We start from the raw sequence: 71,750 nt of genomic DNA, 5'->3' as shown, positions 1-71,750 counted from the left end.
AAAAGAACTCCCTACCCTCTTTTCACACTTCCCTTTCCTCTCTTCATTCATATAAACAAATAAGTCTATGCATTTTGATCACATAACTTGTAGAATAAGGTACTCTTCGTCGGATCTTTGCTTCGATGCTTTACATCGATAATGTCGAAAAAAGGGCAGGAAAATAGAGTATACTGCTCAGTGTGATTTAGATCACTCAATGTTTGAGTATGAATGAATGTGGCCTTTTAAGTTTAGTGTGACATTTTACCTATGCTCTCTTCTTCTGCCGTTGCAGGTGCTGCTGCTTATTTTGGTACAGCTTTACTAGGAGCTCGGCGTAGAGAACCTCATTCCATGCGTCAGGAACACCAGGAAGGCACCAATGGCTGCAGTCCTGGAAGCTCTTAGGTGATGTCCTTTCTTCCTTGGACAGTTTTTGCTTCCGGTAGATTGAGGGGTGACCGTCCTTCCGGAAATCTGTCATTCTTGTGATATTGAGATATGTGACATGGCTTTTCATGTTTCTCAACACCTTCTCCAGTACCAGCATCTTGGGCGGGTACGGCCTCAGATACTTCTCATTGAAGATGGGAACTGTCTCACTGTCACATTGGCCACCAGAATTCCACTGCCCACCACTGTCGGAGGAAAAATAAATACAAATCTCAATTATTTTCATTTACATAGAGCTTGAAGAGTTGCTTAATTTTGACCACATCTTCAAGGAAACAGCAATGAACATATTCATGTACATTTCTTTACTTCTCAATTGATAATTCAAAGGCCATAATGTTGATGCAATATCATGAGCATCAGCACGCAAATAAGGGAAACATATAATGCAATGCATTATCACTATCTAGGTTAAACTATGATTACTTCAAGTTTACCTGAAATGGGAAGCAGAATAGCCCCGAAAGAAGACGATACTTTTCTTCGGATCAACCTTGGCATCAACCCATCCTGCCCACGTAGTTAAAGCTTTCCGAAACGCCTCAAGAACATTCAATTCACCATAGACATGGCTACCTTCTTGGTAATAGTCTTTCCTGCAAATTTTATGCTATTTTAGTTCCAATGGCCAGAGTTTACAGTACAAACCTATTATTTGAATTAAGATGGTAATAAACTTACCCTTTGGAGGTTTTCTCATGAGTCCACCAGTGTCCGGTGTTGAAGATGACAATATCAGCATCTTTATATAGATCGGAAGATCTCCCTACTAAGTCAAGACGAAGTGTTTCTCTCTTTGATCCATCTTTCTCCGGCATTTCCCATTCTCGAACTAAGAAGGGAGACACGAAGAACTCCACCGTGCAGTTATAGTCCTGCCAATCCATTCAATTTAAACAAGAATAGCACATAAGTTTCAACAAATCGATGGACTGTTGCCTCAATCCAATATGAGAATAAATTGAAGAAATGATTAATCGAATTAACCTACTTTGAATATGAAGGAATACGAAGCTTCCCCACGAAAATGGGTTCTCCCATTGGCTTCGAAAACCTTGCTCTTATCTTTCACCGAGTTTCTAAGGATGCAAACCAGAGACTCCCACATATTCCTATTCAGAGAATCACCAACGAATACCAGGCGCTTTCCTCTCAACAACTCCAACATATGACTTCCATCCAACCTGGTCATAAAAACCATTTCATATTCACAATTCTTCGTCAAGCAAAACCCAAAGATTTAGTCACGGATCATTTTCAACGGATATACAGAGAAAAACCCAACTTTCTTAATCAAAATATCTTACGAGACTAGAACTAAGGCCGATAATTCCCAGTTTCAGAAACGCTAAAAACAGAAGCAAAATTCTAATATGTAAAACTGAAAATCGACAACAGATCAACTTGAATTTTGATTAATCAAAACCCAATAACCCAATAAGCATCTAAGTAGATTAAAAGGCAATCCAAGTACAATATTATTCACATAAAAATGGTACCCAAAAAAAAATTGATTAAACTTCCAGCAAGGAAATGTACGATTTGATCACATACCTTGGTAAAGTGCAATCCTTAGGCTTCCATTTGAATTTTTGGTAATCCTTATCAGGTCTGCCATTGAGAATACAATTGAACTGTTCATCAATCAGAGGACAAGACCCAGGTTTGTATAGCGGATACGAATCGTCCTTCACCCACTCTCCATGTAACATATCACAATTCATCAAAGACTTCACCAAATCATCACTCCCCTGCTTCCCCTGCTCCGCCGGCACGCCGGAATTCGTTTCATTGCTCTGTTTTTTCAACAGGGGAGCAGTTAAATTCTTCTCCACACCCTTGTCTGCAACACTCTTGTTCGCGGAACTCGATTTCGGTGCCGGATCGGCGCTTCCATTCCCGGCCGCCACCGGGGTTTTTGGGGCGGTGGTTCCGGTCTGATTGGCTGTAAAAACTGTGGCCTTATCAGAATTGTGGGTGTTGTCGGTCTGGTTTTTCAAAAGGGTTGTCGGTTCAGGTGAAGTAGTACTATTCTTGGGTGTGACTGGAGGTTTTGGCTGGACGTTTGAGGTCTGATTCGGCTTCAAAATAGTGGGTTGTTTATTCACAGTGGCAGATGCTGCGGGGGCGGCGGTGGTGTTAGCAGATCTAGACGGCTCTGTTTGCGGCGGAGGAGAAAAAACGGTTCGATCTTGCTGCGGCGGAGATGAAGAAGTACTATTGGGGAAGAAGAAGGAGAAAAGTGAACTGCTCGAACCAGAAGAGGAAGTAGTAGAATTTGAAGTAGAGATAATGCTTGCAAAATATGGAGAAGCGTAGCTCGGGGAGGGACTGAAGGTCATGAAAACAGTCAAGGCGATGAAAGCAAACATGATGCCATATGCAAAAGCCACAGTGTTTCTGGTGTTGAGGATAGAGAAGAGGCTGTTGACGTCCGAGATCAGAGTTCCGCCCTTGATGGGGAGGTGCTGCTGCTTCGTGACATCTGCCATGGATGCGGTGGTTGTGTTTGCTTTTTTGTGGAATGCGGAGGAAGATGTGCAAAAGTGGGAAAGTTTGGGAGTTTAGAGAGAGAAAGAGTGGATGAACTGGTGCTGCTTCTAGAGAGAGAAAGAGAGGAGAGAGAGAGTTTGGGTTGTGTGAGAAGTGTCAAGTGAATAACACTATAATTAGAGAGAGAAACAGTGGAGGTGACTGTTTGAGAACAATGGCAGGCAGGTTAGGATATTTAACGGTGATGCTGAAATATCAAATTTTTAAATAAAATTTATTTAAATAATATGTCGTTAAGATTTGATTATTTAAAAATTTTGATTTTTTTGCATTAACGACTTTGACCTTATGATTTGGGAGTAATTACAAGAGTGCCAAATATTCTCGTGACAGTGGTACACGATCACGATCACGTAGTACGGATCGATTAGTATAACTTGCTGCTGCTTTTGAAGCGTGGAGGTTGGAGAGAATTGAGTAAAAAGGAGGGAGGGAGGAGAAATGCTGCTGCCCGGCCAATGACGATGCAACATATGGAAAGAAGAAGGATAAAAGAAAGAGGGAAAGGAATTAACTAATTAAATTAAAAGTTTAAAACACCGACCTTCTTTACCATGTTTTGTGGCCTTATTGTTCGGGGTTACCCTTTGCACTCTAAAAAAGTCTATATTTTGTGAGTTAATCTTTTACCTTGTGGTTGCATATGGTTCAATTTTTCTGTGGACAGGATGTTGAACTTTCATTCATGTGTTTCGAAAATTTCCTTTTCTTTAATTATTGTTTTGAATCTTTCTTTTTAATAATAAGAAAAGGGTAATTTGCAAATCAAATAATATAGTTGTCAATTATTAGATTATTACTTAAACGTTAATTAACGTGTTTATTTTTTATTAGTGACACATCATTTGATCTGCAAATTTGGTTTAAAATTTTGGTTTCTGTAACATTACCCATAAAATAAAATAAAAATTTTAAAAATCTTACCTCTTGCCTGTGTTATGAAAAGAAATCAATTGGATGCAGATGTTGAACAAAATCAATAATCTTGAATTTGAGAGGCAAATTGTGTTTGAATTTGTATGGAACGTGTGTATGAAAGAACGAGGTTGTGTGTGTCCTTTGATGTGTTCTGGCTTATACCTAGGCATTAGTGGCCTAATTAGGAAAATGCAATCTTAACACTCAAGTTAGCCGGAAAGAAATCTCTTTACTCCCCTTTCTCCAAATCTTCCTTTTTTATGGATCTTACGTACAATTAAGGGCTATTTTGGTATTACTATTTTTTTTAAACTATTTGTGTTGTAAGAATAAACAGCTGTAAAATAAAGTTGGTAAGTGTTTGGTAAACCTTTTTTTTTATTTTTATAAAAGTGCTTTAAAAAAAACGTGTTTTAATGTTTGGTAAACTTTTATGTAAATTGCTTTGAATATAAGGAAAACTAATAAAAAGAGCTTGAGTTTTAACAAAAAAAATCATGAGTAAACTTTATTTAATGATAAGGACAAGAGAAAGAAAACAAAAAAATAAAAACAAGAAAAACCTAACTAAAGGAAAGAGCATCCAATCAATTCTTCAGTTGCATAACCCTTTAACATAATCCAAGCATATTTTATTCCTCTAAAATTAAAATTTCAAGAGTAAATTACATTTTACCCCCTCAGGTTTCGGTGCAATTGCAATCTCATACAACATCTTTAAAACATTTCAATTTCATATATTTACTATTATTTTATTTCAATTTCATACAACTGTTACATAGTCTGTTAAATTAACCGTGAAGCGATGACATGGTAAATATGAAGTCCTCATTTGTGCTGACGTGACTGCCACATTTGTGTCACGTGGCTAAACACTTAATAAAAAAAATTAGAATGTTAAAATAATTAATTAAAGAAAAGTATTTTTTAAAAAACCAAAAATCCCCTTCGTCTTCCCCACCCAAGCCCACCCCCTTCTCCCATCCCCCATCACCCACCCTTTCCCCCATTAATTCTACTTTTCTATTATTTTCTACTTTTATTGACAGCAGTTTTAAAAAAAAATTGTTTTATCAAACACATTTAATGTTCTAGATTTTTTTAATAAGCTGTTTTTTTTTTATTTTAAAAGCACCACAATCTCAAACCAAACCTAAGTAACTTGTTGACCATTCATGTTTGTGTTAGATTTGTCTACCGAATTAACTCATCAAATAACTTGTATGTGTCAATGCTAGTATATTATATATGTTACAATAAGTAAGGTAACTTTAAAGAAAACTTAATTTACGATAAACAACACATGTCAACTTAAGGCGGCGAAAATAAAATTATAGTTGCAATTATTCGACAATAAAACCCTAGAACAAGAATGTGAGGAAATCTTATAGTCTATTTGATAATTGGAATAAGACGGTCTAATACAACTCCAAAATTTGTTTAAAATACTCCTACAAAATCTACCCCAACAGAAAAATAAGAGGAAATAATCACATACTAAAATCTCTCTAAAACATTAAAATCACATCAAAATAGCCAAGCAGTACATAAGCATTGATCATAGCTTACTGAAAAACATGACTCAAGCAAACTAATACATAACTTTATATTTCTCAAAACTGATTACATTACACTTCAATTTACGCTTGTCAATTGCGTAATAAACTTGTTTGTTAAGCATCCTACATCACGACTCATGATTAGTAACTACATCGAATATCTAAATAAATCCCAATTATTGTTTTTTCAAATAATCAATATTGTATTAGGCTCTTATTTTTTCAGAATATTATATACCTTTTGATTTAGAAAATTCAATTTTCTCTGGAATAACAGAAATCTCTGATTGAATAAGCATATAATATATCTAGATAAGTCCCCAATATTTGAATTTTCTTCTTTGAATAAGCATTAGGTGACTCATACTTTTCTTTTCCTCCATTGTTTTGTAGGAACACGGGGGGACACACAGGACTATCGAATAGGGGTCCTTGATCAAGTGGGAGATAAATAAAAGAATGAGGATTTTTTTCGGATCCTCTTTGTAAAGATTCTAGAAATCCTCCAATCGTATTCGTTCATCATATATTGTGTGGTCAAAAATTATTGTAAATTTTTTATTTAAAATTGAATATAAATAGTACTTGACAAAATTGACAGCACGATATACAATGAACGGACACGATTGAATATTTCCAGGATCCCCACAAAAAGAATCCTCATTTGAAATAAAACATATAAATTATTTAACTTCATTTAACTTTATGTTAAAATGTATTAAAATATTCATGTAATATTAAAAAATTAGTTTAACAATAAAATTAAGAAAAGAAAATACGATGAAAAACCTCGGGCCCACCTTCCCCACCTGTTTTTTTTTTTTTTTTTGGCAAACTCCCCACCTTCTAATTGCTGGAAACTTATCTAATTGAAATTATAAGTTGATTTAGATTTACGAAATGGATATTTGTCAATTTCTATGTTGCAACTGCAATTCGCCGGCACGGAGGCAATGCGGGGCTCGTGGAGGGAATGGCGGAAGGAGAAGAGGAACGGCCACGGCTTGGGGTTCAATTTTTTATTTTTTTGTTGAAATGCAATTTTTGAATAAATATCTTTAATATAGCAAATGACTCTCTATCAAAATGGTGGAAATAAATGTTGTTGTTGCATTCCGGTGTGTGTTCGAATTTCGTCAGCTTTCTAATATAACTTATAATTTAACAAATCTATTTTTTTGACAAAAAATATATAATATTTCATTTTATTAATTTTTTATTAGTAAATAAATAATTTCGTACATTTTTAACTTGAAGTTACCGAAATTGACTAAATTAAAGACACAATGATCGAAAGGTTTCTTAACCCTAAAAATAATTAAATAAACATCCAGAGAGGTGGCAGAAACTGTAATATTGAGAATGTTTACTAAATTTGATACCCTTGGTTTTGAAAGTGGAGTCCCAGTACATGCGGTTTACAACTTCTAAATGGTCTCCTAATTTAAGGTAGATGATCATTTCCGGATCATTTCCTCCTAATTCATCAAGTTCAGGGACTTGGACGGTTGAAATTTAATCAAACGGCTACAAATAGAAACTCACTTTAAAAGTTATAATAACTTTAACCGTTGAATCAAATTTCAACGACCAGATCCCCAAACTTGATGGATTAGAAGGAAGAAATTCGGAAAGTATCCATTTCCCTAATTTAAACGTTAATCACTTGCCGCGTGGGACCCCCAAAATTTTCACTAACCTGACGAGACGGTGAGTCAAAGGTCAGTTTCCTTCTTCATTGTGTGGAGGCCAGGACGTTACGCGTTTGGATTGGACGGTCCATATGGTGCGTTTGGTACGTGGGATGGGACGGGACGGAACGGGACGAGGCGTTCCGTCCCGCGTTTGGTGTGCCAAAAATGGGTGGAACGGGCTGTTCCACAGGACAGATTTTGGGTGTTTTTGCGTCCCACCTCCCCCCTGGAACGGGTTTGTTCCACGTCTGTGGAACACAATGTTTTACCATTTTAAGACAAATATACCCCATGTCTTTTTCAAAAATTACACCTTCGTTCCGTCCCGTCCCGTCCCGTCTCGTCCCGTTCCGTCCCGTCTGCATACCAAACGCACCCTAAGCGACGGTGACAGAGCGGACACAACGTAGGGCTTGGATTTTAGATTGGAATCACGGTCACATTTTAGGGTTTTGAGAATTTGGGGTCACAAACGCCAAATGTTGGCTGTTTGATGAGTTATAGAAATTTAGGAATCTAGTAAATGGAGTTGTGCCCTTGTTTGGAATTAAAATGTTCTTAAACGATGTTGTGTGATTTTTCTGTTGTTACTTTAATCCAAAACAAAAAATAGCAACTAATATATGAACAAGTAGAATGAATTAAACGATATGCATGTTTTATTACTTCTGCGTTAGGTGCTAATAATATAAAAATGTGTATAAAAATTATATAAGTTGCTCTGATGTACCATAACGTTTATATAAGAGGAAATTGTAGTAATGGTCCGTCAATTTTAATCTATTTGGAGCAATATTCTTTCAACTAAAAATTTATGATCATAAGTTCCTTAACTCATCAAAACATACAGCTATGATCATTTTCGTCAACTCCGTTAGAACTCCTGTCAAAATAGTCACATGTCACTCACATGAGACTGAATCAAGGGACAAATATGAAAAACCAAATGAAAAAAAAAATTTGTAGCAATAACCCTTCAACTTTAACCTAATTGGAGCAATAATTGCTCAACTTTAACTCAATTGTAGTGATGGTCATTCCAACATGAGTCATTTTGACGGAATTCTGACGAAGTTGACAAAAATGACCATATCTGCACGTTTTGATGAGTTAAGTGACTAATGGTTATGAATTTTTAGTTGAGTGATCATTGCTCAAACTAAATTGAAGTTGATAAACCAATGCTACAATTTTCTCTTTATATAAAATAAAATCGAATGATGTATGCTTAGAATCTCATTTACAAAGTATAGTTCATTATGAGTGGGATATTGAACATTACAATATCATTCTTGATTATTTACGCTACCATTAAACTTGATAGACACTAAAACGAAAACCATAATTGTCATTTTAACGGATTCATCATGTTCTATCATCTTGGGAGGGGGATTGTGATGAAGGTCTCAAACCATGTCAAGGGACAAAGCTCTCTATATGCAGTTTTCTTCTGAATCATACACAGGAAGGTCTCATATTTGAAGGAGTCAAATTCCAACAATTTTAATTCATATATTGGATTGGACCTAAGTTTATTTGCATTCACAATTTCTTCGCCCATGCAAAACCATGGACTCACTGTCATACACCCGTTTGGTGGGCTAGATAATATATGTTTTGATAAATTAAAATGAACTTGGGTCTAATTCATTGTTGTTGTGTTAAAATTTGAGATGGATAAGACTGACAATATGAGTTTTGAATCCACTAGAGTAGGTTATCAAACGTACCGTTATACATGAGTTATAAGTCATGTTTTGTAAGTACTTGCCAATCCAATTCTATCCACAAGACCTAATCCAGGGCCGGCCCTGAGTATTGAGGGGCCCTGTGCAAAACTTAGATGGAGGCCCTTCATTTTTTTTAATGTTATATTTCTTTATTATTATTTATTTCAATTTTTTATCTATAAAACTAAAATATTACAAGTTATTGCAACAAAAATAAGTTGTTTAATCAGCCATGTGTTTTTTCTTACCTTCAAAGGTCTTGAGTTCGATACACGTTGGATGCCTTTTTGTTATCTTAAAATATAACAAAACAATATCACTGAGATTCGAACCCAGCACATGGGCTATAAGAAAGAAGAGCTAAACCGCTTGCACTAGAACCACATATAAGATTATCTTTTGCATATAATCTATTTTATATGCATATGTATACATGTAATGAAAATTTAGGGGCCCTTTCGAATCGGGGGCCCTGTGCGGTGACACCTGTTGCACACTTTCAGGGCTGGCTCTGACCTAATCGCATTCAACCTACCAAACGGGACATAATGTAAATTATTTAACAAAAACATGCGTTGGTCGCAGATTTTGTTGTAATTAAATGGTTTATTATTAATGTATTATACTGTTTAAGACAGTGATTTACACGTCAATGTGTTAATTATTGAAGTAATCAGATTAAGATGCGGGGAATCCGTACACTTGGAGGTGGACTTGGCTGGACTTATCGACAGACGCGGCAACTCCGGCCCCAAAGATCTGTGTCCATTACGTCGGTACTGATTTTTTTTAATTTTTTTATAATTTGTCATATATTTATTATTATATTATGTTATACACAATGTTGTTGCGGACTTGCAGGGTATGTTGGATCGACATTCGACGCAAATAATTTGCAAGTGGTTATTTAAAAATCTTTATGCAAACAATGGAATTATTTGGACCACATAGTATACATACATACACACACATACATACATATATATATATATATATATAGGGATGTGTTATTAGCACTTCAAAAATCTCATTCTACACTCCTCACAAGTATATTTTTCTTTCCTAATATAAAAAATTTGGAGTGTAAAATGAAAATTTTGAAGTGCTAATAACAATTCCTTATATATATAGGCCTTTTATCTAAGGGATTCCTATTTTTGGGTAAAATGAAGATTAGTTGTAGAGTCCAACCCACGTTGAATTTCAAGTATCCGAACTGTTTATTTTGTAAGTCTCAATTCGAAGATCATCTTTGCAAAAATTCAATTTAATTCTAAATAATTTGCCTATTTAATTATCACGATGAAATTTTATTGTTTCTTATAGTATAAATGTTCGTCAATTTCTTTAAACTCAATTAGATGTCTCAAAATTTTCCAATTTGCCTAATATTTTGTAAAAATGATCGATGAGGTGCAACTTGAAAAATAGACGGTTCGGATTGTTAAATACGATGTGGTATGGGCTCTACAACTAGTTTCCATTTTTATAAAAATAAAAAATAGAGATCTATTCCCTTAAAGGGCTTCCTATATATTTATATATTACATATGTACATCTCTAATAAAGGTTGTATTTGTTTATAATTGAATAGTAAGCATCATTTCTTGCCAAGCTCGCACTATCCTAACAACGACAAAAGCTGCACTAACAATTAAAAAACTCACATCACAAAAATTAAGCATCATTTCTTGCCAAGCTCGCATTATCCTAACAACCTGCAGCCCACATGACGGTTTATGAAACGATTGAATTTCGAGTTTAGGGTCATGCTTTGATACATCAACCATTGCGCTGGCTATTAAATTGGTCAAGTTGCTTATTTTTTTATTCAAGAGTCTTTTTAGTTTGAGGATATTTTACGAGGTTGAGGTTTTAATTGGTAATATGAAGAATATGACAAATACTTGTAAGCATATATAAGGTCTATCTCCTATAAACGTGAGATTTATTCTCAATAATATATTAAAATTAATACCCTCTTGATTTGAAGCTCAAATAACATATTATTTCTTAAAATTCTAATGCAACCGCTACTGTTTCATCGAAAAAAGGGTATGTTTGGCATTTAATTTATGATAAAAAAAAAGGAACTTTAACGAAAAACACCTAGTACTGTTCACTTTAACGAAAAACCACATTTTTACATTAAAAAGTCAATCCTGGTACTATTCACTTTACCCTTTATTTTGTCCTTATCATTAAAACTCAAAGTTTTCAAGCTATTTTCATTAGTTTTCCTAAAAAAAAATCCCCTACAAATTGAACTCATTTACGTCTAGCTAGGAATTCAAAAAACTCGGAGAAAGTGATAAAGAGCAAAAGCAAAATGGAAGGCTTTTGACTTTCTAAACAAAGGGCCGGCATGCTAAAACTCCATTAGTAATTTAATAGGAGGTGTTTGTGATATACTGTAACAGAAAATAATCACGTTAATTAATATTTAAGTAATAATTTAATCATCAACAATCACGTTATATGATTTACACAATTTGATTTAAATAGTTGGTCTCTCTATCACACCCTCAAATTAAAGTGAAAATTAAGAAAACGTGATATTACTTGTATAAGATGACGTGCATAGTTTAAAAATAGACGGTTCGAATCGTTACAGTACGATGTGGTGTGGGCTCCACAACTAGTTTCTATTTTTTTATAAAAAAAAAATAGTGATCTTTTTCCTTAAAGGGCTTCCTATATATTTATATATTACATATGTACATCTCTAATAGAGGTTGTATTTGTTTATAATTGAATAGTAAGTGTGTATGATTCATATAACAACGATAAAAGCTGCACTAACAATAAAAAAACTCACATCACAAAAATTAAGCATCATTTCTTGCCAAGCTCGCACTATCCAAACAACCTGTAGCCCATGTGACAGATTATGAAACGATTGAATTTTGAGTTGCCATGACTAAAGTTCTTTTAGCTTTTGAGTGCTGGTTGTGTTCGTTTGATGCTTGTCGTGCTTTTGACACATCAACCAATGCAGTGGCTATTAAATTGGTTAGGTTGCTTATTTTTTATTCAAGCGTCTTTTTAGTTTGAAGATATTTAAAGAAGTTGAGATTTTAATTGGTAATATGAAGAGTATCACAAATACTTGTAAGCACATATAAGGTTTATCTCCTATAAACGTGAGATTTATTCTCAATAATATCTTAGAATTAATACCCTCTTGATTTGAAGCTCAAATAAAATATCATTTCTTTAAAATTCTAATGCAACCGCTATTGTTTCATCGAAAAAAGGGTATGTTTGGTGTCACAGCCCGTCCCGAGATTTTCATATCGAGAGTATGAAATGACGGAAATACCCTTGACGTTACTAAGGTGTGTGTGTGTGTTATGTTTTAGATATTCATATTTTTCCTAACCTATTGGATATATTAATTAAGTTGGATAGAATTTTCAAAGGTTGGATTGTTTGTTTGGTTAGAGATGTAAATGGATGGTGTGGATTTGATCTTAGACCACACACATACACCTCCCTATTATTCCTCCCTTCCCCGTGTCTCTCTCTCTCTCCTCGTCCCGACTCCCTCTCTCTCTTCACACCCAAACGTACGGACGCACCCAAACACCTTCCAAACTCGACGGATCGAGGCATCCAAGGTATGCATCTTCATCCTTTTGACGTTCTGAGTTGAATGGTACTAGTTTTAGGAAGTGAAACCTTCGGAATCACGTGAAACCCGAACCTCCATTTTTGGTCACTATTCATGCGAACGTAAAATGTTGTGTTTCAGGGAATTCTAAGCTTGTAGTAAGCTTAGTGAGGTTCCAAGGAGGCTCGGAGTACTTCGTTTGAAGGATTTGGACGTCGGGATCACGTGGTTCAAGTTTGGCAGAATTTCTTGGAATTTTCCCGGTGAGATTTCTTGATTTTTAGATCCTTAAACTAGTCTATCGTGATTCTACATGTTTGGGGCTTCAATTTGGTATAAAATACGAAGAAAATGGGTAAAAAACGAAGGAGAGCGAAGAGTTTTAAAACTCGCCGGAAACCGGCCGCCGGAAAAACCAGTCCAGCGACTGGCTGAGGAAGAAGGTGCGCGGGGGGCGTGTGGACCCGTGCCACCCACGGCGCGTGGGACCTCCAAAAATTTTTCTAAAAATTGTGCGACGTCCGTGACGTCGAGTAGGTCGATGTGGTATATTCATATACCCAAATTGAGCATCGTATGAGAAGTTATTTCGAAATATTGGTGATGTGTTTAAAATTAACGTTTTTATAGTTGTTTCGCATATAGGTGACACGTATCCCGAGGACGAGCGCATCCAGGGACGCCACGGGGGTTACGACCCATCGACATATCAGTGAGTGGGCAGTTTTGATTTCGTATTACCTATATACAATTGTTTTTCCCAGAAAATGCGTTTATATGAAAATTATGATTTAAATTGCCATGCATGCAAATGTTGAGATATTTGAATTGAGAATTGATGCATATATATGTGAATTGACGCGGTGGACGCACATGTGAGTTTTATTATCTTTCAGATGAGTTATTTTATATGAATTACATTGAAAGCTCATAACCTGCACTTAGGTGTTAGTGCTTCTATTGTTATTCACCACACCGCACGCTCGCCTTGGATCCAAGTAGGTGGATGTCGTACAGACCATGTGAGGGTTCCGACATGCTAGTCGTACAGATCATTAAATGTGATTCCGACTAGTGGGTGACCTTAGTTATGCGCGCTGATGATTGTTGAGAGAAGCACTAGAGCGTATTTATACACCTATCATCGTACAGACTACTATACGTAGTTCCGAGTGATGTGCAGTGTAGTGCCGTACAGGTCACAGTTGGTGGCTCCGGCAGGGCCGTATAGGTCACTGTGGTGACTCCGGCTGAGTGGGATGTTGAGCTTTAGAATCAGCCGTACAGGACCATTGTAGGGTCTCCGGTTGATTTATTATTTTCACCTGATTGACATTGATGCATTCTGATTATATTTTGGGCATGGCATATCATTTCTGAGATGTTATTATGATGGATTGTGTTTTGAGCTCTTGATGATATATATGTGTGTTTATATACTATTTTTCTGGGAAAGTATACAGGTTTTACGGTGAGGGGTTAGAAATGTTTTTAACGAAATGTTTTGGAAAATCTTTAGTTTTACTGACCCACTCATTTTGTTTTGCGCCCCTCCAGGTTCTAGTTAGTGGTTGGTGGCTCTCGAGGTCTTATTCCGGCTTTCTGACAGACTCTTGACATGTAGGACTCACCTGAGGGTGACGTACTTTTATTTTTGTCCTACTTGACTGCACTTAAACCTATGCTCTGAATTTATGTGGTTATCTTAACTCGTCCTGTTATTCTAGTAGGTTGTTCTGCTAGAGTTGGTTTGAATTCCTTCTTATGTATGCTGTTGTTTCGCTTCCGTGTCGCACTCTTGGTTACGTCACACTCACGTGACGGCCAGCACGTCTTGATCCTCTGGGTCGGGGTGTGTCATTTGGCATTTAATTTATATAAAAAAAATCCCCTACAAATTGGATTGCTCATTTACGTCTAAATAGGAATTCAAAAAACTCGGAGAAAGTGATAAAGAGCAAAAGCAAAATGGAAGGCTTTTGATTTTCTAAACAAAGGGCCGGCATGCCAAAACTCCATTAGTAATTAAGTAGGAGGTGTTCGTGATATACTGTAACAGAAAAATAATCACATTAATTAATATTTAAGTAATAATTTAATCATCAATAATTATGTTATATGATTTACAAAATTTGATTTAAACAACTGGTCTCTCTATCATACCCTCAAATTAAAGTGAAAATTAAGAAAACGTGATATTACTTGTATAAGATGACATGCATAGTTATATGCATGGTTTTCCTAAATTATAAATTCGTATTTACTAATATTACAAATATTGTAGTTGCCGTGTATTGTTCTATATTTTATTTGTTTGGTAGGACTCGCCATGCCAGATTTAATTAATAAACTACGGCCTTGCAGACAAAATATACCTTCACTTCAGTCTGGCGAAAGTCTTATTTTATCCATTTGGTTTGAGAGGAGGGAAGTTTAATTCATATCGAATTTCAATAGTCCGAACCGTTTATTTTGTAAATCTCGATTCATAAATTCAACCGAAATCATTTGCCTTTAATTATGATGAAATTTTATTGTTTCTTAGAGAATAAAGTGTTTGTCAATTTCTTTAAACTCAAAAAAGATGTCTCAAATATTTCCGATTTGACTAATATTTTATAAAGATGATCTACGAGGTGTGATGTGTGCATATTTTCATATATTTTTATCATATACTTCCTTTGAAATTTGTATATATGAATGAGTTAAATGCACTAATTTATATTGTTTTAATTTATAGGCATTTAATACTGAAGTTATGCATAAATGAAGTGAAAAATGAGTTTTCTAGTGGAGCACATTTTATTCCTCTAAAATTAAAATTTCAAGAGTAAATTACATTTTACCCCCTCAGGTTTCGGTGCAATTGCAATCTCATACAACATCTTTAAAACATTTCAATTTCATATATTTACTATTATTTTATTTCAATTTCATACAACCGTTACATAGTCTGTTAAATTAACCGTTAAGCGATGACATGATAAATATGGGGTCCTCATTAGTGCTAACGTGACTGCCACATTTGTGCCACGTGGCTAAACACTTAATAAAAAAAATTTAGAATGTTAAAATAATTAATTAAAGAAAAGTTTTTTTAAAAAAACCAAAAATCCCCTTTGTCTCCCCCACCCAAGCCCACCTCCTTCTCCCATCCCCCATCACCCACCCCTTCCCCCATTAATTCTACTTTTCTATTATTTTCTACTTTTATTGACAGCAGGATAAAAAAAAACTTTTTTTTTTGTTTTATCAAACACATTTAATGTTCTAGATTTTTTTAATAAGCTACTTTTTTTTTTAAAACACCACAATCTCAAACCAAACCTAAGTAACTTGTTGACCATTCATGTTTGTGTTAGATTTGTCTACCGAATTAACTCACCAAATAACTTGTATGTGTCAATGCTAGTATATTATATATGTTACAATAAGTAAGGTAACTTTAAAGAACACTTAATTTACGATAAACAACACATGTCAACTTAAGGCGGCGAAAATAAAATTATAGTAGCAATTATTCGACAATAAAACCCTAGAACAAGAATGTGAGGAAATCTTATAGTCTATTTGATAATTGGAATAAGACGGTCTAATACAACTCCAAAATTTGTTTAAAATACTCCTAGAAAATCTACCCCAAAAGAAAAATAAGAGGAAATAATCACATACTAAAATCTCACTAAAACATTAAAATCTCATCAAAATAGCCAAGCAGTACATAAGCATTGATCATAGCTTACTGAAAAACATGACTCAAGCAAACTAATACATAACTTTATATTTCTAAAAACTGATTACACTTCAATTTACGCTTATCAATTGCGTCATAAACTTGTTTGTTAAGCATCCTACATCACGACTCATGATTAGTAACTACAGCGAATATCTAAATAAATCCCAATTCTTGTTTTTTCAAATAATCAATATTGTATTAGGCTCTTGTTTTTTCAGAATATTATATACTTTTTGATTTAGAAAATTCAATTTGCTCTGGAATAACAGAAATCTCTGATTGAATAAGCATATAATATTAATATATATAGATAAGTCCCCAATATTTGAATTTTCTTCTTTGAATAAGCATTAGGTGACTCATACTTTTCTTTTCCTCCATTGTTTTGTAGGAACACGGGGGACACACAGGACCATCGAATAGGGGTCCTTGATCAAGTGGGAGAGAAATAAAAGAATGAGGATTCTTTTCGGATACTCTTTGTAAAGATTCCGGAAATCCTCTAATCGTATTCGTTCATCGTATATTGTATGGTCAGAAATCATTGTAAATTTTTTTATTTAAAATTGAATATAAATAGTACTTGACAAAAATTGATAGCACGATATACAATGAACGGACACGATTGAAGATTTCCGGGATCCCCACAAAAAGGATCCTCATTCGAAATAAAACACATAAATTATTTAACTTCATTTAACTTTATGTTAAAATGTATTAAAATATTCATGTAATATTAAAAAATTAGTTTAACAATAAAATTAAGAAAAGAAAATACGATGAAAAACCTCGGGCCTACCTTCCCCACCTTTTTTTTTTTGGCAAACTCCCCCACCTTCTAATTGCTGGAAACTTATCTAATTGAAATTATAAGTTGATTTAGATTTACGAAATGGATATTTGTCAAATTGTATGTTGCAACTGCAATTCGCCGACACGGAGGCAATGGGGGGCTCGTGGAGGGAATGGCGGGAGGAGAAGAGGAGGAACGGCCACGGCTTGGGGTTCAATTTTTTAATTTTTTGTTGAAATGCAATTTTTGAATAAATATCTTTAATATAGCAAATGAATCTCTATCAAAATGGTGGAAATAAATGTTGTTGTTGCATTCCGGTGTATGTTCGAATTTTGTCAGCTCTCTAATATAACTTCTAATTTAACAAATCTATTTTTTGATAAAAAAATATATAATATATAATATTATTAATTTTTTCTTAGTAAATAAATAATTTCGTACATTTTTAACTTGAAGTTACCGAAATTGACTAAATTAAAGATACAATGATCGAAAGGTTTCTTAACCCTAAAAATAATTAAATAAACATCCACGGCGGTGGCAGAAACTGTAATATTGATAATGTTTACTAAATTTGATACCCTTGGGTTTGAAAGTGGAGTCCCTGTGCATGCGGTTTACAACTTTTAAATGGTTTTCCGAATCCTTTCCTCCTAATTCATCAAGTTCATGAAATTGAACGGTTGAAATTTGATTCAACAGCTACAAACAGGAGCTCACTTTAAAAGTTATAATAACTTTAACCGTTGAATCAAATTTCAACGACCAGATCCCCAAACTTGATAGATTAGAAGGAAGGTATATCCATTTCCCTAATTTAAACTTTAATCACTGCCGCGTGGGACCCCCAAAATTTTCACTAACCTGACTGGACGGTGAGTCAAAGGTCAGTTTCCCTCTTCATTGTGTGGAGGCCAGGACGTTACGCGTTTGGATTGGACGGTCCATAAGCGACGGTGACAGAGCGGACACAACGTAGGGCTTGGATTTTAGATTGGAATCACGGTCACATTTTAGGGTTTTGAGAATTTGGGGTCACCAACGCCAAATGTTGGCTGTTTGATGAGTTATAGAAATTTAGGAATCTAGTAAATGGATTTGTGCCCTTGTTTGGAATTAAAATGTTCTTAAACGATGTTGTGTGATTTTTTCTGTTGTTACTTTAATCCAAAACAAAAAATAGCAACTAATATATGAACAAGTAGAATGAATTAAACGATATGCATGTTTTATTACTTCTGCGTTAGGTGCTAATAATATTAAAATGTGTATAAAAATTATATAAGTTGCTCTGATGTACTATAACATTTATATAAGAGGAAATTGTAGTAATGGTCCGTCAATTTTAACCTATTTGGAGCAATATTCTTTCAACTAAAAATTTATGACCATAAGTTCCTTAACTCATCAAAACATACAACTATGGTTATTTTCGTCAACTGCGTTAGAATTTCTGTCAAAATAGTCACATGTCACTCACATGAGGCTGAATCAAGGGACAAATATGAAAAACCAAATGAAAAAAAATAAAAAATTGTAGCCCAATTGGAGCAATAATTGCTCAGCTTTAACTCAATTGTAGTGATGGTCCTTCCAACATGAGTCATTTTGACGGAATTCTGACAGTTGACAAAAATGACCATATCTGCACGTTTTGATGAGTTAAGTGACTAATGGTTATGAATTTTTAGTTGAGTGATCATTGTTCAAACTGAATTGAAGTTGATGGACCAATGCTACAATTTTCTCTTTATATAAAATAAAATCGAATGATGTATGCTTAGAATCTCATTCACAAAGTATAGTTCATTATGAGTGGGATATTGAACATTACAATATCATTCTTGATTATTTACGCTACCATTAAACTTGATAAACACTAAAACAAAAACCATAATTGTCATTTTAACGGATTCATCATGTTCTATCATCTTGGGAGAGGGATTGTGATGAAGGTCTCAAACCATGTCAAGGGACAAGGCTCTCTATATGCAGTTTTCTTCTGAATCATACACAGGAAGGTCTCATATTTGAAGGAGTCAAATTCCAACAATTTTAATTCATATATTGGATTGGACCTAAGTTTATTTGCATTCACAATTTCTTCGCCCATGCAAAACCATGGACTTTTTCTCACTGTCAAACACCCGTTTGGTGGGCTAGATAATATATGTTTTGATAAATTAAAATGAACTTGGGTCTAATTCATTGTTGTTGTGTTAAAATTTGAGATAGACAAAACTAACAATATAAGTTTTGAATCCACTAGAGTAGGTTATCAAATGTACTGTTATACATGAGTTATAAGTCATGTTTTGTAAGTACCTGCCAATCCAATTCTATCCACAAGACCTAATCCAGGGACGGCCTGAGTATTGAGGGGCCTGTGCAAAACTTAGATGGAGGCCTTCATTTTTTTTGATGTTATATTTCTTTATTATTATTTTTTCAATGTTTTTCATCTAGAAAACTAAAATATTACAAGTTATTGCAACAAAAACAAGTTGTTTGATCATCTATGTGTTTTTCCTTACCTTCAAAGGTCTTGAGTTCGATACACGTTGGATGCCTTTTTGTTATCTCATGTTTACAAATTTGCAAAAGCTTAAAATATAACATAACAATATCACTGTGATTCGAACCCAACACATGGACTATAAGAAAGAAGAGCTAAACTGCTTGCACTAGAACCACATATAAGATTATCTTTTGCATCTAATCTATTTTATATGCATTTGTATACATGTAATGAAAATTTAGGAGCCCTTTCGAATCGGGGGCATGTGCGGTGGCACTTGTTGCACACCCTCAGAGCTGGCTCTGACCTAATCGCATTCAGCCTAGCAAACGGGACACAATGTAAATTATTTAACAAAAACATGCATTGGTCGCATATTTTGTTGTAATTAAATGGTTTATTATTAATGTATTATACTGTTTAAGACAGTGATTTACACGTCAATGTGTTAATTATTGAAGTAATAAGATTAAGATGCGGGGAATCCGTACACTTGGAGGTGGACTTGGTTAGACTTATCGACAGACGCGTCAACTCCGGCCCCAAAGATCTGTGTCCATTACGTCGGTAATGATTTTTTAAAATTAAATTTTTTTTTTTTTATAATTTGTCATATATTTATTATTATATTAGCAAGAATCATATGTTATACACAATGTTGTTGCGGACTTGCAGGGTATGTTGGATCGACATTCGACGCAAATAATTTGCAAGTGGTTATTTAAAAATCTTTATGCAAACAATGGAATTATTTGGACCACATAGTCTACATACACATACATACATATATATATAGGAAAATGTTATTATTAGTACTTCAAAAATCTCATTATACACTCTTCATAAGTGTATTTTTCTTTCTTAATATAAAAAATTTGGAATGTAGAATGAAATTTTTGGAGCGCTAATAACAATTCCCTATGTATATAGGCCTTTTATCTAATGGATTCCTATTTTTGGGTAAAATGAAGATTAGTTGTAGAGTCCACCCCACATTGAATTTCAAATATCTGAATCGTCTATTTTGTAAGTCTCAATTCAAAGATCATCTTTGCAAAAATTCAATTTAATTCTAAACCATTTGTTTATTTAATTATCACGATAAAATTTTATTGTTTCTTATAGAATAAAGTGTTCGTCAATTTCTTTAAACTCAATTAGATGTCTCAAATATTTCCAATTTGCCTAATATTTTGCAAAAATGATCAATGATGTACAATTTGAAAAATAGACGGTTCGGATTGTTAAATACGATGTGGTATGGGCTCTACAACTAGTTTCCATTTTTATAAAAATAAAAAATAGAGATCTATTCCCTTAAAGGGCTTTCTATATATTTATATGTTACATATGTACATCTCTAATATAGGTTGTATTTGTTTATAATTGAATAGTAAGCATCATTTCTTGCCAAGCTCACACTATCCTAACAACGACAAAAGCTGCACTAACAATTAAAAAACACATCACAAAAATTAAGCATCATTTCTTGCCAAGCTTGCACTATCCTAACAACCTGCAGCCCATGTGACGGTTTATGAAACGATTGAATTTCAAGTTTAGGGTCATGCTTTGATACATCAACCAATGCATTGGCTATTAAATTTTTCAGGTTGCTTATTTTTTATTCAAGAGTCTTTTTAGTTTGAGGATATTTGACGAAGTTGAGGTTTTAATTGGTAATATGAAGAATATGACAAATACTTGTAAGCATATATAAGGTCTATCTCCTATAAACGTGAGATTTATTCTCAACAATATATTAAAATTAATACCCTCTTGATTTGAAGCTCAAATAACATATCATTTCTTAAAATTCTAATGCAACCGCTACTGTTTCATCGAAAAAAAAGAGGATATGTTTGGCATTTAATTTATGATAAAAAAAAATCCCCTACAAATTGAATTGCTCATTTACGTCTAGCTAGGAATTAAAAAAACTCGGAGAAAGTGATAAAGAGCAAAAGCAAAATGGAAGGCTTTTGACTTTCTAAACAAAGGGCCGGCATTCTAAAACTCCATTAGTAATTTAATAGGAGGTGTTTGTGATATACTGTAACAGAAAATAATCACGTTAATTAATATTTAAGTAATAATTTAATCATCAACAACAACAATAACAACAAAGCCTTTTCCCACTAAGTGGGGTCGGCTATATGAATCCTAGAACACCATTGCGCTCGGTTTTGTGTCATGTCCTCCGTTAGATCCAAGTACTCTAAGTCTTTTCTTAGGGTCTCTTCTAAAGTTTTCCTAAGTCTTCCTCTACCCCTTCGGCCCCAAACCTCTGTTCCGTAGTCACATCTTCGAACCGGGGCGTCACTAGGCCTTCTTTGCACATGTCCAAACCACCGTAACCGATTTTCTCTCATCTTTCCTTCAACTTCGGCTACTCCTACTTTACCTCGGATATCCTCATTCACAATCTTATCCTTTCTCGTGTGCCCACACATCCCACGAAGCATCCTTATCTCCGCTACACCCATTTTGTGTACGTGTTGATGCTTCACCGCCCAACATTCTGTGCCATACAACATCGCTGGCCTTATTGCCGTGAAAATTAATTTGAGGGTGTGATAGAGAGACCAACTATTTAAATCAAATTGTGTAAATCATATAACGTGATTGTTGATGATTAAATTAAGAAAACGTGATATTACTTGTATAAGATGACATGCATAATTTAAAAATAGACGGTTCGGATCATCATAGTACGATGTGATGTGGACTCCACAACTAGTTTCTATTTTTTTATAAAAAGAAAATAGCGATATTTTCCCTTAAAGGGCTTCCTATATATTTATATATTACATATGTACATCTCTAATAGAGCTTGTATTTGTTTATAATTGAATAGTAAGTGTGTATGATTCATATAACAACGATAAAAGCTGCACTAACAATAAAAAAACTCACATCACAAAGATTAAGCATCATTTCTTGACAAGCTCGCACTATCCAAACAACTTGCAGCCCATATGACGGATTATGAAACGATTGAATTTTGAGTTGCCATGACTAAAGTTCTTTTAGCTTTTGAGTGCTGGTTGTGTTCGTTTGATGCTTGTCGTGCTTTTGACACATCAACCAATGCGGTGGCTATTAAATTGGTCAGGTTGCTTATTTTTTATTCAAGCGTCTTTTTAGTTTGAAGATATTTAAAGAAGATGAGGTTTTAATTGGTAATATGAAGAATATCACAAATATTTGTAAGCACATATAAGGTTTATCTCCTATAAACGTGAGATTTATTCTCAATAATATCTTAGAATTAATACCCTCTTGATTTGAAGCTCAAATAAAATATCATTTCTTAAAATTCTAATGCAACCGCTATTGTTTCATCGAAAAAAGGGTATGTTTGGCATTTAATTTATATAAAAAAATCCCCTACAAATTGGATTGCTCATTTACGTCTAAATAGGAATTCAAAAAACTCGGAGAAAGTGATAAAGGGCAAAAGCAAAATGGAAGGCTTTTGATTTTCTAAACAAAGGGCCGGCATGCCAAAACTCCATTAGTAATTAAGTAGGAGGTGTTCCTGATATACTGTAACAGAAAAATAATCATGTTAATTAATATTTAAATAATAATTTAATCATCAATACTTATATTATGATTTACAAAATTTGATTTAAACAACTGGTCTCTCTATCGTACCCTCAAATTAAAGTGAAAATTAAGAAAACGTGATATTACAAGATGACATGCATAGTTACATGCATGGTTTTCCTAAATTATAAATTCGTATTTAGTAATATTACAAATATTGTAGTTGCCGTGTATTGTTCTATATTTTATTTGTTTGGTAGGACTCACCATGCCAGATTTAATTAATAAACTACGGCCTTGCAGACAGAATATACCTTCACTTCAGTCTCGCGAAAGTCTTATTTTATCCATTTGCTTTGAGAGGAGGGACGTTTAATTCATATCGAATTTCAATAGTCCAAATCGTTTATTTTGTAAATCTCAATTCATAAATTCAACTGAAATTATTTGTCTATTTAATTATCATGATGAAATTTAATGATTTCTTAGAGAATAAAATGTTTGTTAATTTCTTTAAACTCAAAAAAATGTCTCAAATATTTCTGATTTGACTAATATTTTATAAAGATGATCTACGAGGTGTGATGTGTGCATATTTTCATATATTTTTATCATATACTTCCTTTGAAATTTGTATATATGAATGAGTTAAATGCACTCATTTATATTGTTTTAATTTATAGGCATTCAATACTTTCTAGTGGAGCACGAGGCTAACTAGCTGCGCGAAGACATGTGCATTACAACAAGAAGATGAAACCGAGCAGTTTTGGAATCAAATAGACATGGGAATGCTATTCAATGGACTTTAGGAGAGAACTTAATTTCTAGTTTTTATTATTTATGTTTATTTTTCCTTTTCTTTAATAAGGACTTAAAGTCCATTAGTGATAGGATTTTAGTAGGGTTTTAATTGTTATTTTTCTTTCTTGAACACCTTCTTGCCGTGGATTTTATATAAGGAGGTTACTTCTCCTTATTAAGTTAGAGAGCCACCAAAAACAGAACCAAAAATCATATTTTAGATAGGGGTTGCGGCAAGGAAGGGAAGAGGGAAGAGCTTTTTTCTTTTCTAGGGCTACGATGTAGCCTGATCATGAATACCTAATTGCCTTGTGGCATTGTTATTATCAAGTTTTTCATCTTTATTGAGTATCTTTTGCTATTCGTAATGCGCTTAATTTTTATTTAGATGCTTGATCACCATCTAGGATTAAATTAGGTTGATTTGATGCAAGTTAGAGTAGATGCCATACTTAACTTGGGTTTAGCTTCTTGCATTTGATACCATAAACACCTATTTGTAGATGCCATGCAATTAGGGTTTGTGTGATATTTCAACGATTTCCATAGAGCTTAATGGATTCTTACTTGTTTAAATTCATCTAGATGTCATAGAGAGTTAACAAGTAAGGATACTTTCGATGCAACCATATGTCATGACCATTGAATAATTTAGGGAAAATCGATCATCAATATCGGGGATTTACTTGAGCATAACATATTAAGGGAATTAAGTAGAATTTATTACGGTGAATTCGGATGCCCTAGGTCTTCTTTTCTTATGTTTTCATTTTATTATTTACATGCATTTTAATTCAAGCTTTATTTTATTTCAGTTTAATTCAAAATCTCCTATCTTTTTCGTTAAAGCTTCTCAATTATTATTTGTTTCAATTTACTTAGTAAGACTTTTAGAATCAATTCGATTTTTGTGGGACGATATCCGTGCTTATATGCTATACAATCATCCGATTTGTATATTTGCGAGCACTAAAACTCGAGACTTAATGAGTTTAATTTTTGTTATCTAATTTACGCAACAAGGTGTAACTAACGGTTCAGATGGTTGAAGTTCGATGTGGTGTGAGTTCCACAAGTAATCCACATTTTTAAAGGCTTTTGGTTTTGGGGAAGACTTTTGGTTTTGTATCTGTGCGCAATGGGTTCCCGTGGATCGCAGAATATCGTTGATTCTTGGAGGGCCGTAGCTAGTCTTCAAACATAAAAGTGCAATTTGGTTTTGGTTATAAAAAGAGCCATGAACCAAGTTGGGAAATTTACAAAAAAAATTTGAATGCACAATTTAGAAAAATAACATGTTTATTTATTTATTTATTTTTATCAGTGTGTTGTTGAGATATCGATTAATGAGTCTAAATGTGATTTTTTTTTAACAAACCATATTACTAACATTAAAAGTGTGAGAAAGTGATATAAGCCTCACAATAATAAGCTTGCAATAAATGTGAGTTGGGAAATCGCAACTTTCATCTTTATTCACATGTTTATTTGGATTATACACTTATTGAAAATATCACATATGTTAAGTTCCAGTTAATTTTTCTGTTAAATGTACATTTGGCTGCAATTGGTCTCACTTTTTAGCTTACTTGGACGCTAAAATAATGATAAAAATAACTTCAAAAAAGACATGAGGATGAACGAAAAATAAAATAAACAAATTTGGACCCAAATTGAAATTACATCAGGACAACAATATTCTAATAAAGAAAAAGATTAAGAATTCGGATAGGGCCTCAAGGAGCTTATTTCTGCTCATGTGATTTCCTCATTCATCAATTCTCGGCTCGTAAAGCTTGCAGATCTTCTTTGTGGACAATGAAGATGGTGGTGTTCGTATTATGGAAGTTCATACCATTTCAGCAACCTCAATGACCATTTTATTGATGTTAGCAACTTGAGTTGTAAACTGGAGTTGGTGGTTATGCATTGGTAGTTGATGGGTTGATGGAGTGATGGTGACCGTTAGTTGGTGGATAGTATGCTTTCATGGCCTTCTATTGATCTATGAGACAAAGTAAGTCTTGGTAAATTTAACAAAAGTTTTACTGGGGCTTAATAGAAACGTTTTCAATAGGTTGAGTACTTGTTTGAAATGTTTAAAAAGGTTGGGACGAATTTGGAATGACACAAAAAGGCTGAAGTGTTAGGTACTTAATCCTTTTTTATTTACATATTTAAAGGGAGTTTTAACGAAAAGTCCGCGGTACTGTTTATTTTAACGAAAAACCACATTTTTACACTAAAAAAATCAAACATGGTACTATTTACTTTACCTTTTATTTTGTCCTTATAGTTAAAACTCAAAGTTTTCAAGTCATTTTCCTTATTTTGAGGGTTTAGAAGAAATCCAACGCCTTAAGAAAGATGTTGATGTATATATAGTATTGCTTTTACAATTAATATAAGGCAAATAAAACATTATAGGAGACGGCACGATTTAGATTGGATCAGTTTTACAACAAATCATACCCAAATCAATTTACGATGCATCGATTTAGTTCCAATCAGTTTCAACAAAAATCATTAACCAGTTCATATTAACCAAACCAAACAACTTGGGCGTAATCTTTTTCTCTTTTGCATTTTCTAAAATACAGTCATAACTTGTTGCATATTTTTCATTTTCTAACACATTAAACCATCTAAAAAATAAACAATGTTATTAAATTTCAAAGTTCATTGAACTAATAACATAGTTGCAACGCGAAAATTAGTAACTTCATAATTCCACCAAACTTCAAATTTTACATATTCTTAATATCTTATCTAGTTAAGTAAAAGTACTACACGTATAAATCGAAATAACATATAAATAAAGGTAATTCTCATTTTATTACCCTCAAGTATCGTGAAATTTCCAACTTTCATACCTAAAGTTGTTTTCGTTCCAATTTCATACTTAAAGTCTAGCTTTTATGCCATTTTCATACTTTACACTAAAATTTTCGTCAACTACTCTGTTAATTGATGACGTGACATAACATTGTCACGCCAACACTTCTTCACCACCGACTGGCCACCCTACCGGCCACAGTTTAATGATCAAAGAAATAGACAAGCTACGTCATTAGATTTTGCTCAAATTTAGCTAACTTGGCTTCATGAGCTAGCACAACTTTGGTAGCTAGATAAGAATACTTCCAAGAGTGATGATAAGATTTTATATTTTAATTATTTGTTTACTTTATTAAATTTTAAATGGAGATATTAGAGTTCCAACTTCAATGTGATTCAAACATTATCTCAATTCATCGTGTTTTTGCACTTTCACCTAAATTGAAGATGGAAAATATACAAGGGTGTGATATCCACACACTTCTTTTTTGCTCTATATACACCTTCTTAATTTATGGTCGTCGGATCGATTAGATTAAAGAACATCAAATGTCATAAATTAATAAAAAGTGTGTGGATAGTACATCCTTATATACATACATATATATGTATATAAACCTGATTAAAAAAAAAAGGAGAAAACAAAAAACCGAAGAGAAGAATTTACAATCATTTTGTTCTCGATAAAAATATTGGACCTCAATTTAGAACTGAAACAAACCAATGGTCGCCTTGATATCGTGGTATTTCAAGTAATTATATATGAATACATTGTCGAAAAAGATAAAATGATATGATTTTTTTTTTTTTCGTAATAACCACAATGATTAACACAACGTTTACGCTTGCTATGTATAATGTATGTATTTCGTACGAAGTTAACATGCATTAGTGTTTGTTTCCCCACAAGATTAATCTAGGGTTCTATACATACGTACTATATTGCGGCAACTTTTGCCATGCATGGGTCTCTCTGCTGCTATCTAGCTGGCTCATGTGAATATATCTGAGCACAAAAGTTGAATACAAGTAAGTTTTTTTGTTTGTTTGTTTGTTTGCTTTTACTTTGAACAAACGATATTATTTACATTATGATCATCTTCAATTGAAAATGCTAAATATAGCACCATCCAAAATTATAGCTCTGCAAAATATTATTTTTAAATGAACAATGCTAGACTATATTTATATATCATCTCCAACTGAAAGGAACTATGTTTTAGCCCCTCAATAATTTAATATTTTTTTTAAATTTGTTCTTTAACTTATTGGTTAATTGAATAGCATTACCTTATTAAAATAAGGTTATATAAGATATGGCTACATTTTTCTACATTATTGACTTTATTAAGTACATCACTCTTTTTTAGTGTCATTCAATGTGCTAAATTATTTAGTATCTGCATTCTCTTTTAAGAATTATCTACGTAAATCAATTAGTATTACAATCTAATGGTATTTATCTTTACTCGTAAGTGAGATGTCTTACGTTTAATTCTTGCCAAAGGTGAATACATTATTGCTAGCCCATTGTGAGACTAATATCACCCCACAACCTTAGCCAAAGGTGAATACATTATTGCTAGCCCATTGTGAGACTAATACCACCCCACTACCTTAGTGTAGATAATATCGTTTGTTAAAAAAATGACTAAACATTGTTGAACTCAGATAATTTTTTACAAATAATCTTTAAATGATAATTGAAAAATATATAAACGATTTTGATTGTTGAAATACATAACGGAATAGTGTTTGAAAGGATTAAATTAACTATCTTAAGTTAGGACTATTTTGAGCAAAGTAAATTAGACTAATAAAACAAAATTATTTAGTCTTGCCTGGGGATTTTTTACTTTTAATTTTATTGATGTCAAGAGTGAAGATAGCCGTTCTCTTTGTAAGAATAGTGGGACCATTATCAAGGGCATAAGAGCATTATCCTTGAAGATAGTCGTTAATTTTACTGAAAGGGTACACTTGTCTAAAATTGATTTTTTTTTTAATTGAAAGGGCTACTTGGCCTGATAGCCTTTTGGCTATCCTTTGGCCTGGTGGGTCCCAATTGTTTTTGGCCCAGCCCTCAATTGGAGTTAGGTTTTGTGGCATTTCAAGCTAAAACTTGGCCTATAGCTTTGTAGCCATCTCTATTGGAGATGGCCTAAGGGGAGAGATGTGAGTTTAGCCTCACAATGTACTAGTAATAATGTAGTTCAAATTCGCCTTGGTCGAGAATCGTACATAAGACCTCTCACTTACAAATAAAAAGAAACATCACTAGACCATAGTACTAAGTGGCAGCAAACTTTATTTCTACTTCTTATGGTTCATGATGGGCATACCCATTTTCTCATTTTAAGTTTTTTTTTTCTGTTAAAGGTTACTTTATTAACACAACACAACTATTTACACAAATTGAGACCTAAATACAAAACCACATAAGCAAAAGAATGGACCTCAATAGTCACCCAAATGCGCAAAACAAAGTTTTGGGCCCAAAACAAAAAGGCACAGAAGCTAAACCTAACTGCTTCCTTCCAAAGACACCATCGAAAGCACTGGAACTGCACTCCACTACGGTCATGAGCCTCCACCACCAACTTTCGCCAGGAACCCACACCTTAGAGATGGAAAGAAGATGAATTTGGCCTTTTAATAGATAACATCTCACCGATCACAGCCACAGATTAAGAGAAACCAAAGAAGCCCGTGGGATCGCCACGAGCAACACTGCCAGAAATGTGTTATGAACCCAAATCTCAAACCCTAACTCAAACCTTAACTATTACACATAGAAGAGAAGGAAGGAGGAAGATAGAAGGAGCAGAGCTCCGATATTTTTGTATTGATTTGTTTTGTAAAATTATATTCTCCTTACAATACTCAGAGCTAGTGCTCTTATACCAGTCATGACTCCTCATGCCAGCTAGCAATTATAACAAACTCCACTAAACAGGAATAAGCCTAATAATCCCAAGAATTAAACCCTTAATAGTGATTAAGCTAATCACTAATTACAGATCATATCATTATTCCCCCCTTAAAGAACAACTTTGTCCTCAAGGTTGAAGGATTGAAAAACTTGTTTGAAACAACCAGCAATCGAGTCTTGCAACATAAGTGTGAATTTCCTGTTTTTGTGAGGGGTGTGAGAATTCTTTTGAGCCAAAGCTGTGTTAAAATATCCTAAACAAGGGAGAGACTTCTTGATATACTGTGCTTCTTTCCTCCTATCTCCTGTAACTCCAGAAGTTTCCACTTTTATGCTTTCCGCAAGGTCCACTAAATGAAGGCAATTGCGTAGAGTTCCTCCAAAAGTATCTTTCCTCTTCACATGGACTATTAGGACACCATAGGAACGGTTGCTGCAGCTATTGAATGCAGATGAACTGACCATACGATTCCTCTCACCAAATTTCATGAGCTTGAAGGCATCAGTGGTAGACTTAACTGAATGCATTGTAGCATCTGAAATACTCCAACCATTATCACCAGTGCAGCTACTTATCTTTAATTGGGCAGTGTATAAGTCTTCTGTCAAAATCTGAACCATGTTGTATAGCTTCTGATTCTCATTCACCATCTTGCGATACCCAAGTGCGGCAGTAGACAACATCCCATGCAGGTTTAGAAAGGATAATCCCAGATTGAGTTTAAGTAGAACAATAATTCCACTGTCATGGAAATTGAGGTAGGCAATGCCTACATTAGCCTTTCTTGCACCTTCATCTTTAATCTTAATGTTTTTACACCATTTCACAAACCTATCCAAAAACTCCATTGACTGTAATTCAGTTTCTGTGTCGGTTATAGACTCCAAATCCTCATCAGCAGTATACATTACAGCCAATATGAGCAATTGATACCAATTGTACACAAAAGTAAGAGATCCTTGAAAATGGACAAGTGCACGCATAACAGCTTCCAGTGCATCAGTCTTGGTGGTATAGGTCTTGTCTGCAAGGATCACAGGCCTCCTAGAATACACAATGCTCAAGCTTACCACTTGAGAGTTTGTAGTAATACATAGGTATTTGCCATCTACCATCTCGGAATCCACCAAATATATAGCACAACTGCAATAATTATTTACATCCACAACTCCCCATTTGCCCAGCAGCATTTTGCAATGTTCTCTTCCATAACCAATTCTTCCACCCTTGTAAAGCATTAAAGCAATAATTCTTTTGCTAGTAAAGAGGTGATTTTTCAAATGCTTCTCAGATTCAGCTTCGTTTACAAATGACATGAAAATAAAATCAACTCCTTGAGAGATTCTGAATTCAATGTTAGACCGATCCTTAGTAGACAGAGTTGGGAGCTCATAGTTCCTCTCCACAAGCTTCCTATCTCTCCAAAACCTGAATTTGGCTCGAAGCAGGAATAGACCAGGGTGTGTGCACTTACAACGCATGTCACTTCCTAATTTTTCAAGGACTTCAAAGTGTGCCATTACACCATCAATAACAAGTTCATCACCCTTTCTGATATAACCAGAAAAACCTTCATAGTTTGTTTGTCCTTCGGTATCGTTCATAACCGATACCACTCCCTTCTCATTCAGCCGTTTGATCTTCCAAAGGACATCATCGTGCCACTCCCTCGTTTTGTGATACATATTGAGCCCTGCTACATTCCTCAAATAAAGCACTTCCAAAGTGTTTTGTGATCTTAGAAGTAATCCAATAAAGGACTGGTGACCCCCTGAAGTATCAAAAACAATTTCACGGATAACAGTAGCTTTCTCATATTGCAGCACTTGTAGTAGACTAGAAAAATGCACTACATGATTGATGAAGTCAAGATGTGGGATAAAAATTTGAGAGTAGTTGTCACAACGGTTCTCTTGGTGCTTGGAACAGAGTATCATCCCTAGAATGTTAACTAATCTGCCTCCTGGATCTCATCCATTCCAGAATTCACCCATAGTTATGAAAAACTGAGAGCATACAACCTTGTTATGAAACAGATGAAGGGAAATCTATGAGATTCATGGATGGGATTTCTAAATGACTATCATGCATATACAAATCAAATTTAATATACGAAAGCAGCGGAAGCATTTATAACATATTAACAAAGCTATAGTCATGCAAATCCCCTTCAAGGTTCATAGGTTTATATATAATGCATCAAATAAAAATTTTAGAGAAAAGAACAAAGTGAAGGTTTAGTCTTATACCTCTTGATCTAGACTTGAGACCAAGGATGGACCACCTCCAAGCCCTTCCTTGAACTCCTGGAGCCTAGCTTCCCTCATTGCCTCCTCCACTTTGATAGAATGAGTGCTCCTAGGTTCTCTTCAAGTTTCCAAAGTAGGAAACCTCTAAAGATCCTCACCCACTAGAGTAGTGAGAAGGATGAAGGAATAACCAAAGGGTGAAAGATATGTTAGTAAAATTACCCTAAGGTGGCCGGCCTTTGTGTAGTTATTGGAGAGATATTCTTTTGCCTCTTTGTTGTTTTTAACCACACAAAAACCCTAATGAACAATATCACTATAAAGTTCCTTATATAGACATAAGAAACCTAGCCAACAACTTGACTAAATATCTCACCCTTTCCACACCTAAAATGGCCGGCCCTCTTTGTGTTGTTTGGGCTTTGGGCTTTCATTTATTTCAAGTCATTCAATGCTTGAATAAAAGCCCAATGGGTTTAGGCCCAATGGGCCCAATTAAACCTGAACGTTTCTTTAAGCCCAAAACGATCTTTATCGCTTTTATGATTTCTTTAGACTTTCTAAATTAATCACAACACTTAATTAATCCAATTAATTATTTCCATCATCCATTAGTTACTCACTACAATAGTGTATTGGTTAACAATCTTTTAGGTTCTAATTAGCAAGGCAGTGAGGTGATTGACATCAATCCAATTGATTATATTTAATTCAATCACTTAGTGAATTAAAACTTCATTTTAATTCACCTTTCTTCTTTGACGACTACATTTAATCATCTAGAAGAACTCACAAGCTATGAGTGACATCTAACCATATGTCATAGCTACCCAAGCTAATGTAGAAGTTTATTCGGAGAACCTATTCAGTTGGAATTACAATGTAATTTAATCCTTCTCTAAAACAATACTCTCAATCACATTACTAGGGTATGGATATATTATGTCAAACCCCTAATGTGATTATTCCTTCTTATATGATTCAATTGAGTCGTATAGGAACGCTTTCCTTTATTACGCTCGATACTTCGGCCGAAGATTCCCGAATCATATCTTAGAGTATTCTTCCTCTCTTATCGAGGATTAGAGATTCCTTGTTGCGCATACACTTGCCTTCATGACTAAGTGGCTTAACCCCAACTATGCCGTTGACATTCTGATAGAGTGACTTTTGACATAATCAAAGATTAAGTACTTACCACAAGACAACGACGATGCCTCAGGTCAAATGACTACTTACATTATTCCAACCATTAGAGTTACTTGCTTGACATGTGAGTAGACCTCCATGCAAGTACTCTCGTTCGATTGTGTTCAGTGAACTCATTCCCTTAATGAGCACCTACATACTTGCCTTAGTGTCACAACACGAATGGGATGAGACTTTCCATCCTTCCAATTGAAGCGGACATAGTATGTACCGGTCTTCGCATTGTCAGTATCCCTCCGACAATCCAATGACCAGGAACCTTTTTGGACATTTGGTTATGTGAAGAAGGTCTCTGTAGTCTAACATCATTAGATTACTTCTTCAATCGATCCATTGTCCATGGATACACTATTTAGGACATATATCGTTTATAGTGATAGTCCTAATTAGTATCATTGCCATTTGATGTATAAGAGTCATCCATACATCGATTTAATTGTCCTGAATGGTTTCTTCCAAAGATTGACTTTCAGGGCATATTTCCAACAATAGAGGGGTCATTCAATAGAAGAGGTTTCCTGCAGCGTACTTGCTTTGTCTCTTAGCTATTTCATCAAACACTTTCTTTGCATTCAAAACCATCATCAATTTGCCAACCTCATACATGCTGACCCACCCATTAATCTCACTCACATAAACATCATTCGTGACCATCTTCAATTGCATTTTGTTGAATTTAAAGCCTCCACCCTTATCCCAAATGCCATTACAGTAACACATGTCACCAATTGGCGTGGAGGAACCAATTATACTACCTAGGGCTGGGTTCGGTTTGAAACGGTTCGGTTCGGTTCAATTTTTTTTCGGTTTTTTTCGGTTTGGTTTTTTTTTTGTTCGGTTTTTTTCGGTTCGGTTTCGGTCCGGTTCGGTTATTTTTTATTTTTTATTTTTTTTATAAAATGTAAACTTTCATTAAACTTACATACATATCAAAAGCCCACAACTAAACACAAACAAAAAAATGGGCCAGCACAACAACCCAACCCAAGGGTTAAGCCCGAAAAAGAAAGAAAAAAACTGAAAGCCTAGCTGCCTAGCTGCTTAGTTCCCTTGCTGCCTTCGAAGCAAGCTCCGGCGACCATGAACCAGCAATCCAACAAACACCAGAGGTGAAGACCATGAATCGCGATATCCAATCACGATTTCCTGCCTTTGACGACCCCTGAGCATAAACAAACATAATTTTCCTTCAGCTTATGAATTAACAATCACAAATTTTGCACCTTTATGACAATAAAAACATTATTTCCAGTGTTCAAACAGACTGAAACATATAATAGAACCAACCAACTTCACCCCCACCTACCCTTTTAGAACTTAAACAAAAGGCCAAGGACATTTGTATGTATAACTGTGTCATACAGAAATTCATCCACTGATCAACAAGACGAGGAGTCAAACTTACTGAAGTCCTTTGCTAATTTAGACCACCATTTGCCTCAATGTATATATAACCATTTGACTCAGCCAAACCTACAACGCCGGAACAAAACCAAAGTCATTCAAATCCTTGAACAAGCGAGTTTCGAAAAAATAAATTTAGATTGTATCTTTTTAATACAAAACCAGGAAAGCAAATGAAATACCTCAGCCCTAGTGTCGGTATCTGCAAGCCGTTGCTTTATGTCTCTTGCTATCGAAAAGAAAACTTGCTCCACATTAAGATTCGCCTTTGCACTCTGCGTTACACAATATCTTCAGTAAACGGAAACACTTATTATTCAACTAGTTTCCGGTAGAGTTGGGGGCTGCGGTAGACGGAGCTGGGGGCGAGACGACGTGAGATGACGGGAACGACCTCGAAAGAGGCACGTAGCAGAGATCGAATCAGTAATCCAAATAACAATTGAAACAAATATCCAAATACACAAATCCAAAAACCAAATGCAAAAAAGGGATTATAATTGTCAGATCCAAACAAAAATCAATAAATCATCGAAATCAAAAGCTAAAAAATAAAAGGAAAAACAAGGTTCAGTGAAGGGAGAGAAGATGAAATTACCCTGCTTGTGACCGGTGCCTTTCTCGACGAGTCGACGGTATGGCACTGAGCGCACTTGGTCTTGAAGATTTTCTCACAGAGAGTGATTGAAGTTGAAGACCGAGAGAGAGGGTTACTGGGTTAAAGGGTGTTGCGGCGGCTGTGGCTGCCTAGGGTTAAAGAATTTAACACGAGAGAGAGAAGAGAAGAATGAAAAAAAATAAAAGGTGTGGCTGCTGTGGCTGGCTAGGGTTAAAAGGGTTTTGTAGATTTCTCAAAAAAAATTTAAAAAATTTTCTAAAATCCTAAAGGCATGAGGGTTCGAACCCATGCCTTGCAGTTTGAAAAGCTTCACAGAAACCAACTTGGCAACGAGTTATGTTTTGTTATGATTGTATGACTAAAATATTTATAATATTGAAAATAAATAAATAAATATTTATATCGGTTCGGTTCGGTTTCCGAACTTCAAAAACCGAAACCGAACTGACCAGATTCGGTTCGGTTCGGTTTGACAGTTTCGGTTCGGTTTTTTTTTTGGTTCGGTTTTTTTCGGCCTCGGTCCGGTTTGGTTTTCGGTTTTTTTCGGTTTTCGGTTTTTTGAACCCACCCCTAATACTACCCCCAAATGCTGCCTGTGATGTTTGAGTTGGACTTTCAAAAGGACTTGTTTGAGCAAGATTGGACCCAAATGCTCCAAACATAGGCTTCTGACTAAAACTAGATGAACAAGCAAAAACTCTACCTAAAGCAATTGTACTTCCATATTCAAAACCAAGGTAGCAATTTAAGTCAAAATAATGGAGCTGGATGGCAATAAAGTCGAGATGGAGAACTTCAATACTGTGAACCAGTGGCTGAATGAGCATATTGTCATTCTGTCTCTTAGACATTGCATCAAACAGATCCAATGCATATAAATTTTTCTTCACAAATTTACCCACAAGATACCAATTAACCCATCCAAATTTATCTTTCAGGTATGCACCGTAGTAATCAGTCAAAAGAGAAGGGAATGTAGCCTCCGGAGTTGCTAAAATGATACTCAAATTAAGAACTACCTCAGGTCCAGTTTTCGTAGTATCAGAGAACGGGTGCTCATGGAGTAGTGGCGGAGCAGAGGTCATCATCGAAGTATGAATTCCCGTCTTCGATTCCGTAAATGAAACTATAGCTGCAGCGGGGTACTTCGAGTGTGGCTTGACGGCCGAAGTTGCCAGTGCTCGCAACAACGGTGAAGATGAGAGCAGCGGTGGAGCTTGGATTGCCGACGGAATAAGCTGCGATTGGGCTCCGAGGTAGCTAGATAGGCTCAATCGCAGGAGACACATGATGATTAATGGCAAGAGGGGCAGAGATGCCTACCGCGGCACCTCGAGAAAGCATTCCCCGACGAAATTTTTCAAAAGAGGCATCGAAGACATTGTCGAAGGCCTTGGCGTACTCAATGGCGATGAGGGAAGGTAAAGAGGCGATGAGAGCCACCAAGGAAGCCTCCACGACATCAAGACGAGACTCCAAGGCAGAGTCGCAAGTAGCAGCGGATCGACGGGTGTGCACAGAAGGGAATCCAGGAATCGATATGGGTGATACCATTGTTATGAACCCAAATCTCAAACCCTAACTCAAACCTTAACTATTACACATAGAAGAGAAGGAAGGAAGAAGATAGAAGGAGCAGAGCTCCGATATTTTTGTATTGATTTGTTTTGTAAAATTCTATTCTCCTTACAATACTCAGAGCTAGTGCTCTTATACCAGTCATGACTCCTCATGCCAGCTAGCAATTATAACAAACTCCACTAAATAGGAATAAGCCTAATAATCCCAAGAATTAAACCCTTAATAGTGATTAAGCTAATCACTAATTATAGATCATATCAAAATGCCAGACACCACCCGAGCCGGTGTGAATGCCGGAACTCTACGCACCTTTCCAGTTGAAGACCGCATCACTTCATGGTTAAAATTGATTGCAGATCGGAACAAAGATGGAATCGGTAGAAGCCAAAATAAGAACATGTATATGGATGGATGAATGATTTGATCTCTGGGCAGCAAGATATACCTGTGAAAATTGGGGTGTAAAGGGAAAGCAAAATAGGAAGGAAAGCAGCGAAAAACACTAGAAAAAGAAAAAAGAGGAAGCGGAGAGGAAGAAGGAAGGGCAGCCACCGACCCTACTCGGAATTAGGGCCGGCGGCAAGAGGAAAAATATTTAGTGTTGCTACTGCTCTCACTCATGGAGATAAAAGGCTCTCAAACTCAGAGAGAAGATCTCTCATTCACGAAGAGAAAAATCTTTTTAAAGTTTGTTGTTGAAGCTTTGTGAAAATTAATAAAATGATGACCAACACTTGAAGTACTGCATCTCTAATCTAGAGGTACGATCTAATATATATATATATATACATATATATATACATACATACATATATATATATATATATATATATATATATATATATATATATATATGTATGTATGTATATATTAGCAGGACTAGTTCTGAGATTTTGGCAATGTTGAGTGAAATCAAAAGAAATGTCATAACACACACACAAAGAATTATTTGTGTAACTTATAATATTGAAAAAGTATACATTTTCATGAGGCCTCACCAAAAGAAAAATTGTTTCGAATTTTAAAATCTCTAATTTTCATATGTAAGCAGTAAATGAAAACCAAAATTCACTACTCTATATATATATATATTATAATCTCACTTAAAAAAAAAATTGATATTTGTACTCTAAAATGGTCATCTTGAAATTTGTATTCATACTATAAAAGTATTATTGTTACTCCAAAATTTAATCGTATACATCAGGCATCACAATCATACACTTCTATATGAAAAATGCTAAGGAGATTCGCTCAAAAGTGAGACTTTGCATGGACTTTCTGTCACCTTATGTTTTTAACACAATATTTTATAATATTGATAAAAAGATTGAAATTAAACTATGAGACAATAAAGAGTTCATAAAGAGTATGACTTTTGAGAGACTCCCTTAACATTTCTTTGCCTACGTTGACACAAATATATTTGAATCGTTTTGTATAATTTGATGAGTCCAATCCAAATAAGAATCAAATAGGCCGGCATTGTATTGGGTTCAGCAAACGCAACTCCACCTATAGATATTTTGAGGGGAACATACATGTCGATAAGCTTTCCAAAAACGTCAACCCTTTCTTCCCCGTATTGAATCAAGACAAACCCCCAAAAAATGAAAATAAAAAGCAAACTTCAGCTCCAAATACTCAAGTAGCTAGCTAGCCAACATAATACCCACCATTTTCTGACCCATCATCCTGAACATCCCACTTCCTCCGAATCAAAAGTCTTATGTTTTCTTCTTCTTCTTCTTTGTAATTGTTGATTATTATAGCAGAGCAAATAGGAGTAAGATGTCTGTTTTGGCAGCCAATTCTCACGTTCTGTGTAGCAGAAAAGTCCATCACAGTCACAGAGACCAACAGCCACAGTTCTGGAGCAATGGCGGCGGTTTGCTGTTGTTGCCAAAAGCTTCTGGATTAGGGTTTATGGACAGAAACAGAGATGGCAACAAGACGTTGAAGAGGGACTTGAAAGTTGAGGCCTTTTGGGATACGGATACCTGGAGTCCCACGGTTGTGGAGTTGGAAGCAATCAATGACTGTCATCAGCTTGATCAGATTCTTAGCCATGCACAGGAGAGCTCTCTGCCAGTTGTCATTGATTGGTCTCTCTCTCTCTCTCTCTCTCTCTCTCTCTCTCTCTTTCTCTCTCTCTCGTTTTGTCTTAGATGATTGGATGCATGGTTGGCCACTTACTTTTCACATTCCCTCTCTTATCTATAGAAGCCAATGAGGTTTAGTTGGATGCTAGTCACAAAAGCTACTTGCATACATTTGTAATATTTCATCTTTATCATGGCAAGTTACTCACTTCTGAGCGAGTCTAAACAGAATTTATCGTTTAGTTGTCATTGAGAAAGGAGATTCGAGCACGAGTTAGTTGGTAGCTTGTAAACTGAAAATTTAAGCAAACTAACTTTTTTTATTACAAACTTTGGTGACCTGAACATAGTTTTCCCTCTTCCATTTCTGTGACAGGATGGCATCTTGGTGCCGCAAATGCATCTATTTGAAGCCTAAATTGGAGAAATTCGCTGCTGAATATGACACCAAGTAACTCTTTCTCTCTCTCTCTTTGCAAAAATAAAACTCTTCAATATTATGAACCATACTGTAACGGCATTTCTATGTACACAACACAACAGGATCAAATTCTACTATGTTGATGTCAACAAAGTACCTCAAGCTCTAGTAAAGCGTGGAAATATCTCTGTATGTCTATTTGCATTTCGAAAGAGACTTTCTTACACCCTTAATACGCCACTGTGACATCTCAGACTAATAATACAATGTCACGTGAGAACATTAAAACACACTACTATCACATTATTTATTTGAGATATCACTGTCACGTACTACGAGGTGTAAGCCCGTCCTCATGAACTTCTATCCTTGCATTATTCACCATATTATTGATTTTTTTTTTTCGTGTTTCCGTTTTCTCAGAAAATGCCTACAATTCAGGTGAGATTTTCTACTGTGCAGTAAAAGTTTTGTGATAGTGTTAAACGACATAGCTAAACTGTTGTAAATGGTTTGTTAAATGTAATTGCAGGTATGGAAAGATGGAGAGTACAAAGCAGAAGTGATTGGGGGACATAAAGCATGGCTTGTGCTTGAAGAAGTGAGAGAAATGCTCAAAAACTTTGTGTGAAAGTTTATCTTTTGATCGTTCTGTTTCCTTTATTAACCCTTTTACCTGTAATATGTTTTCATCACAATATATTATGAAAGAAGAATCTGTGCAGTCAAATTTGCTTTCCTTCTTGTTTCTTCAGATGTTTGTAAGGATGAATTCCAGTTTTGAGCTCAATTTTTCGTTCCTTGGTGCCTTTGAAGGAACGAATAATATTGCATTCAAGTCCGTCGTTTTTTCATGAAAACCACACAAGGTGGATGGGTGATGGAAAAGAGCAAGGTGAGGTGGACGGTTTATAAAGTGGAATATATATATATTGTGTGTGTATATATATATCTTATATAAATTATAAATTATTGTTTTCGATCACAATTTTACATAATTTAAGAGCATCTTCAATATAAATTTTAAATAAAACCCCCACAACCATATAATTCTTAAATAAAAAAAATAAAGGGTAATAAGTCACTCATGTATCTTACCATTCAATGTATAAAGTGTAAAATATTGTACTAATTCATTATATATAAATGATTATGGTGTGTTTAAACTTCTTTTATTAATTACTACATATTTTCTACACTCACAATGTTTGTCAGCTTTGTTGATGCACAAAATCAGCGAAGACTTTGGTACAACAGAAAGTGTCAGGTTTTGTGACCTTCGCTTGGTTGCTTCGGTCACTAGTGAGGATAAGTACGTAAATGAATAGAGACAGAGAAGCAAACACAGGATGTACGTGGTTCACCCAGATTGGCTACGTCCACGGAGTAGAGGAGTTCTTATTAGTAGTGAAGGGCTTACACAAGTACAAAGGATCAAGCTCTCAATTTAGTGAGTTCTTGTGAATGATTTAACACAAAATGGCATTAGGCCATATTGTGGGGGAATGACCCCTATTTATAGAAAAACTTGTAGCTTTGTCACATTGACATGTGTCATGTTATGATTGGTTCTTGATGTCGACACGTGCTGCGCTCTGATTGGCTTCTAATCTTGACACGTGTCGAGTAGTGATTGGCCTCCTGGTCGGAGGGGAACTCTTCTGGGTCCTTGACAGTATAGCGTTGGCCGGTGCTCGGTAGTTTCGGGATTGGTCAAGTATGGTACAAACAGTGCTCCCCTAAGTTCCCGAGTGAGGGAAACTCCTCGGTTGGGGACTTGCAAGATCCAATCCCTTGAGTAATCACGAAACTTCTAAGTACCGAAGTGTGGTCTGATCTTCATCTGCCCTTCTCTGGAAGTACCTTTCCTCCATCCGGGAATGGTGTATTTAGCTGATGTTGACGCACAAGGTAATGTATCAATTTCACTTGAAGCTTAGTTGTAGTTTCGGGCTTAGTCAAGTGTGATACAAACCCTATAGTAGGAGTCCCCCAAGTCGCCGAGCTAGGAGATCTGCCGAAAGAGGTGACAGACAAGGTAAGCAGTCAAACTTCCAAGTAAGCAACCCAGGATCAGAGGTTTGACTTCGGCTTCCGGTTGATTGTTCTCCTTCTCCTTGTCTCTCATTCAACTGCCAGGATAAGGAGAAGCAAATGGATAAGAGATGATATGAGATACTTTTGCTTTTGAAGAAGTAACTTTCCACAGGCTTATTCTTGAACTGTGCTGGAGGGTTTTCTGGTGCCCTTCAGAGTATAAGGCCGATTCAAAAATTTGAGGGTCAAAACAAGTCCATCAAATCTAGAGTACGTTCGACCTTGATGATATGGGATACTTTTGCTGTTGACGGAATAATGAATGTGGTATGGAAATGTGTCGTGCTGTAGTGATCTGTTTCAGCTCACCGTTGAACCTTCTGCTTCAATCTTTTGCATGGCAGAAGTGGTGTGCAACCTTTGCATTTAAATGGTCCTTCAGAACATTCCTTCATAGTGACTCATCCACGCTTGGCAGCTTCAGTGTAAAGAGCCAATATCTGATCAACTGTCATGAGGTATTTGCCGGTGGAATTCGTGACCTTGACAGCAGTTGAGGATGAGTACTCGAGAGCAATGCTAAGTAAGCAACCAGGCAAAGGCTCCAGGCAGTCAGTTCCAAAGTGGAGGTTTGATTTCAGGTTCCGACTGACTGCTCTCTTTCTCCTTGTCCTGCAGGTGTGGACAAGGACAAAGACAAAGACAGGGAGAAAGCATGATATGGGATACTCTTGCTTTCGACCCTGATGATATGAGATACTCTTGTTCTTGGTGTGGCTTATTTGCTGAGGTATTATCGGGGGGAAATAAAGCTGAGTATTTCGAGAGGTTATGTTGAGGGTGCATTTTCGAACGCGAGAAAGGGTTGAGCATTTTTGCAGGTTTGCCTGTCCGTTGAGGAGGGAGGTCAATGTATATAGGGATTTCCCAATAACAAGTAGTAATGCTATTCCTTTACCCTTCTTGGTCACAGCAATGTAGTGGGAGCTGCCAGCTTCACGTGTTTTAATTTTGTCAGAGCACTTTGAAAAAGTGGTATGTGGTATCTGGAAAGCTGATATTACGTGTGAAGATTACAGACAAGCTTTATCTAAGGAAATCTGGCTCTCGAAGTTCTGAGAGTTGTGCCTCTTCGGTTTTCGAACAAGCAATCCCGTCGAGGATCTGACTCTCGAGATTCGGAAAGCGGTGCTACTCCGGTTTTTGAGAAAGTAATTATGTTGGGAGTCTTTTCTCGAATGTGAGTAAAGGTTGGACGTTCTTGCCAACCTGTCTTGCCGCAAAACACGGAGGTCGACACACATAGGGACTTTCCAGTTGTTAAGCAGTGGTGCTGTTCCTTTACCCTTATGGGTAATAGTAGGGTAGCTGGAACTTCGAAATTCTCGTGCCTAAACTTTGTCAGAGATCTTTGACAAAGTTATATGTGGTACCCGAGGAGTTGATGGTGCATATGGAGAGCGGTGATTGAACAGTAAGATTCACGTGCTTTCTACTTCACCAGAAATCTTCGACAGAGTGCCCGTAATTTCCGCAAAGCTGATTGTGCATGTGACAGGTGCTGACGAGGCTGAAAAAGCAGGTGCTTCTTCGATTTCTGAGATCGGCCCTCGTGGTCTCTGAGCAGCCCAGCTTTTGAGAAAGCAAACGCCTCTTCGATTTCTGAGATCGGCCCTCGTGGTCTTTGAGCAGCCTAGCTTTTGAGAAAGCAAACGCCTCTTCGATTTCTGAAGCTCCGTCGAGTGCAGATTTTTATAGAGGCTGACATTAAGTTCCACAGCACACTTGAATCTCTACCAGTAGAAGCTCATTTCTTGCACTTCTAAGATCTTGATTTGTTTGACCTCTTCCTTCTTCAACACATTTGAAAATGTCTGGACCCTCCGACCGTCGTTTTGACTTGAACCTTGGAGAAGAGACAGCCACGCCTTCTCCAGACTACATATGGCGCCCATCCTTCATATCCCCTACTGGTCCTCTTACCGTTGGGGATTCTGTGATGAAGAATGATATGACCGCTGCAGTGGTGGCCAGGAACCTTCTCACTCCCAAAGATAATAGACTACTTTCCAAACGGTCTGATGAGTTGGCTGTTAAGGACTCTCTGGCTCTTAGTGTTCAGTGTGCAGGTTCTGTGTCTAATATGGCCCAACGCCTATTTGCTAGAACCCGCCAAGTTGAATCATTGGCTGCTGAAGTGATGAGTCTCAAACAGGAGATTAGAGGGCTCAAGCATGAGAATAAGCAGTTGCACCGGCTCGCCCATGACTATGCTACAAACATGAAGAGGAAGCTTGACCAGATGAAGGAATCTGATGGTAAGGTTTTACTTGATCATCAGCGGTTTGTGGGTTTGTTCCAAAGGCATTTATTGCCTTCGTCCTCTGGGGCTGTACCTGGTAATGAAGCTTCAAATGATGAACCTCCAATGCCTCCTCCTTCTGGGGTTTTGTCAAGTACTGAGGCTCCGGATAACCACCCTCCGGTGCTTTCTCTTTCTGGGGCTCTACCGACTGCTGAGACTTCCCCTAAGCAACCTTTGTGAAGGCTCCCTTTTGTTTGTTTATTTTGACTCATGTATATGTACATATTTGTGGCTTATCGAAAATATTAATAAATAAGATTTGCTTCATTTCAACATATTGTGTTAAATACACCAAAGCCTTCTTCATAAAGTTCTTTGAATTTTTGCTTTTGTTGAAACCTGTATTGTTGAAGCTTTGTGAGTGAAGCATGTAGTTTGAGGTAGTGTTCCCTTAATTTCCCGAGTGAGGAAAACTTCTCGGTTGGAGACTTGAAAAATCCAAGTCACTGAGTGGTTGTGAGACTGCCGAGTATCAAGGTGCAGTAGCATATGGTGGGAGTCCCCCAAGTCTTCAGGCGAAGAGAGTTGCCGAATGAGGTGTCTCGCGTGTTACTAATTTGTCAAAGTAACGAATCCTTGTTTCGATGTCACACATTCGTATATGCTTTATCTAAAAATATTTCCAACTTTTGTGTGTTTGATGCTGCATGCTATTGACTAGACAAGATCAAGTGCAATTAGTAGCTTTTCTCTCTTTTTCATCTTTTCTTTGGTGGAATTGCTTTTCGTTTCCACTAATCAGCCTGAGTGGATGCAAGATAACACCTTTCTCTATAGCTCAGATTGCAAAGTGGTCTTCATGAAAGTTTTTCCTTATCTTGTGAACTACAACATATCCAAATTTGAGATCCATCGGAGTAGTACAACTTCAGAAATTCAAGTATGATGAGTAACTGTTCATCAATGTTCTGTTAATCCGTCAGACTTGTTGTGAGCTTCGAAACTCCATTTTCTCTTGTTCAGATCAACATACTTTCTTCATCGAAGTTGTTCCTTAACTTGTGAACTACAACATATCCAAATTTGAGGTCCCTCAGAGCAGTATAACTCCAGAAATCCAGGTATGATGAGTGACTGTTTATCATTTGTCTGTCAACCCGTCAGATTTGTTGTGAGCTTTGAAACTCTATTTTCTCTTGCTCAGATCAGCATGCTTTCTTCATTGAAGTTGTTCCTCAGCTTGTGAACTACAACATATCCAAATTTGAGATCCCTCGGAGCAGTATAACTCCAGAAATCCAGGTATGATGAATGACTGGTTATTATTTTTCTGTCAACCCGTCAGATTTGTTGTGAGCTTCGAAACTCCATTTTCTCTTGTTCAGATCAGTATGCTTTCTTCATTGAAGTTGTTCCTCAGCTCGTGAACTACAACATATCCAAATTTGAGATCCCTCGGAGCAGTATAACTCCAGAAATCCAGGTATGATGAATGACTGGTTATTATTTTTCTGTCAACCCGTCAGATTTGTTGTGAGCTTCGAAACTCCATTTTCTCTTGTTCAGATCAGTATGCTTTCTTCATTGAAGTTGTTCCTCATCAACTCTTTCATAACATATCAAAAATTCAGGATGAACTAACGGTTAAATATTTCCAGATCTTCGAAACATCACAACAGCTTCGAAATCTGCAAGAAGCCGACTATCATGTTTGGAGCTTCAACACTGTAATTTCCGTCGCTCAAACAGAAATGGTTCCTTCTTGAAAGTTGTTCATATGCTCAAGAACTATAGGGTGTCTAAAATTCAGCTCCATTGGAGAAGAGCAGAGGTTGCAGAAATTTGATAGATGAAAGGAGGCGGAAGAGGAAGAGAGAGAAAAAGTCTCTTGGGTTGGATTTCTATTTTGGGGCAGATTCCAATTTTTGTAGCACCTTCATTATTGATGAATTGCTTGTACTTTTGTCCATTATGAAACTTGGGACTTTGGCTTGTTGTTGGATCTATTATAATATGTTTGGGAACATATATAAGTGAATAAATAAGAAGGAAAATTTTGGGCCCTTGTGGGTGTAAAACAAAAAATGTTTATGTTTACCCAAGTGTTTTTGTACAAGTTCAAGGGCATCTTGGGTTTTGTGAACAAAATTTGTTTATTTGGAGCAAGGTTTTGTGTTGAAGCTTTGTAGGTGAAGCTTTAGTGTTGAAGCTTTCTAGGTGAAGCTTTGATGGTGAAGCTTTGTAGATGAAGCTTTGTAGATGAAGCTTTCTAGGTGAAGCTTTGATGGTGAAGCTTTGATGGTGAAAGTATGTAGAGGGAGCTTTCTAGGTGAAGCTTTTTTAGGTGAAGCTTTGTAGGTGAAGCTTTTTTAAGTGAAGCTTTTCGGGTGAAGTTTTTTTTTTGGGTGAAGCTTTGTGGGTGAAGCTTTTTAGGTGAAGCTTTGTGGGTGAAGCTTTGGAGGTGAAGCTTTTCGGGTGAAGCTTTTTGGATGAAGCTGTTTTTTTTTTTTTTTTTTTTTTTTTTGGCGCTTGACACGGTCTTCATTTGCTTGTTTTGTAGTGACTGTGGAAGACGGATTGCTTTCTGATTGAGAAGGGTTCCGGCATCGCTTGCTATGAATGTAAAAGAGTGAGGGCTGAGTTGGCTAAATTACCTCTTTATTGAATTCATTGCCAAATGGCCTTCATTACATAGGATGCCGAACGGCTATAGCTCAACACTTGTACATCGTGAGTCTATTTGTAGTAGTACTTCAAGTGATCAGCGTTCCATGGATGGCCAAGGGTCTTGCCATCGGAGCTTCTAAGTGTGTAAGAGCCAGGGCGACTGATGCCAATGACTTCATACGGTCCATCCCAGTTTGGACTAAGTGTGCCTTCACTCGGGACTCTGTCGCAGAGTAATCTTTTCTTTAAGACCCAGTCTCCTATTTTGAAAGAACGAGGCTTGACCCTAGAGTCATAATAGTTGGAGATGCGCTGCTTGTAGGCGATATTCCTCAAGTGAGCTTGGTTTCTGTGTTCCTCGACTAAATCCAAGTTGAGGGTGAGTTGTTTGTCATTTTCACTTTGAATGTAGTTCTGGACTCGGAATGTTGCTTGCTCGAGCTCAACAGGGACAACTGCCTCTGTGCCAAAGGCAAGTGAGAATGGAGTTTCTCCTGTTGAAGTCTGATATGAAGTGCGATATGACCAAAGAACTTGGGGTACAAATTCTGGCCAACAGCCTTTAGCTTTGTCCAAGCTGGTTTTCAAAGTGCGCTTGATTATTTTGTTGATGGCCTCAACTTGTCCATTAGACTGGGGATGAGCTGGAGAGGCAAAGCATAAGTTAATGTTGAACTTAGAGCAGAACAACCTGAACTTCTTGTTGTCGAACTGTCGCCCATTGTCAGTGACTATCGCATTGGGAATGCCGAATCTACAAAGGATGTTCTTCCACACGAAGTCTTCTATCTTTGCCTCAGTAATGGTTGCCAAGGGTTCTACTTCGGCCCACTTTGTGAAGTAGTCCACTGCAACGACTGCGTAACAGACTTTGCCCTTCCCTGCCGGCATTGGGCCGATCAAATCAAGTCCCCACTGGGCGAAGGGCCAAGGGCTGATCATAGGAGTAAGAGGCTCTGGAGGGGAATGAGGAATAGTCGCATATCGTTGACATTTGTCACATGAGCGGGATACTTTGATGGCATCCTGGTGGAGTGTTGGCCAGTAATATCCTTGGCGAAAAGTCTTGTGTGCTAGGGATCGAGATCCAGCATGATCTCCACAGACTCCCTCATGTATTTCCCGAAGGACGATTTCCGCCTCGGCAGACGTAAGACACCTTAAGTATGGCAAGCTAAAACCTCGCTTATAGAGTTGATCATTGATGATCAGGTAGCGGGTAGACTTGTATCGAATTTGCTTAGCCTGGACTTTATCATTTGGGAGGGTGCCATGAGCAAGGAAATTATAGATCGGGGTGATCCAACTATCCCCCTGTTGTAAGTTGCATACTTCTGCGGCCATGGTGCTTGGTGTTGCCAACAGTTCGACATGAATTTTTCTTCCAATCTTGTCTTCCACAGCTGAGGCGAGGCGAGCCAGGGCGTCTGCATGACTGTTTGCCGCTCGAGGAACTTGGGTGATCTGGTAGTGGAAGTGCTTGAGCAAAAGTTGTGTTTGCGCAAGATATGCTGCCATGGAGCTGTCCTTAGCATCAAAGTTGTTGGTAACCTGGTTGACCACTAATTGGGAGTCACTGAAAATATCAATTTGTTTAACCCCGAGGTGTTTGGCCAAACGTAATCCTGCTAGAAGGGCTTCATACTCGGCCTCATTGTTTGATGCCTTGAATTTGAAACGAAGAGCATACTCCATTGCTACTTTGTCGGGCGTAGTCAAGACTAGTCCCGCTCCACAGCCTTGTTGGTTGGATGAGCCATCAACATACAGACTCCATGCTGAGGTCGTTGATTCTACTTTCTGAGCTTCCGAGGGTAATGAAGCCACTGCTTCAGGTGTAGAAGCAATGTCAACCGGATATGTGAAGTCGGCAATGAAGTCTGCCACTGCTTGGCCCTTCTCAGCTGGCTTTGGTTGGTAGGAGATGTCAAACTCACCCAACGCTATTGCCCATTTGATCATTCGCCCTGAAGTGTCAGGACTTTGGAGTATCTGTCGAAGAGGATAATTTGTAAGCACGATGATGGAGTGCGCTTGGAAGTAAGGGCTGAGTTTTCGAGCAGACATGACCAATGCCAGAGCCAATTTCTCAATGTTAGAGTACCGTGTCTCCGCATCTTGTAAGGCTTTGCTAGCGTAGTAGACAGGTCGCTCAATATTCCCATCCTTTCGAATGAGAACGGAACTTACGGCTGAAGCTGATACCGATAGGTAGATAATGAGAATGTCTCCTACCTCGGGCTTGGAGAGTAGAGGGGCTTTACTCATGTACTCCTTGAGGTTTTTGAATGCCTCGGCACATTCATCAGTCCATGTAATGTACTTCCTACTTCCCTTAAGTGCTTTAAAAAAGGGAGCACATTTGTCTGTGGCCTTAGAAATGAACCTGGTTAAGGCTGCCACCTTGCCAGTAAGGCTCTGGATGTCCTTTGAAGTTACCGGTTCCTTCATGTCGAGGATTGCTTTGATCTTCTCGGGATTAGCTTCAATGCCTCGTTGGCTAATCATGAAACCTAAGAATTTGCCAGAGCCTACGCCGAAGGCACATTTGTTGGGGTTTAACCTCATTCGATACCTCTTCAAAATAGTGAAAGTTTCAGATAGGTTGGTGATGTGTTGGTCAGCATGTTTGCTCTTGACTAACATATCATCAACGTAAACTTCCATGCTCTTCCCAATCTGCTCGGCGAACATTGAGTTGACTAGTCTCTGATAAGTCGCTCCTGCATTCTTTAGGCCGAAAGGCATGACTTTATAGCAGTATAGTCCTCTGTCGGTAGTGAAGGCTGTGTGTTCTTGATCCGAAGGGTTCATGAGGATTTGGTTGTATCCTGAGTAAGCATCCATGAAGCTCAGGAGTTCACACCCGGCCGTAGAGTCTATAAGTCTGTCAATAAGAGGAAGATGGAAGCTATCTTTCGGACACCCTTTGTTTAGGTCGGTGTAGTCAACACACATTCTCCACAAGACCTTTTGAAGCAAAAGACTTTCTTTGGTCGGATTTTTCTTAACAAGGACCACATTTGCTACCCATGTCGGGTAATTGACTTCGCGGACAAAGCCTATGCCTTTGAGTTTTTCAACTTCTGCTTTCATTGCCTCGTATCGTTCAGCGTCATAAGATCTTCGCTTCTGTCTCACCGGCTTGATCTTGGGGTCAATACTCAAACGATGACAGATGACATCGGGAGAGATGCCTGGCATGTCCTTGTATGACCAGGCGAAGACTTCAGTGTTCTCTTTCAAAAAAGATATCAATGCTAACCGAAGGGGTGGTGACAATGTGGTGCCAATCTTCACCATGCGATCTGGATAATCTCTTGAGATAGGTACCTTCTCCAACTCTTCAGCAGGTTGGGCTTGCTGGGTGAAAGAGTCATCTCGAGGATCATCGGGTTGATTGTTGCTATCAGGAAGATCCAAGTTCGCTTCATCTAGGCTGGTCTTTGTGACTTGGTCATGTACAGACAGGGTTTCCTTGGGTCCGGGCAAGTGTTGTTGCTTAACTGAAGTGTTGTAACATGATCGTGCACTAAGCTGATCTCCTCTGATGTAGCCATTGCCATGGGGGGTTGGAAATTTCATCAACAGCATATGCGTGGATACCATAGCCTTGAGATCATTGATGCCTGTGCGCCCAAAGATGACATTGTATGCCGTTGGGCAGTCAACCACTAGGAAGTTAGTGGTAATGGTAGCCGTGTAAGGGCCTGTACCAATAGTAAAGGGTAAATGTATGCTCCCTAAGGGTTGCACGATATCACCGGAGAAGCTTATCAGAGGAGAAATCGAGCGATCGAGCAAGTGTTCAGCTACACTGAGTGCCCTGAAAGCTTCGGCAAACATGATATTGACCGAAGCCCCTGTGTCTACGAGGATTCGTCGAACATCAAAGTTGGCTATGTGAGCCTCCACGATCAATGGGTCGTTATGAGGGTAGATGATGCCTCTTTCTTCCTCAGGGTAGAAACATATCGGATCCCAGTTAGGTTTTTGATACTTCCCTCCCCTGATGTCTTCCACGTGAAACACTTGGTGACCAGGCCTCAGACTTCGTTCACTGTTTTTCATGGCCCTATTGGAAGATTCAGATATGGGTGTGCCGCCGCTTATGGAATATATGACATTCACCTGGCGTTGGTTACGGTTATCCCTTTGAGGGTGAAGAAGGAATTGATCAATTTTTCCTTCTCGTGCCAAAGCTTCAATACGATCACGGAGGATGATACATTTCTCGCTATCATGGCCGTTATGCTCATGGTAGCAACAAAACATGCCCGCGTTATTCGGGGGCGTGTAATCTGGGTGCCTCGGCTTTGGCTTTGGTATCAGGTGAGTTATGCTGGGGTAAATGGCCGCGCATGTGGCATTCAAGGGCGTGTATGTCTCATACCTTGGGGTAGGGGGTATCTTGACGCGGGTTTGACCCACTGCATTGACTGCCTGGGGGCGAGCGTTATTGTGGCGATACCCTTGGTTATCGGGATAGTGTCCCTTACTCTTTTTACTGAAAGGAGAGTGGTGAGGATGGAAATCCTTCCTCTTGCCTTGAAATTGATATGTCTGTTGATTCGGTGAAGCATTATGCAAGGCATGGGGAGGTGCCACTGCTGTTTGGAAAGTCGAGGTATTCTCATTTAGGTGAGTCTGGCTTCCACCTCCCACTTGTTGATAAAGGATGGTTGTAGGGGGTTTCTCCTGATATGTCTTTGCCTCGGCGGAGGCATGGTTATAAGCCTGCGCCATCACCTCAGAGTAAGTCTTCCAAGTATTGGCATTGATCATGTATTTAAAGAAACAATCACGTAGGCCTGCCGTGAAGGCTTTGAGGGCAGTCTTGTCGTCTGCCTCGGCACACCGGGAGTATTCATGGCTGAAGCGGCCAGCATACATACGTAATGACTCGTCTGGCTTCTGGCGGATAGTGTACAAGTCATCTGCAGAGTGCAAGCGATCGGTTTGGAAAATGTGTTGGGAAACAAATAGTTTCCTCAATTCCTCAAATGAGTCTACCGTCTCAGGTGTAAGACGACAATACCAATTTAGAGCTCCACTAGACAGGGTGGAGGGGAAGAGAAGACATCGTTCTTCGTCGGTGTGCATCCGGTATGCCATGGTGGACTCAAAGAGGTTAAGGTGCTCAATCGGGTCCTCTTTTCCAGTATAAAGTTGCAAGCCAAGCTTTTGCTTTGTCTTTGCTTGAAGGGGGGTGTTGAGGATCCTCCTTGTAAGAGGGCCAGGCCTGGGTTGGTTCCAGTCAGGTATTTCAGCCTGACGTTCAGCCTTCAACTTGTTTACTTCCTCAAGAAGTTGTAGGACAAGGGGGTCCTGAGCGGAGTTATGTGTCACTGGAGCTTTCTTTCGTAAATCTCCATCTCCTATTGAAATTAGGAAGGTTTGATCAAGGGCATGTGATTTTTCCCTGGACTCGCTGTACTGGCTTCCAGGGTATGTCTGTCGGAACACCTCTGAGTCCCCTGTACCCTCATGTCTCTCTAGGACTTGTTGCCCCTTCCCCAAATTGGTGGCCGGCTTGGGCCGTGGCAGGGGACCGAGTCTCTCAGAAATCCTTGGGTCATTAATCTTTGAGCTTATATGGATGGAATTCTCTCGACGTTGCTTCAGGAAATCCCGACAATCGCGAAAGACGGCTTTCGATCCTTCTGCCCCTTCAGCAAAGAGGTGTCTCCCTCCACTTCTCATGGTTCGGGTCGAAGCAACTGGGTTAAGAGAAGCCTCATGTTGATTATCAAGTCGAGGGGTAATCTGTTCCCTATCAGGGATATCTATGTCGAATGCATGTGACCCTCCATGTTGGAGGGCACCCAGTTGATGGTTGACTTCCACGGGGGCAACAAGCTCGCGTGTCTGAGCTTGCCTAGCTTCGTGGAGTGTCTCGAAGAGCTTCTCATATTGCTCCTGGAGGACCTCATTCCTCATTGCTATCTTGTTGTTCTGAGCTTCCAACTCATCGACTTTAGCTTGAAGAAGAACTCGTTTTCCTTCCTTCTTTCGTTGTTTCGCACTATGTGCAAGGGGGGTGTCATTCTGTGTGCTGTGGCTTCCTTCGCTTCCCATGTTGGAGAGGGATGCCTGATCAAAAGAAAGTGTACGAATGATAGAAACCAGCTTGACACAGCTGAAGAGAGTAGGAATAAGTGTCGTTTCCCACAGACGGCGCCAAATGTTGATGCACAAAATCAGCGAAGACTTTGGTACAACAGAAAGTGTCAGGTTTTGTGACCTTCGCTTGGTTGCTTCGGTCACTAGTGAGGATAAGTACGTAAATGAATAGAGACAGAGAAGCAAACACAGGATGTACGTGGTTCACCCAGATTGGCTACGTCCACGGAGTAGAGGAGTTCTTATTAGTAGTGAAGGGCTTACACAAGTACAAAGGATCAAGCTCTCAATTTAGTGAGTTCTTGTGAATGATTTAACACAAAATGGCATTAGGCCATATTGTGGGGGAATGACCCCTATTTATAGAAAAACTTGTAGCTTTGTCACATTGACATGTGTCATGTTATGATTGGTTCTTGATGTCGACACGTGCTGCGCTCTGATTGGCTTCTAATCTTGACACGTGTCGAGTAGTGATTGGCCTCCTGGTCGGAGGGGAACTCTTCTGGGTCCTTGACAGTATAGCGTTGGCCGGTGCTCGGTAGTTTCGGGATTGGTCAAGTATGGTACAAACAAGCTTGATATATAATCAACTTAAATAAGTTAAATCCATCATGTAATGCATTTCCTTCCAATTTTTTTGTGATAAACTAATAGATAATTGACTAAATAAACATTTTGCAAAGTTTCAATAAAAATTTCCAAGTTTTTCTTACAATTTCCGTGATTTTTATTCAATTTTTATCGATATCGATAATATCATGATATTTCCATCGAAATTTCCGTGTTTTTAAACTACCAATATTTCCGATATCATCGATATTTTATACCTTGATCACTATCCATCCCTCTAAAATTCTTCCCCACTATTACTTGTGAATAAACCGTTAAGAATCTAGGGATGCTAGTCAAAGTGCCACTTGCTTACATTTGTAACATTTCATCTTTATCATGGCAAGGTACTCACCTTTGAGCAGGCTTGAACCGCATTCTTCGTTTAGTTTGTCAATGAGAAAGGAGATTCGAGCACGAGTTTGTCACGAGTTAGTAGTAGCTTTAGTAAACTGAAAATTTAAGCAAATTATTATTATTATTATTATTTTGGTAATTTAAACATAGTTTTCCCTCTTCCGCTTTGTGACAGGATGGCATCTTGTTGCCGCAAATGCATCTATTTGAGCCTAAATTGGAACCAACTGCAACGGCATTTCTACGCAGACAAACGCAACAGGATCAAATTCTACTATGTTGATGTCAACAAAGTACCTCAAGCTCTAGTAAAGTGCGTAAACATATCTATATGTCTACCTACATTTTGAAAGAGACTTTCTTACACCCCTAATACGTCACTGTGACATTTCAAATCAATAATACAAAGTCACGTGAGAACATTAAGGCACGCGATTATAACACGTTATTCGTTTGGAATATCACTGTCACGTACCAAGAGGTGCCCCATCGTTCACGTGACCTTGCATTATTTACCATATTACTGATTTGCTCTCCCTCTTGTTTCTTAAAATGTTTGTAAGGATGAACTCCAGCTTTGAGCTAGCTCGTTTCTCCGGTTCTTGGTGCATACAAGGACCGAAAGATCTTGCATTCGAGGTGGAATGTAGCAGAAACTAATCTCGGTTGAATCATACAATGAGGTTGTTTTCTAAGAATGGCCAAATTGGTGAAAGAAATTAATGAGGAAACAATTACTTTGCAAAACTATGGAATTAGTAGGAGAAAAATATCATCGTGAGTTCTTCAAACATACATACGCCATCCCATTCCGTCCAACAAATGCTCAGCTAGGATTTGTAAGACAAGGCTCGTTTGGATGACATGGTTACATCCCACTCCGTTGTTTGTTGTGCAAATATAATATATAGACAAGATATGATAAGTTGTAAATTCAAAATGACTTTTTAACCAAAATATTCCCTGAGATTTACATGACTCATCACTTTGGTCTATGGGATTTGAAATCAATATAAGTGACATCGGAGTTTGTCCACTATCAATCATTTTAGTTTCTCAGTTGTCGGGACGGCATCGTGGGCTCTTCACGGGACATCAGCGGGAGTCATGGGTTCTAGCTAGTACCCAGGGTCGCGGCTGGTTCTATCGCGAGTGGTTGATGTGCCTAAACTGAGTTGTTTACACCAAACAATAGACAAACCTCTCTCTTCGAACCCGAGCCTAACCAATCCTAAATACAACCACCTATCCTATCCTGCCCGCCAAACGAGCCGGAAATCACTATGGGTTTTCCCTCATCCGACTGCCGCCACCGGGGGTCCAATGCAAGCTCAACTCAAAACTCTGTAACCCTATTGTCATTGAATCTTCACTCACATTTCATCACTTTCATCCTACACAATAACCAGTCTCTCCTGTGGAGCAACCTGAACACTCTTAACTACACCTAAAAACTCGCAACAACGCCCTCAAGTGGGTAGTTCTAAATACTCACGACCGTCACCCGAACGTCCTAAAACTGATACAGACAGATCTTTAGATATTATCTACAGTCAAGACCTGCTGCATTTATCAAAACCTGCACGTCGAATCCTTATGAAAATGAATCCAGAACAAAATCGCGCTAAAGCTAGGGCGTCACCTGTAAGTGGCGCGCTGTGTGGCCCGAGCACAGTGATAAGTGAGCAAGGGTCGCTGTATCTCCATTGCACCCGGATGCAGTGTTAAATGAGCAAGGGGGCCATAGAAACTTCTTTTCGAACGACTCCACTCAAAGTTGTTTGGGAGCATATGCTCCTATCAACTTTACCCGGGACACACAAAAGAAGTACTTTGATCCTATTAGACGGGGGAGGGTGAAGAAGCTAGGACAGAAGGGTAGAGTTCAAGAGAGCAAAATGCGTTTAGGAACGTGGAATATAGGAACCTTAACGGGAAAATCTATGGAAGTAGTGGAAGTTATGGTGAGGAGAAGGATAAATATTATGTGCCTACAAGAAACTAAGTGGGTTGGTAGTAAGGCAAATGATCTAGAAAACTCAGGGTTTAAACTTTGGTATTCGGGCACAAATAGAACGAGAAACGGTGTTGGCATCATCGTGGACAAGACCTTGGTACAAGATGTTGTAGATATCAAGAGGGTAGGAGATAGAATCATGGCAATCAAGATTGTAATAGGACAAGAACTTATCAATGTGATTAGTGCGTACGCACCTCAAGTAGGGTTGGATACGAGTTCGAAGGAGAAATTTTGGGAAGATCTTGGAGACTTGGTGCAAGGAATTGCTCAGACGGAGAAGTTATTTATAGGAGGAGATTTAAATGGACACGTGGGCAGGGAGACAGGCAACTATGGAGGTTTTCATGGTGGCCATGGTTTTGGGGAGAGAAACGAGGATGGGGAAGCTATCTTGGATTTTGCAATGGCATATGATCTCTTCTTAGCCAACACCTTCTTTAAGAAGAGAGAAGAACATGTGATCACCTACAAGAGTGGGTCGTCAAAAACACAAATAGATTTTCTTCTAATGAGGAAAGGGGATCGTATAACTTGTAAGGATTGCAAAGTTATACCAGGAGAGAGCGTGGCTAATCAACATCGCTTGTTGGTGATGGATGTACATATCAAAAGAGTAAGACAAAAGAACAAGACTTGGAAGTGCCCAAGAACTAGATGGTGGAATCTAAAAGAAGAAAAACAAGCCATTTTCAAAGAGAAGGTAATCACCCAATGTGTGTGGGATAGAGAGGGGGAAGCTAGCCAAATGTGGGATTCCATGGCTAGTTGTATCCGAAAAGTAGCAAAAGAGGTATTAGGAGAGTCCAAGGGCTTTGCCCCACACCAAAAGGAATCTTGGTGGTGGAATGAGGAGGTACAAACAAAGGTGAAGGCTAAGAAGGAATGTTGTAAAGCCTTATACAAGGAGAGGACCGATGAAAATGGTGAAAGGTATAGAAAAGCGAAGCAAGAGGCGAAGAAAGCTGTCAGAGAAGCTAAGTTAGCGGCTTACGACGATATGTATAAACGACTAGATACCAAAGAAGGAGAGTTGGATATCTATAAACTAGCTAGAGCAAGGGAAAAGAAGACAAGGGACCTAAACCAAGTGAGGTGCATCAAGGATGAGGATGGAAATGTTCTTGCTACAGAGAACGCGGTTAAAGACAGATGGAGAGGTTATTTTCATAATCTTTTCAATGAAGGACATGAAATGAGTGCTTCTTTAGGGGAGTTGAGTAACTCAGAAGAGTGTAGAAACTACTCCTTTTATCGTCGAATCCGGAAGGAAGAAGTGGTTGTAGCTTTGAAGAAGATGAAGCATAGAAAAGCAATAGGCCCAGACGATATACCAATCGAAGTGTGGAAAGTTTTGGGAGAGACAGGTATAACATGGCTCACTGACCTTTTCAATAGGATTTTGAAAACGAAGAAGATGCCAAATGAGTGGCGAACGAGCACTTTGGTGCCTATCTACAAGAATAAGGGCGACGTACAAAATTGCATGAACTATAGGGGTATTAAGCTAATGAGTCATACAATGAAGCTCTGGGAGAGAGTCATTGAGCATAGATTGAGGCAAGAGACACGGGTTTCGGACAACCAATTCGGGTTCATGCCAGGGCGCTCAACCATGGAGGCAATCTATCTCTTACGAAGATTGATGGAAAGATATAGAGATGGGAAAAAGGATTTACACATGGTCTTTATAGATTTGGAAAAAGCGTATGATAGGGTCCCAAGAGACATTCTTTGGAGGATTTTAGAGAAGAAAGGAGTACGAGTAGCATATATCCAAGCTATAAAGGATATGTATGAAGGAGCAAAGACTGCCGTAAGAACTCATGAAGGACAAACCGAAAGCTTTCCCATAACTGTAGGATTACATCAAGGCTCATCCTTAAGTCCTTACCTTTTTGCGTTGGTAATGGATGAGTTAACAGGACATATTCAAGATGATATTCCTTGGTGTATGCTTTTCGCAGACGATATAGTGTTGATAGATGAAACTCAGGAAGGGGTAAATGCAAAGCTTAACCTTTGGAGAGAAGTGTTGGAATCTAAAGGTCTTCGCCTAAGCCGATCAAAGACAGAATATATGGAGTGCAAGTTCAGTGCAAATGGAGGCCAAAACGAGTTAGGGGTGAGGATCGGAGATCAAGAAATACCAAAGAGCGACCGTTTTCGTTACCTAGGATCTATCTTGCAAAAGAACGGAGAATTAGATGGAGATCTCAACCATAGAATACAAGCTGGATGGATGAAGTGGAAGAGTGCATCCGGCGTGTTGTGTGACCGCCGTATGCCACTGAAGCTCAAGGGAAAATTTTATAGGACGGCAATAAGGCCGGCGATGCTGTATGGCACAGAATGTTGGGCGGTGAAACATCAACACGTACACAAAATGGGTGTAGCGGAGATGAGGATGCTTCGTTGGATGTGTGGGCACACGAGAAAGGATAAGATTAGGAATGAGGATATCCGGGGTAAAGTAGGAGTAGCCGAAATTGAAAGAAAGATGAGAGAAAATCGGTTACGGTGGTTTGGACATGTGCAAAGAAGGCCTACTGACGCTCCGATTAGAAGATGCGACTATGGGACAGAGGTTCAGGGCCGAAGGGGTAGAGGAAGACCTAGGAAAACTTTGGAAGAGACTCTAAGAAAAGACTTAGAGTACTTGGATCTAACGAAGGACATGACACAAGATCGAGCACAATGGCGTTCTAAGATTCATATAGCCGATCCCACTCAGTGACTTGGATTTTCCAAGTCTCCAACCAAGAAGTTTTCCTCACTCGGGAAATTAAGGGAACACTACCCCAACCTACATGCTCCACTCAGAAAGCTTCAACATACAAGCTTCAACAAAAGAAAATTCAAAGAACTTAGCGAAGAAGGCTTTGGTGTATTTAACACAATACGTTGAAATGAAGGAAAACTTATTTATTGATATCCCCGATAAGCTACAAATATGTACATATACATGAGTCAAAATAAACACACAAGAGGGAGCCTTCACAAAGGTTGCTTAGGAGAAGTCTCAGCAGTCGGTAGAGCCCCAGAAAGAGAAGGCACCGGAGGGGGATCATTTGGAGCCTCAGTACTGGACAGAACCCTAGGAGGAGGAGGCATCAGAGGTTGATCATTTGGAGCTTCATTACGCGGTACAGCCCCAGAAGACGAAGGCAATAAATGCCTTTGGAACAAACCCACAAATCTCTGATGATCAAGTAAAACCTGACCATCAGTTTCCTTCATCTGGTCAAGCTTCCTCTTCATGTTTGTAGCATAGTCATGTGCGAGCCGGTGCAACTGTTTATTCTCATGCTTGAGCCCTCTAATCTCCTGTTTGAGACTCATCACTTCAGCCGCCAATGATTCAACTTGGCGGGTTCGAGCAAATAGGCGTTAGGCCATATTAGACACAGAACCTGCACACTGAACACTGAGAGCCAGCGAATCCTTAACAGCTAACTCATCAGACCGTTTGGAAAGTAGTCTGTTATCTTTGGGAGTGAGAAGGTTCCTGGCCACCACCGCAGCGGTCATATCATTCTTCATCACGGAATCCCCAACGGTAAGAGGACCAGTTGGGGAGACGAAGGATGGGCGCCATATGTTGTCTGGAGAAGGCGGGGCTGCCTCTTCAACAAGGTTCAAGTCAAAACGACGGTCGGAGGGGCCAGACATTTTCAAAGGTGTTGAAGAGAGAAGAGGTCGGACAAATCAAGATCTTAGAAGTGCAAGAATGAAGCTTCTACTGGTGGAGATTCAAGTGTGCTTTGGAACTTAATGCCAGCCTCTATAAAAATCTGCACTCGACGGAGCTTCAGAAATCAAAGAGGCGCCTGCTCAGAAATCGAAGAGGCGTTTGCTTTCTCAAAAGTTGGGCTGCTTAGAGATCACGAGGGTTGATCTCAGAAATCGAAGAGCCGTTTGCTTTCTCAAAAGTTGGGCTGCTCAAAGACCACGAAGGCCGATCTCAGAAATCGAAGAGGCGCTCGCTTTCTCAAAAGCTGGGCTCCCTAGAGACCACGAGGGCCGATCTCAGAAATCGAAGAGGCACCTACTTTTCCAGCCTTGTCAGCACCTGTCACACGCACACTCAGCTTTGCGGAAATTATGGGCATTCTGTCAAAAGACTTCTGGGGAAGTAGAAAACACATGAATCTTACTGTTCAATCACCCACTTCCCACACGCAACAATAGCTCATGGGTACCACAGATAACTTTGCCAAAGTTCTCTGCCAAAGTTGAGCACGTGAAGCTTGCAGCTCCCACTACATCGCTCTGACCAAGAAGGGTAAAAGAATAGCAAAGAAACAGCACTAACAAAGTTTAGACCCATAAATTTTGAAGGTCTAGCTACCATATTATTACCCACAAGGGTAAAGGAACAGTACCACTGCTGGATAATTGGAAAGTCCATGTATGTCAACCTCTGTGCTTCGTGGCAAGGTAGACTAGCAAACATGCCCAACCTTTACTCACATTCGAGAAAACACTCCCAATAAGATTGCTTGCTCCAAAATCGAAGAGGCACCGTCCTCCGAATCTAAAGAGCCAGACTCCCAACATGACTGCTTTCTTAAAAATCGAAGAGAGGGTAAAGGAACAGTACCATTGCTGGATAATTGGAAAGTCCCTGTGTGTCAACCTCTGTGCTTCGTGGCAAGGTAGACTAGCAAACATGCCCAACCTTTACTCACATTCGAGAAAACACTCCCAACAAGATTGCTTGCTCCAAAATCGAAGAGGCACCGCCCTCCGAATCTCGAGAGCCACTCTCCCAACATGATTACTTTCTCAAAAATCGAAGAGACACTGCTCCCCGAATCTCGAGAGCCAGACCCCCAGCATGATTGCTTTCTCAAAAATCGATGAGGCACCGTTCTCCGAATCAATCGAAGAGGCGCTCGCTTTCTCAAAAGCTGGGCTGCTCAGAGACCACGAGGGCCGATCTCAGAAATCGAAGAGGCACCTACTTTTCTAGCCTTGTCAGCACCTGTCACACGCACACTCAGCTTTGCAGAAATTATGGGCATTTTGTCGAAGACTTCTGGTGAAGTAGAAAGCACATGAATCTTACTGTTCAATCACCCACTTCCCACACGCAACAATAACTCATGGGTACCACAGATCACTTTGCCAAAGTTCTCTGCCAAAGTTGAGCACGTGAAGCTTGCAGCTCCCACTACATCGCTCTGACCAAGAAAGGTAAAAGAATAGCAAAGAAACAGCACTAACAAAGTTTAGACACATAAATTTTGAAGGTCTAGCTACCATATTATTACCCACAAGGGTAAAGGAACAGTACCACTGCTGGATAATTGGAAAGTCCCTGTGTGTCAACCTCTGTGCTTCGTGGCAAGGTAGACTAGCAAACATGCCCAACCTTTACTCACATTCGAGAAAACAGTCCCAACAAGATTGCTTGCTCCAAAATCGAAGAGGCACCGTCCTCCGAATCTCGAGAGCCAGACTCCCAACATGACTACTTTCTCAAAATCGAAGAGAGGGTAAAAGAACAGTACCATTGCTGGATAATTGGAAAGTCCCTGTGTGTCAACCTTTGTGCTTCGTGGCAAGGTAGACTAGCAAACATGTCCAACCTTTACTCACATTCGAGACAACACTCCCAACAAGATTGCTTGCTCCAAAATCGAAGAGGCACCGCCTTCCGAATCTCGAGAGCCAGACTCCCAACATGATTACTTCCTCAAAAATCGAAGAGACACTGCTCTCCGAATCTCGAGAGTCAGACCCCCAGCATGATTGCTTTCTCAAAAATCGAAGAGGCATTGTTCTCCGAATCTCGAGAGCCAGATACCACAGACCACTTTTTCAAAGTGCTCTGACAGAGTTAAAACATGTGAAACTGGCAGCTCCCACTACCGTGCTATGACCAAGCAGGGTAAAGGAATAGCATTACTACTTGTTGTTAGGGAGACTCCTATATATGTCGACCTCCATCCCCAACGGACAGGCAGACCTGCAAAAATGCTCAACCCTTCATCATATCTGAGAGGGCACTCCCAACAAAGCCTTTCGAAATATTCAGCTTTCTTTCCCCCCGATAATACCTCTGCAAACAAGCTATACTAGAGCAAGAATATCTCATATCATCAGGGTTAAAAGCAAGAGTATCCCATATCATGCTTTTTCCCTGTCTTTTCCTTTGGCCTTGTTTTTACCTGCAAGACAAGGAGAAAGAGAGCAATCAGTCAGCACTTGGAATCAAGCTTCCAGCCAGGAACTGACTGCCTGGAACCCCTTACCTGATTACTTACCTGGTATTGCTCTCGAGTACTCATCTTCAACATCTTATGTTTCCAGGGAAGATTCCGCATCTGCTTGAGGAACAGATAGGGCAAGTGCGAAGGATACAAGGAAGCATGTGGAGACAAGCGTAACAGCACACGTGCCGATACATCCATTACTCTGTCAAAAGCAAAAGTATCCCATATCAGCAGGGTGGAACGTACTCTAGATTTGATGGACTTGTTTTGACCCTCAAATTCTTCAGTCGGCCTTATACTCTAGAGGAAACCAGAAAACCCTCCAGCTCAGTTCAAGAATAAGCCTGTGGAAAGTTACTTCTTCAAAAGCAAAAGTATCTCATATCATCTCTTCTCATTTTTCTTCTCTTTATCCTTCATGCTGCTGCAAGATGGGGAGAAGGTGAACAATCAGTCGGAGCTCTGATTGCTTACCTTGTCTGTCACCTCTTTCAGCAGACCCCCTAGCTCGGCGACTTGGGGGACTCCTACTACATGGTTTGTATCGCGCTTGACCAAGCCTGAAACTACAAGTAAGCTTCAAGTGAAATTGATACATTACCTTGTGCATCTCCACCAGTTAAAGATACCACCCCTGGATGGAGGAAGAGTACTTCCAGAGAAGATGCCACATCTACCTATGAGACAGATAAGGCAAGTCAAGACGACACCACACTCCGATACTTAGAAGTTTCGTGATTACGAGATCATTATCCCACAATATTTCCTAATGTCATTTGTACTAAATCATTCACTCGTACTCACTAAAGGAGAGCTTGAACCTATGTACTTGTGTAAACCCTTCACAATTAATGAGAACTCTTTTATTCCGTGGGCGTAGCCAATCTGGGTGAACCACGTACATCTTGTGTTTGCTTTCCTATCTCTATCCATTTATATACTTATCCACACTAATGACCGGAGCAATCTAGCGAAGATCACAAAAAGCGACCGTTTTCGTTACCTAGGATCTATCTTGCAAGAGAACGGAGAATTAGATGGAGATCTCAACCATAGAATACGAGCTGGATGGAAAGAGTGCATCCGGCGTGTTGTGTGACCGTCGTAGGCCACTGAAGCTCAAGGGAAAATTTTATAGGACGGCAATAAGGCCAGCGATGTTGTATGGCAGAGAATGTTGGGTGGTGAAGCATCAACACGTACACAAAATGGGTGTAGCGGAGATGAGGATGCTTCGTGAGATGTGTGGGCACACGAGAAAGGATAAGATTGGGAATGAGGATATCCGAGGTAAAGTAGGAGTAGCCGAAATTGTAGGAAAGATGAGAGAAAATCGGCTCTGGTGATTTGGACATGTGCAAAGAAGGCCGACTGACGCTCCGGTTCGAAGATGTGACTACGGGACAGAGGTTCAGGGCCGAAGGGGTAGAGGAAGACCTAGGAAAACTTTGGAAGAGACTCTAAGAAAAGACTTAGAGTACTTGGATCTAACGGAGGACATGACACAAAACCGAGCGCAATGGCGTTCTAGGATTCATATAGCCGACCCCACTTAGTGGGAAAAGGCTTTGTTGTTGTTGTTGTTGTTGTTGTATCAGTTGCGAATATAAAGTTAAGAAGCTACAACATAACAATAGCATATGTTCATTTCTAACAATATAATCATCCAGTAAGAAACATACTGCCATATAATAACACATGATTAGACAACGTAGTATTAAAAGGAGAGTGAAAACTTAAATCCAATCTTCGCACTTTCGCATGAACGTTTTCTAAGACTGAAACAAGTAACAAACACACCATTAGTGACGTTATTCGCCACAGAGATCTCAAAACCACAGCTCTTCTCTGCAAGGCATCAAGGAACAAACCTATTTTACTCGCGGTGATGAAAAGCGAAAACAGTTGGGATTAAAAAGCAAAAATTGAAGGGCATGGTACAAGTACAAGAAATCAATCCATTGCAATGAGACAAATCCTACAAAATTCACACTAAATGCCAAAAGAATTTTAGTTATTGAAATCTTGAGAGGACTAAAAAATAGATTACGACGAAAATCTGCTCATCAATGACAGTGCAAGACATTGTAACATTAGACTCAGAAAATGATTTTGATAGGTAGCATTGTAAATTAATCCAACATTTAATTCATGCTTTCCAAAATCAACAAATTCCACAATTGCAAGAGAAACCCAACTTGAATATCTTAAATGCCAAAACCAAAAACTGCCCTTATCCGCTGGAAGATAAGATCCCGCCATCCTCTCTCCGTATTCTCCACCACAGTCGCGTTCCCATATCTGCATTACCAAACACATAAAATCAAGGCAATCAACTTTCCATCAAAAAAAACCAATTCAACTCACAAGCTCCAAATCAACCTAGAATTTAAGCTCCATCCAATCAACACTAAATTTGTTTTCAAGAAAAACCCATTAATCGAAAGCTTAAACAAAACCAACCTGTCTTCATCAGGAATGTCCGTATGTGTTAGTTTAACAACAGTGAGCCCAGGTTCAGGTTCTTCAAGTGTAAGCCTCACCTGCAAAATTCAAACATCAAACACTCAATCAACAAATAACAAAACCAATTAAGACAACACATTCAAACACGAACACCCGAATTTCAAATGCCACATACCGTCGAATCAATCCCGTCAGGCCAGCTCCCAAATCTCCATTTCTGCACAATCAAACTCCCACTCTGCAACTCCAAATTCGTACCGGTCACCGACCCATCAAAAATACTAATCGGCCCTCCTACCTCCTTGCTTATCTTCGCATTGCTCTGCGTAAAACCCTTCCATCTGTTCTCATCCATCAAAATCTCAAACATATCTTTCGCCCTGCAACTGAACTTCTCAGTCAAATTAATCGTCTTGAACCCTTTCTTGCTCTCCTTCTTCTTCACCTCCTTCTCCACAACCACCTCCTTTGTCGCCGTTGCCGCAGTCACCGCGGCCGTCGAATTACTCTTCGGCGCAATCTTCTTAGCCTCGACTTCCTCCTTCGCCGGCCCGCCCTTCGCCATACTCTCCACATAAACCCTAACCTTCTCCAAAATCAACGGCTTCCCCTTCGCCACCATCGCCTCCTTAATCCTCCTCCCAATTGGCCCCTCATCCTTCACCGAAACCTTAACCTCCGGGTCCTCGTCGGCGTTCTCATCCGAAATATACGGAATCTCCACAGCTCCGTCAACCTTCAGCAGGGACTTCCCGTCGCCGTCCTTCGCCTCGCCCTCCCACGACAGACTGAGGCTGATTTCGTATCCCGGGATGATCTTCCCTTTCCGGACGTTGACGTAGGCTTCGCCGTCGACCTTGTCGACGGTCTTGGTCCTGAGGTGTAGGTTGCCTTCGCCGTCGAGGACGGTGAGGTTGTTGAGGAGCTTGTTGAGGAGGTCACGTGACCAGCCGAGGCAGTCGGTCTCGGCCCAGTGCCAGTTGTGGACGTTGGCTCCGTCGGGCCTGTCCTCCACGATCCACCGCTTGTCGCCCTCGCCGTACTTCGCCATTGAATCGAATCACGAATCACACTCAAAGCTCTAGAGAGAAAGAGAGAGAGGAGAGAGAGAGAGAGAGGGTTTGGGATGGAAGAGGAGAGAGAAATACGGGGCGGGGGGAAGGAGTCTGGTCTGGAGGATTTCTTATGGGGAGGACTGAGGAGAATGGAAGGGTCTAGAATTTTGAGGGGAGGCCCAATAAAGTTGGGGAATAGAAGGATCTGGAACAACTGTTTGGGCTGCATTTATTTTTTGCAATTTCCGTTGTTGAACCGGGTGAGCTGTCAGTTCAAAAAAGAACTGGTTTGTGAAACAAAAAAGAAAATCCCTTGTTCATTTCACTTCATACCCTATATTCTTGGAGAAATTCTCTCCTGCTATTAATATTTATTTCTCTTAGTTTTTATCGTTTTAATGAATATTTGTCACGTTCGTAAATAACTACTTAAAATGTTGTTACTTGTAAATCTTATATTTATTTCTTTGTAACAATCATGTATGATATTTCAAATCTCTCTATCTACTGTTTTGTAATAGATTTTTTAACTAATTTAACTTAAATAACTATCGAGAAATTAAAATATTGCATACCAAAATAGGTCTCGTTTATAAGTTGTTGCTACCACACGACATGACAATACACGTTTCAATGGTATAAGCTGTAAAAGTAGAGAAGAATTTTATTAGGGCAAATCCGTAACTTATGTAAATAGGAACATTAATGAGAGAGACATATGAATCTATTTTTTTAAATCTCACTCGTTCATTTCTCGTTGGTTTGTAAATTCTCTCTTAGATTATAAACAAGCAATATTTGCCAAAAAAAAAAAAAAAAAAAAAAAAAAAAAAACAAGCAATATGGTACAGAATCCTTGCAATGAATCAATATACTGAGTTCCCGTGTAGGTTAGACGTCAGTCAGTTAAACTGTAAACATAATGCAAACACTATTACGAACAATCATGGCTAATAGACCTTTCCAACAAACATTAAAAGGACGACCCAAGCCAACCAGGCACTCACTTGGCGAGGGTTGTGTTGTTTACAAAAAAAATTTCAGGTTCACATATCTGAAAGGGACACCGGATTACCAAAGCGGCCATATGCATGATCAGGGATAAGTTTACGTATCGACATTTTGTACAGTTTCATGAAACATAAGTTAAGATTCAGGTGGCCTGAGGGTGTTTTTAGGAGCACTAATCCAAGAGGTACCTGCAACTGCAAATCTCCACAATGCATTGACATGCTCAGGTGAAGCGTAATCAATTCCCACACGCGGACCAACCAGCATCTTTTCGGGCTCCGGACCATCTAAGATCTCCAGACCATCTAGCCAGACCCATTCATTTATCTCAGAATTAAACAAGTTTGTTTAGATTTATAGATGAAGGAGTGAGAGCCAACCATACGTACCTGGAGTATAAAGGGGATGGCTTGACCACTCGGTAGAAAGTCCCAGCGCTTGACCAATCTGAACACAAAAATATAGACCTTAACAATTCAAAAACCGCTAACACAAAGAATGGCACACGGAATTCAGAGAAGTGTATCAGTTTCTCCGAGAGTAAGAACAACTATAAATGTTTTAATTTATATTGAAATATATTTATGCTCATCAGCCTATTTTGATACAAAGATAGTCGCACATTTGCATATGAGGCAGGTTGTTAAAATTTATAGGTTTCTGTTTTGGTAAAATCAACAGCACCTACACTAACCATCCAAAAACAAAGTATACCATCGACCACTAATACAAAATTTGTGCCAACAGAAGATTGCATTGGAACTTAACACAGATTTTAAGGAAAACGATGCTGACCTTTCCAGGTCCATTAAGGAGCACGGGTTTATCAGTTTTCTGACCTCGACGCTGCTGAATGGTCTCCAATCCTGTAATGACTTTCATTATTTCTGTGAATAGCATTCATCGAGAGAAATGGATAAAGAGAAGAAAGAGGGAGAGATGAATCTCTTTTCACTTGGTTATGAGATAGTTAAATGTAGAGAAAAACGACGACAAACAAAAGAGCCATTTTTTCCCCACCAGAAAGTAGAGAGAATTTGAAATAAAAACGTGAATCAGAGAAACTAAAAATCTTTTCTCTCTCTTATCCCATATTCTTTTCACTACCTTCGTAAACAACTTTGTCATACACATTGCCAGTAAAAGAAGTTTGCAGTATGCTAGAGCTCGCTCCTTTTTTGTCCCTCTAAAAAGTTTCGGGTTGGAATGAAGGTTGTTGAAGAGCTGACATCTATATAAGAAAGATGGTCAGCACATTGTTCTCTCCCTTATCAGTAAACATTTGGAAAACTATGCTAATCGATACCATCTCAAACAGTAATCAGCAGTCTTTGGAAGCTACTAGCTCTTCACTTGCAGTTCAAGTCCAATTCTTTCACCTAACACCGCCTAAAGTTATTTCTCTTCCAAAGCAAAGAAGCACACATGACTGCATTAAAAGAACCTTTGTTACCACTCCAAAATGCTCACCTCACTCATATGCTTTCCCCACCCCCGTTATTTCGGTTTCTTTTCTCAAAATTATATTGCTCAACTCACCTCCCATATTCCCAACATACTCCAAAACTTGAACACTAGTTTTAAAACTAGAAAAAAATAAATAAAACTATATCCATTTAAAAAAATCTGGTATCGGTTTCATAGAATCATAACGATGGTTGGTTAGCAGGATAAGACTTTCGCTTTCGATTCACACAACGGCTAGAAGCACACAAATTACATGCAATGAAAGGGTAAACATAAGGATAACTCGATTGTAAGTGATCGTTAGGGTATTACGGCTATCTCTATGAAAATTTACCGCTAACTGGAGCGCAAGAACGTATTAGGACAGCAGCCCCAACTCCCTCCTTGTCAGCAACAACATTCAGCATTGTATGAAGGCCGTAGCAAAGATAAACATACGCATGCCCTCCAGGTCCAAACTGTATCCAAACCACAATACATTAATTTGAGCTCATGTTTTTCGATATTTATCTACATTTTGAGATCACAAAACGCGAAGAAAAACAGAACAAGACGGATAAAGGGAGCAGCATCTCACAACGGGGGCTGTTCTTGCAGTTATGCCAAATCGACCATGACAAGCCGAATCATTTGGCCTATAAGCTTCTACCTGTCACCAATGCAAAATCAATTAAACTCTCGTCATGATTACAAATCATTATGTCAAACGTTTTGATTTATGCATTTTATTCGAAAACGACAGGAAATTTCAGCATTTGAGACACAACGTGAACTCGTTTTCGGACTTGGAAGCTTTTCAGCTCAGTCACACAGCTGCGAATTCCTTCATTTTCTCGGGAAACAAACAGAAAGTTGACAAACTAATTTCAAACGGAAAAAGACATAACAGCACAAAATTGATGGGTAAATTACCTCAGTAATCTGAAGAACAACATCCTCTCGCCTCAGAAACTTGCCCAGCAAACGTGGGGCGAGCTCTAGGGCGTCGATTTGGAAGAATGAGAAGGGCAAGATGGTCATTTTCTCGGGAGGAAAGTCTGGGATTGGGAGTGATGAGTCGGATTTGGTTTGAGGTTGAGATTGGGGTTTTTTGGGTTTGACCGCTGCGACGGTCAACGATTCCGAACATTGACTCGGCCGAGTTTTGCCTTCTTCATTACTGAGACGGTTGGATGGAATTGGCCTCTTGGGTTTGGCGGCGACTCGTTTAAATGCCCGAGGTTTCTTCATTTCGTCTCGCAGGATGTTTATGTCTGCTGGATTTTGGCGGGTATTTGATGGTCCATGAAAAAAGACGAAACTTGGTTCATGACATTCATGACATCATATTACCAAATTAGGGTAGTTTGAAGGTGTTCTTAAAATGATCGAAAGTGTCTTTAGAAACCATGGAAGAAAATGCCGATAATATCGGCGAAATATCGCCGATATTATCGGTTTTTCGGGAGGGCGATATTAAAAGTGGTATCCGAATGCTTTTCGGCCAAATATCGCGATATTATCGATAATATCGCGATATTTTGGAAATATCGGCGAAATATCCATGGGTTGGTGGAATCGGAATCCGAGGCGACGTCGGAGAAGAACGCCGGAGACGGTGGGGCGATTCCCGGGCCGGTTTCGTCCCAAAAACCTTGCAAAAACACGAATCTTAACATCAATTTCACATATATACTGCAGATTTCACGCATGCATAAACGATTCAAGGCAGGGTGAAGTCGGTTTAGGGTCTAGGGTTTCATGGAATCTCACCTGACGAAGACGAAGACGAACGATCCTTGCTCAGCGGCGCACCGCCACAGACGACTGAGACAACTCTGACTTCGCCTGAGCCACGATCAACGGCGAAGGGAGAAGAGAGATCGAGAGATCTGTGTGTGTGTGTGTGTGTGTGTGTTTGGGAGAAGAGAGATCGGAGAAGGGAGAAGAGAGATCGGAGAATGGAGAAGAGAGATCGAGATATCTCTGTGTGCGTGTGTGTGTTTGGGAGAAGAGAGATCGGAGATCTCTGTGAGTCCGATCTCTGTGTGTGCGTGTGTTGGATCCGATGTCAACTTGTGGAGCTCTCTGTGTGAGTGTGTGTGTGGGAGAAGAGAAGGGAGAAGAGAGATCGAGAAGGATGATCGAGAGAGAGAGAGACTGAGGAGCTCTCTGTGTGAGTGTGTGTGTGGAAGAAGAGAAGGGAGAAGAGAGAACGAGAAGGATCGAGAGAGAGAGAGACTGAGGTTGTCTGCGTGCGTGCGTTGTGTGTGCGTGCGATGTGTCATATGTGTGTGTGTGTGTGTGTGTGGGTTCCTCCTGTCAGGAGGATACAACTCACTCAATATTCCCGACAAGTTTTACAATTATTTGGACAATTTCATGCAGCTTTTACAATTATAATTTGTATTCTTTTCAGACCATGAATGGTGGTCATTTGTGTGTGTGTGTGTGGGTTCCTCCTGTCAGGAGGACACATGACTCACTCCATATTCTCGACAAGTTTTACAATTATTTGGACAATTTCATGCAGCTTTTAGTACCATTATAATTTGTAGTCTTTTCAAACCATGGACGGTGGTTTCATTCAAAACTGTGTGCCAATATTGTTTTAAAAGGTGGAGTATCAGAGGTATTGTGTTATTCTTTCAAAGTTGTCATTGTGAAAAAATTTCAAGAGGTGGAGTATCAGTATCAGATGAGCCTTTTCGATTATTTTATTTTCCTTACCCCTTTCAAAGTCATTCCAGATCCAGAGCTTAAACACAAAGGGTTCCATATTTAAAGTAAGTTTACAAACTTATATTTATATTCTTATAATTTATACAACAACAAAAAAATTTGTGTGAACTCGTATGTTAATTTTTTAAGTAATTAATACTTGCATGTTAGTTTTTGTAAGTAATTAAGTAATGTTAACAATTGCATGTTAATTTTTTTAAGTAATTAAGTAATGTTAATACTTGCATGTTAGTTTTTGTAAGTAATTAAGTATTGTTAACAATTACATGTTAATTTTTTTTAAGTAATTAAGTAATGTTGTATAATTATTCCCTAGGAAAATTTTAATATGTTTAATGTTATTTATTATTTTATTTCCCTTACCATTTTCAAAGCCATTCCAGATCAATTCCAAAGCTTGAATACAAAGGGTTCCATATTTAAGGTAAGTTTACAAACTTATATTTATATTATTGTAATTTATACAACAACAAATAAATTTGTGTGGACTCGTATGTTAATTTTTTTAAGTAATTAATACTTGCATGTTAATTTTTGTAAGTAGTTAAGTAATGTTAACAATTACTTGTTATTATTAAAATGGATTATTATCAAAAAGGAATATTATTCATCACTATATTTTATATTAGGATTATTTTCATGAAACATAATTATCATCATTTATAGTAGGATTATTTATATTAGGATTATTATCAAAAAGGAATATTATTCATCATTTATATTAGGAATATTTTTTTATCAAATTGGATTATTATTCATTAATATTAGGTTTTTTTATTATCAAATTGGATTATTATTCATTAAATTAGATTATTATAAAATTGGATTATTATTCATTAAATTGGATTATTCATTAAATTGGCTTATTATCAAATTGGACTATTCATTAAAGCCCACTTAATGTAGTCTCCAAACTTGACCTTAGGCCCAAATCTCAAACATAACCACACTTGGGTTGGGTTGGGTTGAACCAAAAGGTCCAAAACTTAGGGAAAAAAAAATACGAATTATTCATTTTTATTCATTAATATTAGGTTTTTTTTATTATCAAATTGGATTATTAATTAATATTAGGTTTTTTTTATTATCAAATTGGATTATTCATTAAATTGGATTATTATTAAAGTGGATTATTATTAAATTGGATTATTATCAAAAAGGAATATTATTCATCACTATGTTTTATATTAGGATTATTTTCATGAAACATAATTATCATCATTTATAGTAGGATTATTTATATTAGGATTATTATCAAAAAGGAATAGTATTCATCATTTATATTAGGATTATTTTTTTATCAAATTGGATTATTATTCATTAATATTAGGTTTTATTATTCCATATTATTTTTTTAATTACTTAAATTTTTACAATCATTTTCTTTACTTCATATTGTATTCTTCTGTAGAATAACTTTATTATTT

At 38.2% G+C, this 71,750-nt stretch overlaps 4 protein-coding genes and 1 long non-coding RNA gene across 10 annotated transcripts in view; 2 read left to right on the top strand and 3 right to left on the bottom strand.

Annotated features, from left to right (window-relative positions):
• The window catches only part of LOC126599918 (protein trichome birefringence-like), a 3,257-nt gene extending 119 nt beyond the window's left edge, over positions 1-3,138 (bottom strand). Inside the window, exons 1-5 of the mRNA XM_050266392.1 lie at positions 1,990-3,138; positions 1,427-1,619; positions 1,117-1,310; positions 873-1,031; positions 1-620 (exon numbers count right to left, since the gene is read on the bottom strand). The exon at positions 1-620 is cut by the window's left edge and continues 119 nt beyond it. Coding sequence (XP_050122349.1) covers positions 251-620; positions 873-1,031; positions 1,117-1,310; positions 1,427-1,619; positions 1,990-2,927 — 1,854 coding nt within the window. The 5' untranslated portion in view covers positions 2,928-3,138 and the 3' untranslated portion in view covers positions 1-250. The remainder of the gene's footprint in view (positions 621-872; positions 1,032-1,116; positions 1,311-1,426; positions 1,620-1,989) is intronic.
• Positions 3,139-38,296: 35,158 nt separating this feature from the next.
• On the top strand, positions 38,297-40,181 carry LOC126598498 (thioredoxin-like 3-1, chloroplastic). Of its 2 annotated transcripts, XM_050264866.1 has the most exons (6): positions 38,300-38,846; positions 39,220-39,294; positions 39,387-39,453; positions 39,688-39,705; positions 39,797-39,865; positions 40,020-40,181. In XM_050264866.1, the coding sequence occupies exons 1-6, from the start codon at positions 38,533-38,535 to the stop codon at positions 40,119-40,121; spliced, it is 645 nt and encodes a 214-aa protein (XP_050120823.1). In that variant the 5' UTR covers positions 38,300-38,532; the 3' UTR covers positions 40,122-40,181. The 2 variants fall into 2 exon arrangements, with proteins under 2 accessions (XP_050120824.1, XP_050120823.1); XM_050264867.1 differs by lacking the exon at positions 39,688-39,705 and having other exon boundaries at positions 38,297-38,846.
• A 4,134-nt stretch (positions 40,182-44,315) lies between these two features.
• On the top strand, positions 44,316-45,693 carry LOC126598501 (uncharacterized). Of its 2 annotated transcripts, XR_007614860.1 has the most exons (4): positions 44,316-44,727; positions 44,811-44,908; positions 44,992-45,089; positions 45,265-45,693. It is a non-coding gene; the product is annotated as an uncharacterized LOC126598501 (long non-coding RNA). The 2 variants fall into 2 exon arrangements; XR_007614861.1 differs by lacking the exon at positions 44,992-45,089 and having other exon boundaries at positions 44,328-44,727.
• A 17,854-nt stretch (positions 45,694-63,547) lies between these two features.
• LOC126598495 (uncharacterized) lies at positions 63,548-65,256 on the bottom strand. Its single transcript, XM_050264858.1, has 3 exons — positions 64,245-65,256; positions 64,067-64,146; positions 63,548-63,904 (listed from the first exon to the last, which is right to left on the bottom strand). The coding sequence occupies exons 1-3, from the start codon at positions 65,118-65,120 to the stop codon at positions 63,811-63,813; spliced, it is 1,050 nt and encodes a 349-aa protein (XP_050120815.1). The 5' UTR covers positions 65,121-65,256; the 3' UTR covers positions 63,548-63,810.
• LOC126598496 (DNA-3-methyladenine glycosylase) lies at positions 65,244-68,958 on the bottom strand. Of its 4 annotated transcripts, XM_050264861.1 has the most exons (8): positions 68,515-68,955; positions 68,180-68,251; positions 67,937-68,060; positions 66,931-67,022; positions 66,525-66,582; positions 66,324-66,440; positions 65,700-65,767; positions 65,244-65,389 (listed from the first exon to the last, which is right to left on the bottom strand). In XM_050264861.1, exons 1-7 carry the CDS (start codon positions 68,830-68,832, stop codon positions 65,715-65,717), a joined length of 834 nt encoding a protein of 277 aa, XP_050120818.1. In that variant the 5' UTR covers positions 68,833-68,955; the 3' UTR covers positions 65,244-65,389; positions 65,700-65,714. The 4 variants fall into 4 exon arrangements, with proteins under 4 accessions (XP_050120818.1, XP_050120816.1, XP_050120817.1 ...); XM_050264859.1 differs by lacking the exon at positions 65,700-65,767 and having other exon boundaries at positions 65,253-65,389; positions 68,515-68,958; XM_050264860.1 differs by lacking the exon at positions 65,700-65,767 and having other exon boundaries at positions 65,253-65,389; positions 66,931-67,001; positions 68,515-68,949.
• Between the last annotated feature and the right edge of the window lie 2,792 nt (positions 68,959-71,750).

Source organism: Malus sylvestris, chromosome 14, assembly GCF_916048215.2.
Source record: "Malus sylvestris chromosome 14, drMalSylv7.2, whole genome shotgun sequence".
Classification (NCBI taxonomy): Eukaryota; Viridiplantae; Streptophyta; class Magnoliopsida; order Rosales; family Rosaceae; genus Malus; species Malus sylvestris.
Note: the sequence above shows the minus strand (reverse complement) of the source record. Positions and strands in the feature narration are given on the sequence as shown.

Bases quoted from the DNA above. Each gene is read 5' to 3' on its own strand.
- LOC126598495 (XM_050264858.1), bottom strand. From the start codon at position 65,120: ATGGCGAAGTACGGCGAGGGCGACAAGCGGTGGATCGTGGAGGACAGG. The intron at 64,147-64,244 runs GTATGTGGCATT...TGAATTTTGCAG, and splicing joins CTGACGGGATTGATTCGACG to GTGAGGCTTACACTTGAAGA. The intron at 63,905-64,066 runs GTTGGTTTTGTT...TTGGTAATGCAG, and splicing joins GACATTCCTGATGAAGACAG to ATATGGGAACGCGACTGTGG.
- LOC126598496 (XM_050264859.1), bottom strand. From the start codon at position 68,832: ATGAAGAAACCTCGGGCATTTAAACGAGTCGCCGCCAAACCCAAGAGG. The intron at 67,023-67,936 runs GTAAATTTTCAT...TGCTATTCACAG, and splicing joins TTCTTGCGCTCCAGTTAGCG to AAATAATGAAAGTCATTACA. The intron at 65,390-66,323 runs GTACCTCTTGGA...TTGAACTGACAG, and splicing joins GTGGAGATTTGCAGTTGCAG to CTCACCCGGTTCAACAACGG.
- LOC126598498 (XM_050264866.1), top strand. From the start codon at position 38,533: ATGTCTGTTTTGGCAGCCAATTCTCACGTTCTGTGTAGCAGAAAAGTC. The intron at 38,847-39,219 runs GTCTCTCTCTCT...TTTCTGTGACAG, and splicing joins CTGCCAGTTGTCATTGATTG to GATGGCATCTTGGTGCCGCA. The intron at 39,295-39,386 runs GTAACTCTTTCT...ACAACACAACAG, and splicing joins GCTGCTGAATATGACACCAA to GATCAAATTCTACTATGTTG.